The sequence below is a fragment of the Cervus canadensis genome, chromosome 9, assembly GCF_019320065.1.
Source record: "Cervus canadensis isolate Bull #8, Minnesota chromosome 9, ASM1932006v1, whole genome shotgun sequence".
NCBI lineage: Eukaryota > Metazoa > Chordata > Mammalia > Artiodactyla > Cervidae > Cervus > Cervus canadensis.
The window spans coordinates 77,847,871-77,908,818 of record NC_057394.1 but is presented as its reverse complement, the minus strand read 5'-3'; the positions used below and the strand labels follow the sequence as shown (position 1 = coordinate 77,908,818).

Below are 60,948 nucleotides of genomic sequence, written 5' to 3'. Positions count from 1 at the left end.
TCTGTCTGCTTCCTCCTCTGGCCTGGCCGTTCTCCGAGGCTGGGAGGTGCCCATCTCGTTCACACCCTTATGTCACCCACCTATGTAAGGGCACAGATATTGGATGCTTGGGAATTTGAAAACAGCTGTCAACACAGAAGTGTTTGCCATGAGCTCTTCGAGTCCCAAAGGGTGGAAAGAAGAGGGACTTGGGTGTTGGCAATGGAAGGTTATTCTAAGAATGGGTGTGGCAGGAATGACAAATATAACCGGTGGACAGCGAGTGGGAGGAGAGAAAGGGGAAGGAAGCCGAGACACAAGACCACAGGGCAGCGGCCTCCACACTCACCCCTTCCCCCCGCCCCCCACCCCCACCCCGAGCTCGCCTACTGTGGACGTGCAAACCTTAGCCTCCGACCATCCTGCCTTTGGTCTGTCATTCTAACACTGGGTCCTTGAAGAAGATCTTTTGCTTGAGTTCCACCGATACTCTGACTTCCGATATTTGGTAGTAAGAGGTCATGGCCCTTGCATGGCCCTAAGATGAAAATAAATACATCAATGGGAACAATTTTTCTTTCTTGAAAGTTCTTTCGTAGAATTAAAAATTCCCATGATTGTTCTGACTTTAACATCATCTTTGACTCTTAGGGATAAGGTTTGCCATTTGATGCAAAATAACCATGACATAGGGCTTCCCGGGTAGCACAGTGGTAAGGAATTGGCCTGCCAATGCAGGAGACCCAGGAGACATGGGTTTGATCCCTGGGTTGGGAAGATCCCCTGGAGAAGGACATGGCAACCCACCCCAGTGGACCGAGGAGCCTGGCAGGCTTCAGTCCATGGGGCCTCAAAGAGTCAGACACACCTGAGCGATTGAGCATGCCACCATGATGCACGTGAGTGTGTACCTGTCTCGTTACCCAGCCACGCACGTGGGTATTGAGTTTTGACATCTTCTTCTGCCCCGTTGTTTCTGCCTTCACATCCTTTACATTTGCTGGTGTTTGGCAACCACAGCCCGGATCTGGTTTCCCAGGAGTTTTCTGGGAGAAGTGAACTGGCTCTTGGCTCTGGGATGGGGCCCTGGGCCAGCTCAGGGGAAGGCTGCTGTTGTAACCTCTGGACCAGCCCTGCCTGGGGCAAGAATCACCTCCACCCGCTCTTCCCTTGGTTCAAGCCCCCTCTAGAAACATGAGGATTTTCTGGGATGTTTCCTAAACACCGATCCTCATTTGTCAAAATGTGCCCCCAAGGAAATTTTTCTGAAAGTGGAAACAGTCCATAAGCTCTTCTATCACCCTCTCCTCCACCATCAGATGTGCAGGTGTTTCGAGTTCTCCTAAAGATGGCCCAGGACCCTAGACACACAGTTCTCTGCGACCCCCTGGATCCTGGATGGAAGGCTCTCAGCCACCCCATCCCCATCCATTTCTCATCATCCCTTCCTCCTTTCCTGACTGGCCAGCCATTCCTCTTCTCCAGTGCCCTGCTGCAGAGGAGAGCTTCCCTCTTGTGCTAGGCTCATCATCCCTGCAGACAGACAGCGGCTTCTGCGTATCCAGAGAGTCCTGTCACAGAAGAATGCAGCTCCACTGACACTCAGTCTGGTCCCACCTCCTGGTGACAGGGAGGGTCCCACCTCCTGGTGACAGGGAGGGCATCACTTTCCTGTACAAGGCTTCCCGCTGGGCCCTGGGTTCTCAAGACATTGCACCTTTCCCTCCAAATCCTTGTCGTGAAGACTGAACAGGGCTCAATGATGAGATCCCTTCCCAGTTCCCTGCCTCAGGCTGCCCCAGTGGCCCTGGTGGGGTATGAGACCCAAGTCATGAATCTTTGCTCTCACAACCCATCACCACGCCGTAGAGTGGGTGGACATTAATTCCAAGGATGCTGTTAACTATTCCAGGGACTCGAACTTGACTTTTTCCGTGAAGATGATTTCTGCAAGGGGGAACAGAGAGGACCAAGTTCCCCAAAATTAATCTTTATGCTCAATTATTGGAAATCCATCCATCCTGCGTCACTTCAGTCATGACTCTTGGTAACCCTATGGACCCATAGTCCTCCAGGCTCCTTTGTCCATGGGATTTTCCAGGCAGGAATACTGGAGTGTTTTGCCATTTCCTTCTCCAGGGGATCTTCTCAATGCAGGGGTCGAACCTGCATCTCTTAGGTCTCCTGCACTGGCAGGCAGGTTCTTTACCACTACCCCCACAGGATGCCACCCAATTACTGGAAGGGAATGTGTTAAAGAATAGATGTTGGCATGGATGTTTTACTGAACTATTGTATGTTGGCGCCAATATACAGAGGTGAATGGGCCACGTTGCCAAAAATTCATTTCCTTTCAACTCACCCTATGACTCTTGGAAAGCCCCTTGTTCACATGTCTTGGGGAAGGACAGCGTGATGCTCTCGTCTGTGCAAAGAGGAGGGTGTCGGGGGCATTTCTTGGGGCAGAAGTCAGAAAGGTCTGGGGATGATTTTGATGGTTTTTCAAGCTAGTAGATACTGATCTTACCTTTTCATGGGAATTAGGACATAGTCTAAACAATTCTGGCATCTATGATGGGACCATGAAAAGAAAGGGAGAAAGAGATTCAGCCTGTGTTTAACCACTGGTGTGTCCATGCGTCTCCAGATCCCTCTCTCTGTCGGCTGCAGAGCCTGAAATGAGGATTTCCTCCTGCCCCTCCTCCACACTGCTCTCTCCACCTGACTGATGAGGCCATTGTCAGGACCCATCTGATAATATATGTAAAGTGCTTAGAGCAGCGCCTGGCACATGATAAGGGCTCAGAAATATTAACTCTTCTTATTACTAATAACTGACATATATTTCTTCAGCAGGGTAGTGGGTCCATGGTGTTCATTTTATTAAGCTTCAAACTGTGCATATATCTTACGAATCCTTTTTATGTGTATCATATATTTTGCATACATTAAAACACACGCATTAAAAATAAATGAGCATTTATGAGGTTTGCTTTAGCAATCATGCGTCCCAGGGTTCCAGGGCAGCTATGAAGGAAAATATTCCACCTGATTACTAACCCATGTGCCAAACAGCAGGACTGCCCAGGTGTTCTTATTCAGGGATCAAAAGAAATATGGTAACAATAAGATTAGTCCTGATTCCCTGGGAATAAATTTGAGCACGTTTTTGTTTTTTCCTTTTTTTTTTTTTTTTGCTTAGAAAATCGGTAGGTTCTAGATTCCTTGGAGCCCTTAGCATTGAATCACTGGTGTGCCCGTCCTCTCCAGGCCAGCCAGCATGGTCCAGAGCGGGGACAACCAGCTGTGGGCCGTCCAAGGGGAGGACTGGCCTGCTTGCTTTCCCAGAGAGAGCACACTGATTGACTTTTACCCAGAGAGCTTCAGTGCATCTTTGATCCTATTTCCTTTCTTGGCTCTCAATTCCCTGCATAGAAAGAGGCAGAGATTGGCACGGATATTTAGTTCTGCGGATCAGGGAATGATCCAGATCTTGCTGGATGAAAAAGACACAGCCTTTCTCTCTGACGGAGTTTGTGGAGGTTACTGTGCTCTCAGCAGCTCCTATAGCCGAAGCCAGAGCCCTGCCTTGCGCACGCTGGCAGAAGACCATCTCTTGACTCATTGCTGAAATTTGCTGTTGTGGTGCTCCTGGCTGTGTCATGGTCATCTCTGCACACTCTTGTCTCCTCCGCTGGATTACAACGGTCCTAACAGGAGAAACTCCCTTGTTTATCTTTGAATCCCCACAGTGATTTTCTCAGCGCTTTTTGAGTGCATAGATGGGTAAGTAGGTGAAGGGATGAGTGAATGAACAAATAGGAAGCATCACCCCAAAAAAAGAAAAAGCCTGAGAATAAAGTGGAAGGACTGGGGCATAAAATCTTTATAAAATCTTATTCTAAAATACTTTCAGTGATATTCTAAGGCACTGAATGGACAGAATAGAGATTTTCCAATGTGGGGCCACCTGTCTGGTCATTTGTGAGAATTTATCAATATTCCACTCGACTGGAAACTCTGAGGAAACAAGAACCATGTCTGTCCCCAAGAGCTGGTACCTCGTAGGCACATAGTACGAAGTCAAATGAAATAGTCTCTTCCTGCTGGAAGAAAGACACATTCAGTTCAATGCCACGCAGTTTTGTATGGAGCATCTTCTTCAGATGTTTTGCCAAGGATAGGTGAAAATGTGAATGTCATAGATTCTCTCTGTAGGAGTTTTCAATCTTTTGGCTGTAGATACACTTGTACCCAACTATAATACAAGGTGAAGCTTCCCGGGCAGCACTAGTGGTAAAGAAAATCTGCCTGCCGATGCAGGAGTTGTAAGAGATGTGGGTTTGATCCCCGGGTCGGGGAGATCCTCTGGAGGAGGGCATGGCAACCCACTCCAGTGTTCTTGCCTGGAGAATCCCATGGACAGAGGAGCCTGGAGGGCTACAGTCCATGGGATCGCAAAGAGTTGGACACGACTGAGCAACTGAACATCCAAGCACATGTAATACAAGGCAGAGCATGATAAGCCCTGTAGCAGAAGGAACAGTGCCACGTGAACCAGGAGTTTATCAAAGCTGGTGAGCTCTGGGTGCCTTTATGGAACAGTGAGTTCTGGCAGGACCGGAATGATTTTGGCGGCCAGGAGTGGAGGAGGGTCATTTGGAGTGGCTACCATGCAGGGTGCATAGGACGGAGGCTGAGGGTCAAGATGGGAGATCATGGTAGTCGGCCTCCAAGGTGGTTCCCAGTGATCCTCGCTTACAGTCATTCATGCTCTTAAATAGTCCCCCCAACACTGTGTGAAGGTTGGTCTGTGTGACCAGTTAAATATAGCAGAAGCGATAGTACATGGCCTCTCGCACTAGGTAGGTCATAGAAGATGTTGCCACGTCCCATACTGGAAGATCCCCTGGAGAAGGGACAGGCTACCCACTCCTGTATTCTTGCCTGGAGAATCCCGTGGACAGAGGAGCCTGGGGAGCTACAGGAAGTGCGATGACAGAAGAGTTGGACAGGACTGAGCGAGTAACACACTCTAGCCAAGTGACCGGGTTCTCTGAGCTTAATTTCCTCCTCTGTAAAAAGGGCGGTAACAATAGGGTTTTGTCCGTGTTAAATGAGGCATTGGATGCAAAGCACTCGGTGAGGCATCTGGTGCATTTGCGTGTGTTAGCTGTTATTATGAGGAGTGTCCTGTGACCACATAGCTGCCCACGTGGTACTGGCCAGAGCGAAGGTGGTAAAGGCCCCCGCGTGCACTCAGGGCAGGGAACATCTCCTGAGCCTAAGGCCTCCCTGTCAGCACACACAGAGGAAAAGGCAGCAGAACCCCCTGGGCCTGTCGGCAGAACGGGGAGACAGGGTCACGCTGATGGGGTGAGAAGTGGTCCAGGCGCCCTGCCCTGGGGTCCCCTCCTGGTGTGAGCCCCCGTGGAAGCTGCCCTCATGAGGGGAAGGGCCCATCCATCAGGATGTGTTTAGAGCCCAGAACATTTGAAAAGCTCCCCATCGAGCTTCCTTGATTCAATCCCACTGATGTGGGGAACTCCTCAAAAGAAGACAGAGGCTACACTAAAACAGGCCTTAACTCAGGCACCTGCCTTGAGGTTGCCAGACCCAGAAAAAGCATTCCAACTTTATGTCCATGAAAGAGAGGGAATAGCCTTGGGAGTATTAACTCAAAGGTTGGGATCTGAGCCCCAGCCTGTAGCTTACTTATCCAAGAGGCTCGATCCAACCGCCCAAGGCTGGCCCCACTTTCTTCGAAATCTTGTAGCTATTGCAATCATGATAGAAGATGCTTTAAAACTCTCCTTTGGGGGCAAACTAACTCTTTTTACCAGCCACCAAGTAAAACAACTCCTAAATGGGAGAGGCCATTTATGGTTGTCTGATCAAAGAATCCTCAGATATCAAGTAATGCTGATGGAAAATCCAGGCCTCACTATATCCCCTTGTGAGGTTCTTAACCCAGCCACCCTCCTGCCTACCCCCAAGGGCTCTCTCCCCTTTCAATCTTGTCTAGAAACTTTGGACCACTGGACAAAAACCCGAGCGGGATTGTCAGAAGATCCTCTGACAAATCCTGAGGAAATCTGGTACACTGATGGAAGCAGGTTTGTCTTGGATGGAAAAAGAAGAGCTGGATATGCAGTAGTCTCCAATTTTGAGATCATAGAGGCTAAACCTCTGCCACCAGGTACTTCAGCCCAATTAGCTGAGCTCATAGTCCTGACTCGAGCTTTAGAGCTGGAAAAGGGAAAAAGAATAGCCATTTACGCTGACTCCAAGTATGCCTTTCTGGTGCTACATGCACATGCTGCTATTTGGAAAGAAAGGGGCCACTTGACCACCCGAGGGTCCCCAATCAAATATGGTGATCAAATCCTTCGACTCTTGGAGGCAGTCCATCTGCCCACTGAGGTTTCAGTCTCCATTGTAAAGGACACCAAAAAGGGATCACAGAAGTGGCACGAGGGAACCAAGCAGCTGACCAGGCAGCTAAGAGAGCAGCATTACAGAACAATGACCTAATAGGGGTTGCCACCCTAGTTCCACAGACTAATTTGCCAGAAACACCTTCATATACTGAAGGTGAGACTCTTAAAGCTAGAGTGAGGGCTTTCAAGAAGATCATATGGGGAGGTTCCAAAAGGAGGGACCCTTTTTTCTGCCTGGGAACCTCCAATGGAAGTTGGCTAACTCCTGACATGCCACCACTCATTTAGGGGAAAAGGCCCTCCAAAGATTACTAGAAAGGTCCTTCAGAGAAACAGGCTTCCAAACAACTATAAGACAAGTGGTCTCCTCTTGTTCCACTTGCCAATTAAACAACCCCCAAGGAGCTCGAAGACCCCAGCTGGCCCAGCCTCCAAAGACGTGGTGCCTATCCAGGAGAGGACTGGCAGATGGACTTCACCCAGATGCCAATTTCTCAAGGGTATAAATACCTATTACTCATGATAGATACATTCACAGGATGGATTGAAGGCTTTCCCACCCAGACTGAGAAGGCTAAGGAGGTGGTAAAAAAAACCTGCTCCATGAAATCATTCCAAGATTTGACCTGTCCAGGTCATTACAAAGTGACAATGGGACATCATTTACTTCTAAGGTCACCCAAGGGGTCTCTAAAGCATTGGGCATTACTTATTATCTCCATTGTGCCTGGAGGCCTCAGTCTTCAGGAAAAGTAGAAAGAGCCAACCAATTCTTAAAATCACTGTTAAAAAAGATAACCCAGGAGACCTCCCTGGGATGGAAGGAGGCTTTACCAATAGCTCTCCTCCATACCCATATTGCCCCTAAGGAACAAGCTGGTCTTAGTCCTTATGAGATGCTATATGGGAGACCTTTTGTTTATGTCAATGACGTCTTCCTAGATCCAGAGGTTCAGACCCTCCAGTCTTATACCATGGCCATTGGGCAATTCCAACAGGATATACGCTTGTGGGATATGAACCAGGACCCAAAAGATTCTAAGGAGTCACCACTATATGCTCCAGGGACTCAAGTCCTAATTAAAGTCTGGAAAGATGGATCCACAAAGACTCAATTCTAGCCCACATGAAAGGACCCCTACCCTGTAATACTTTCTACCCCCACAACAGTCAAGGTACCAGGACATGACTCCTGAATTCACTACTCACGAGTCAAGCCATGGAAGAAAACAAAAGAGGACTCACACTCAATACACCTGTGAGCCCCTGGGAGACCTCAGATACCTATTCAGAACTACAAATGAGTGCCATTCTAATGAACAACCCCAAAATCTGGTTTCTGGGGATAAGTTTTCTCAGGATAGCTCTAAAGAGCCAACACAGCTTGGCAGGGATAGTACTCCAAAACAGACAGGAGATAGATCTTCTGATCCCTAAACAAGGAGGGACTTGAGCCATCCTGGCGATGTAAATTTGAAATTGACTAATGCCCCTACTAGTCTTTGTTATGCCATATTGATGCTGCTTATGATTGTTCCATGTACTGTCATTGTCTAACCTGTTTTGTCTCTGCCCAGGCCAACAAGCTACAACATGCAGTGCCAGTTCAACAAAGATATAAAACTACAGCCGACCACAAAAAGTATCACTCATCCTTAGATGGGCACCGCTATAAGGACTCTGAGGTTTGAGATTAGCAAGAGGGGGAGGCCCAATGCCCCTCACCATCCCAGCTCAGCAGAAAGTAGCCAGAAAGACCTCGACGCCCCTATTCCCAAAGAATTGGGCCTCCCATCTCTTGAGGGGGAATGTTAGGTAGTTAGAATAGGGAAAAGGAGTCCAGAATGGTGGTGGCTAAAAGATAAGGAAGAGAAAATAGAACAAAGGAAGGTCTGAGGGCCAGAGTGAGGACCTCAGGTAAAACAAACAGCTCTCCAGGCTGGGCCAATTTGCATAGGGCAGGCCCGGGGTGGGGGTGGGGAGAAACATATAAAAAGAGGAGCCAAAGCATACTCTCTCTCTCTCCAGTGTGCTGGGGCGCTCTTCTCTTCACATCTTTGGGTTGACATACCCTCACGCCTCAAGGATGGATTTACTTGTTATTATCTAAATAAAATAGAGCTGTAACATGGAGCTGTAACACTGATTTGTCTAAGAGCTATAACATGGTCCGTTCGAGACCTGAGAGCAATAACACGGTCTGTCCAAGGCCCAAGAGCTGTGACCCGCCAAGGGGGCTTTAATGTCCATCACTCCAAATCTTTGTTGTGATGAGACAGAAACCAAGGAGCATACACTCACCTGACAATGGGAAGGGCCCATCCATCAGGATGTGTTTAGAGCCCAGAACATTTGAAAAGCTCCCCATCGAGCTTCCTTCTGTCAGACGTTAGCATTCCTTTCTGCTCTTGGGCTTCTTTTCAGGAACTAGGGCTCAGGCAAGTGGCCCTTTGATTTCTAGGGTGATCCCCTCCTGACCATCAAATCCAACGTTCTTATCCAGTGATAAGAAAAAACAAACAAACAAACAAAACAACTTTGGTCGCAGTCAAACAGGAATGTCTGCATCAAAGGGCCTGAGCATCACTGTGAGGCTGAGTTGGGAGCAACTTCTACCAACTCATGACATCGAGCCCTCTCCCCCCAAGCCCCCTGCCCCATCAAAGCCGAGGTGCTTCCAGGGGTCGGAGTCACTGGGTGTGTGGCATTGGGGTGATGGGAGCTACCAGCCTGGGGCAAGCAATTGGCAGGGGTCAGGGGAGCCCCAGATGGAGACACACTCCTTGGTCAGTTTCACAAGACCTGGCCTCATTTTCACGTTTCCCAACCATATGTAGACCTGTGGGGCTACAGTGGGGGCTGGAAGTCACACCAGGAGGTGGGGAAGTCAGGGTGGCCCTGGCTTCCCAGTGCAACTTCCAGACCTCCTGTGAAATCCCTGGGTTTTGAGGTCACGACAGTCCCCTCCTCTGATGTTCCTGGCTGCCCCCAACCTCCCAACTCTTCCTCCCCCAAGTTCACTGCTCATGCGGCCACGGGCTTCACAGCCTTGTCTTCCCCCAAGCTCCTGCCCTCTTCCTGAGTGACAGCAGCATTTTTTGGAAGCCCTCAGCCTGGGCAGCTTTATTTCTGTGTTCTGGTTGCTTCTTGATTTTTTTTTTTTCCTTTATTCTCCCTTGCCATCAGGTTGCCCCTCCTTACTGTTGCCATGGTAACTGCTTCCAGCTGTCCCTCCTCCTGGTCAGTGCAGGAACCCAATGGGCTTGGAGTCACGTTGTCCTGGATCTGAGGCCCATCTCTGCTCTTGACTGTTTGCGTGATGGTAGGAAAGTGATTGAAACTTTGCAAGCCTCCGTTCCCTCCTCTGTGACACGGTTATAATAAAGAAGGGTCCCTTAAAGTTCTCTTGTAAGAATTAAGGGTTATAATGGATATAAAGTGCATGGGACTGTATCTGGCACCCATAGAAAACATCCAATAAATGTTAGCAATGACAGTTATTACTGTCATGATTCTCTAGGCTCCAGGAAACCTACGGCTAGGATTTCAGCTTTAGTATGTGCTTGTGTGACCTCTCTCACCCTTAGTGTTCTCAGCTCTAAAATGGGACAATAATGCCTCTTCACAGGGTTCTTGTCAAGATTAGACAATGTGCTGCCATTGCTTCACTTAGCCGCTTTTGTTCCCAAAGCCTCACACTCCTTCCTGGCTGTTCACTCCCTGTAGGTGTGGATTTGAGAGAAAGAAGTGTGTTACCATCCTGCATTACAATGACCAGGCTCTTTAGGGCATTTCAAAGAGTCAAATGGCATTTAGTGAGTATTCTCTGTTAAACCTGCTCAAATGGCTCAGGGTTGTTCATTGTGGGGTTAAAGGGCAAGTTCCAGGCTAGTGAGGAGTGACTGGGATGTTTTGTTTATGAACACCTGTCAGTTCTAACTTGAGAATGTGATTCAAGCACAGTCAGAGAACAATAGCGCTGTGGTTCAGATGCTTTGATTTTTCTCAAGGATGCTTTTTAAAATTTGTGCTTGCACTTGCAAAATGTGATTGGCATTTTTTTCTAACTTTATATTACAGATTTTTTTTCTAACTTTATAATACAACAGAAAATCAGATGCTAAGGATTATTGAAGCCTTGGCCACCTAAGAAGATTTCTAAGTGGTTCTCAATCTACCCCTCATCTACAATGTAAATTGTAATATCTCTCAGGATATGTGAGAACATCTGTTTTTCTTCTAATGCAGTAAACATATAAGGGGTCCCTTGGGATATCTTTTAAATAGACTTAATGCAACATTCAGGAATGATAAGCAAAATATAATCACAGTCGTAGGGGAATGTGAACATTTTCTATCAATAATGTTGGAACCTTATGTTTAATGCAGTGTTAAAAGTTGACAATTAAACATGTAGGAGTCAGGAAATTCAATTAAAATAATCACAGTAATATGAATTTAGCCACATCCTGTATTAGTTATGAAATCCATTTAACACCACAAACAGTAATGTTTTCAGCTAGTTTATGAGAAAGAAAAACAGGAACAAAAACACTTTAATGCTATATCTACTCTGTTAATGTGGTCAGGCTAATTTTGCCAGAAGAAGAATCTTAACTTTTGAATCTTTGAATACCCAGTCATTTATTTTGAGTTCTATATACTTGTGTGTTGCATAATTCTGTCAATAAAGAGAGAACGACAAACAAAGGAGGTTTTCTCTCTTCTGTCTGCTGCTCCCTAATAGAAGGGGGGTGTCTGCATCCTGAGGGCCCCCTCCGGGGAGCAGAAACATCTTCTGATTTCTCTCCCCACTTCTCTGCTGGCACAGATGCTGTTTGGTTATGGGGGGTGTATTTTGGTGTGGATGCTGTACCTCTAATCTAGAACTAGGAATGCCCTGTGGCTGTGTATCTGGGGGGAAACGAAGCTTGTAATTCAGTTCTCCAGCCATCACACTAGGCTCTTGGACTCTGTTGAGTCTACTCCATACGCCTTCCTTCTGCTAGCTGGGCACAGCTCCCCCACTCCTTCTTTTATCAGGACACCATAGGAGATGAGCATCCATTTTTAGTACATGTACATCTGCATCAAGTCTAATTTTTGCTACATCTCAATAATACTGTCAGGTGGATCATTTGGGAGCTGTGATGCTTATCAAAATTCACTCAAAAATAGCCAAAGTCAGCCAAGCACTGGGGCCTTCAGCTATGCACCCAAATGACCCCTGACGAGGTACCGTAAGAATGATGATAGTGAAAGGGTCTCGAGAGGAACTTCTCAAGGAGTCGAGTCCACCACTCGTCCAGATCCAGAGTGTTGTCAGAAATCTGCGAATCACACTTGTCCTCTCTTCCCTCCCCCACATCCCTCACTAAACCTTATAGATACTGTTTAATAGCAGTAGCGGTGTTAGTCACTCAGTCATGTCTGACTCTTTGCGACCCCATGAACTATAGCCCATCAGACCCCTCTATCCATGGGATTCTCCGGGCAAGAATACTGGAGTGGATTGTCATTCCTTTCTCCAGAGGATCTTCCTGACCCAGGGATTGAACCCAGGCCTCCTGCAATGCGGGCAAATCCTTTACCATCTGATAATTAGCCCTCAAATCCAGCAACTTATGTCCGATTCCATTGCCACCACAGGAGTCTGGTCGTCATCTCTTCTCCATAGATGTCTGGAATGGACCCCAGCTGCTTTCCCGTGTCAATGCTGGCTCCTCCAACTTGTTCTCTACATTGTGGCCAGTGTGATCATTCGAACTGCAAATCCAGCCGTGAGACAGTCTTTTTAACATCCCCCAGTGGCTTCTCTTTGCCTCCAGGATTATTTCAAACCTTGTTGAGGGCACCGACATGGTCCTTTTCCTTGTGGTCCCCCAGGCACCTTCCACACCACCTCTCCTGCTGGCTATGGTGTTGAGCACCTCTTCGTGCACTTACTATTTGTCTGTCTTCCTCTGTGATATATCTGTTCGAGTCATTTCCTCTTTTTAAAAATGAGTTGTTTATATTCTTATCACTGACTGAAATAAGTTCCTTATATATTCTGAATACTCTGAATATATATTCTGATCCTTCATCAGATTTATATATTACACACATTTTCTCCCTGTCTCTGTGTGGCTTGCCTTTTTATTTTCTTCAATGGTCTTTTAAAGTGCTGAAGTTTTCAATCTTGATGACATCTAATTTACTGATTATTTCCCCCCTTATCTAGTTCACCATTTTTCTGTTTTATCTAAAAATTCTTTGCCTTCCTCAGTCACAAAGACTTTCTCCTATGTTTTCTTTTAGAAGTTTTATAATTTTAGTTTTTATGTTTAGGTTAAAGACTCATTTCTAGTTATATTTTGTGTGATTTGGGGATGGGGTCAGGGTTCATTTTTCCCCACATATGAATATCCAGTTGTTCTAGTACCCTTTGTTGAAAAGACTTTTCTTTCCTCATTGAATTACTTTGTCAAAAATCAGCTGAGCATATGTGAGCATCACAATTTTCAGTGCAGTTAGAACTGAATATTTCCAAGTTGGATCATACTGTTTTTGATCTCCTTTCCCTGGAGAGTTTATAAGGCAGATCAAGCTGATGCTTGGGTGACAGAACCTATGTCTAACATCTGTTTTTGTGCACAGAACACAGCATATCTTCTGCTCTCATGGGTGGTTGTTGTTCAGTAGCTCAGTCGTGTCTGACTCTTTGCGACCCCATGGACTGCAGCATGCCAGGCTTCCCTGTCCTTCACCATCTCCTGGAGCTTGCTCAAACTCATGTCCATTGAGTCAGTGATGCCATCCATCCATCTCAGCCTCTATTGCCCCTTCTCCTCCTGCCTTCAATCTTTCCCAGCATTAGGGTCTTTTTCAATGAGTCACCTTTTTGCATTAGGTGGCTGAAGTATCAGAGCCTCAGCTTCAGTATCAGTCCTTCTAATGAATATTCAGGGTTGATTTCCTTTAGGATTGACTGGTTTGATCTCCTTGCTGCCCAAGGGACTGTCAAGAGTCTTCTCCAGCACCACAGCTTGAAAGCATCAATTATTTGGTGCTCAGCCTTTTTTATGGTCCAATTTTCACATCTGTACGTGACTACTGGGAAAACCGTAGCTTTGACTATACAGACCTTTGTTGGAAAAGTGATATCTCTGCTTTTTAATATGCTGTCTAGGTTTGTCATAGCTTTTCTTCCAAGGAGCAAGGGTCTTTAATTTCATGGCGGCAGTCCTGAGTTACTTGCTTAATTTTAACTTTTAGCTTCTGCTTCTACTTGTTTCCTTGCACTGATATTATCATCCTGTACCTTGAGCTTCTAGAGAACTGAGATCATATCTGTCCATGTGATTTAGATTTGTGAGCCATGTCGCCCAGTTGCCCTGAGAACGTGTGGACTTTCATCAGGAGCACTGGGATTGCAGCAGACGCACCATCCCCCAGTTTCCTCACCTTTCAGTGGCATGAGGGTTCATCTCCACCCATCTCAGTTCAGTGTGGAACCACAGGCTGTTCGTGTAAAGAAAGGCCGTCAGGTTGTGGCTGGGGAAGAAGACATGACACTTTGACCAGGCTGGCTGGTTCTCTTGGCAACTATCGCCATATGACATCTGTAACAGGCTGTGGTCTGGTGTTTGCTCCTATCACTTATTGTTTAGATCAATATTGGTCTGGATATCCTTTAGATTAACTGAAATTAAAAGAAGGTGCTTGACTTAGAGAATAGGCTTATGGTTGCTTGGGGGAAGGATGGGACAAAGAGGTAGCCGGGGAATTTGGGATGAACATGAACACATTGCTATATTTTAAATAGATGACCAAGAAGGACCTACTGTTGAGCACTGGGAACTCTGCTCAATGTTATGTGGCAGCCTGGGTGGGGGGTTGGGTACATGTATACAGAGGGCTGAGTCCCTTTGATGTTCATCTGAAACTATCACTTGTTTTGTAATCAACCCAATACAAAAGCGTTTTCTTTCTTTCTTTCTTTCTGTTTTTTAAGAAGTGCTCTGTAACCACTTCTAGTGTGTGCCTACAGACAGACCTGAGCTATATCTCCATGCTGGTCTAGAGGTGACCCGCACCCCGGGAGCATTCCTCATTCTCTCCCTCACACCCAACATCTATATGCAGGGAAATCCTCCTCCTAAGGGACGCTGAGGGCAACCTTGGCCAGAGAGCAAAAGGAAGAGACGTCATGAACTGGCAACAGGCCGCTCGAGGTGAGATGAAGGATGCCAGAGTGCTCTTGCCTGTAGTGGACCCGTGTTGCCATGGTGACGGAGGCGCACGCTAAGTGGATGAGCAGCAGCTCCCGTGGATTTTAATAGCAGCTGGTCAGTGCCAGCACCTTCGCTGAATTGCTGCCCCCCTGAGTCACTGCTTGGCCCTGGCTGTCCTGATCTCTGTTGACAAATGGTTGTCCTTCACAGTCAAACTACTAACAATGCTCTAATTAATGAACGTGCTAATTATTCTTCCCTACTCCGAGCACATTTGTCTAACTAACTTGTCACACGAGGATAAGTGCAGCGTCTGCATGAGCGCTGAGGGCACTGGGAACAGGGGTCCAGGGAGCAGAGGGGGTGGGCTTACAGCTGGGGAGTGGAGGGCTGTTTCCTGTTAAATTACCTTTACTGAACGGTCAGGTGTCCAAGTAATACACTATTTCCTGCAAAATGTATACGATTTCCTTTCTTTTCTTTAAAAACACCGTCTCTTTAGGGATTGAGCAGCTGTTGGTCACTTTACTAACCCCTGAAGGGGTTGCCAAATAGGGATGCAGAAAGGCCAGGAGCCCTGAGCTTTGAAGACTATTCCAGAAGCAGCATTTCAGGGTGGTTAGAACCTCAGATGTTGGAGCTAGACAGGTCTGGATTTGAATCCCAGGTCTGTTCCTTACTTCCTGTGGTTTAACCCCCCTGCACCTCTGTCTCGTCTTTTGGGCAATGGGAGGGATAGTTTGTCCCCAGAGGGGTGTTTTGAGGAGAAAATGCACAAGCTAGGTCCCCAGGACATGGCTACACAGTGCCTTGGGTCCTGGACTGGGTCTGGTCTGGTTTTGGCTGGGCCAGGGCGGGTTGTTGTCCCACCCTGGAGGCCTGGAGACTGTCCTGTTAGGAATCCAGAATCCGGCTCGTGCCCCCTCCCCACCCCATGCCCCTGGCACCCCTCCCTTTTTGTTCTGTCTCAGCAGCTCTCTATTGAGATGAATGGCATTTCCAGAGGCTTCACCTCTGATGAGTAAGTGGTCTTCTGCAGCTGCAGCCAGAATCCTAATGTGCAGCTGTAATTTAATGGCCATCTCGGCTGACTGTTCAAACGCTCTCTTCCCAGGTGAAGTGGACTCACCCCAGGGACGCGTGTGCCCCATCCAGGCAGGGTAACTCCAGGAGCTCAGATGTGGGGTGGGGGGGATCCCATCAAGGGAACCTCCTTACTGGTGCCTTCTCAGCTTTCTAAAGTGGGGCTGGCTGGGCATCCCCCGCCCTGACCTTGTTTGTGGGGCTCCTGAGGCTTGGGAAACCAGAGGCAGAGGCAGCTCCTTCCTGCATTCCTGGGGTCTGATGAGGTTTGCACAAGCGCCCGGGGCAGACCATGTAGGACTATGTTGATAGCGTGTCTGTGTGCCTGCAGGTCTTGGCGCAAACTTACCCACCACAAACAGGAAGGAGATTAGAATAAGTCTTAAATACAGGAGACTATAGGATACAGAAACTTCTTTAAAGCTGACCATTTTAATGTGGGATTATGAGTCCTGAACAGTCTCAACAGAACAGTAGACATACCCAGCACTCCTCACCCCTCACCGACGCCTGTCTGTCTTTAGGGAACAGTTTCCCTCAACCACAGGAGACTGTGGGAACCCCCAGGTTCTCTCATTTATCTGCCAGCTGGTTGTCCCAGCAACCCCATGGACTGTAGCCTTCCAAGCTCCTCTGTCCATGGGATTTTCCAAGCAAGAATACTGGAGTGGGTTCACTGAGAAAAGTCAGTCCTTTACGGATGACAGAGCTGTAAGATATAAAACTCCAGAGGTGGAGGTGGAGATATTTTCCACTGTGTGGAGAAAACTGGTCTTGCAGAGCGAAGAAGGCTGGTAAGGTATAAGAAAGTGGAGAGAGAGAGAGAGAGAGAGACTGAGACAGGAAACTTCATCTGGGAGGCCCAATCTCATCTCTGCTCATTTCAATGTTGGGCTGTTCGGTTCCGTGGGGTCTTTGAAGTCAATAAAGACTTCCCTTTTGGCTCAAGCTAGCTAAAGCTGAGTTTCTATTGTTTGCAACTAGAGAAGTTTTCAAGGCTCTGACCTTCACTTCTGATGCACTGTTACTAAAATAGGAGGAGTCTTAGAAGGGCCAACTTTATGGGGGCCAGACCCCTTGTTGGCTGGGACCCACGTGTTCCCTGAAATTTACACATCAGATCCCATTGAGGTGAACACACGCCTCTTGCTAGTGCTGAGCCCCTAGACAATCATGTAGTGACTCCACATGGTGCAAAGTGTTCCAGGCGCTTGGTTCTTCGGAGCATTGTAAACTGGCTCAGGGCTGCCCTTGTTATTGGCCTCTGTGCATCCAAGCTCCAGACACCACCTCCAAGGACATCTTTCCTCCAACCAGCTGCAGCCACTCAAATACAAGGCCTGTGTGATCTGTTCCCTGCACTGGCCTCTCCCTCACCAGGATGAAAACCCCACCACCACCAAGTAGAGTGGTTAGCATTCTCTGTCAAAGTGAGGTTTTGATAAACACTTCTCTTCAGCGCTGCCAAATAGATGTTGAATCTGGGATGAAGATCACAGAATCTTACATGTTCTGTATCACTTCTGAGTGGTTGCTGTTTACAGGGAGAAACCTCCTGTAAAATACCAGGCCCTCTTTCTGCTCCTTATTTTTATTTTTTTAAAAATAATTTTATTTGTTTACTTATTTTATTTTTAGCTGTGCTGGGTCTTCATTGCTGCTCGGGCTTTTCTCTAGTTGCAGCGAGCAGGGGCTACTCTCTAGTTGTGGTGTGCAGACATCTCATTGCAGTGGATTCTCTTGTGGAACACAGATCTAGGGAGTGTGGGCTCAGTAGTTGTGGCTAGTGGTCCCTAGACCACAAGCTCAGTAGCTGTGGTGCACAGGCTCTGTTGCTCCGTGGCATGTGGAATCTTCCCAGACCAGGGATCGAACCCATGTCTCCTGCATTGGCAGGCAGACTCTTTATCACTGAGCCACCAGGGAGGTCCCCTTGGTTTAGTTTTCATTCTCTTGTTGCCTGTTTCCTGTAGAAACATCATCATTCCTTCACTCGTTCATTCATTCATCCAGGGCTTATGCGGCTGCTACTCTGAACCCTGCCATGTGTCAAGTATTTATTTATTTTCCTAGGAATTCAAAGAAAGAAAGAAACACGGTACTCCTGGACACAGACCTTTTAGGTGCTCCATGAATAAAAACAAGTTTCACTTTTTAGTCCCTTCCTTCTCTACTCCTGAGCCCTGCTTCTTCTGGCAGGAGAGGCTGAGCCCAGGGCTCTTTGGTGGCTAGTTTAAAAAAAAAAAAAAGGAAGAAGAAGGCCTGTAATTGTGCTGGGACCTTCGGAAATGCTAATGATGAAAGGCAGAGTCCGGCTCCCACTTCCCCTTCCTGTACAGTGCGGGTGTGGGGTGCCAGGGAGCTGAGCGGTCCTGCTAGGAACCCGAAACAGCCATGGACCAAGAAGCCGTGGGCAATATCGTCCTGCTGGCCATTGTCACCCTCATCAGCGTGGTCCAAAATGGTAAGGGAAGCCCCTCCCTCGGGGTCGGCTTGATGTCTCGGTGTTTGAGAGTCAGGCTTACACACTTGTGTGTTTGTGTGTGTATATGTGTGTACACTTTTTTCTTATCTGTATTTGTGTCTTTATTTGACTGTATAGGGATGCATACACTTCTGTGTGAATTGGGAGTTTTCCTTCTCCCCATCTTTCTTTGGCTTTAATGGGGATGATTAATCATGTCTGTAAAGCTGGAGCAGCAAGTTGGTTGTATAGAAACCATCACTGAAGTGTTGCAATCAGCACTTTAACTATTAATTACTGTGGCCAGTTGGAGGGCAGGAAGCCTGAAAGTGACAATCAGATATATGTTCACCCAGACACTGGGTTATACCCAGTGCAGCAGGCTGACTTCAGTGCAGTAGGAGTTACCTATTACCTGTAGGCTAAAAAAAAAAAAATAAATTTGGCCAGTGTGAGGGGGGACTTTACTTTTTCATTATTTTACCTCTGTATTGCTTTTTTATTTCTTTTGATGAAATATGTTCTTTGCAATACTTCCTTTTTCTCTAGCAATGTGTAATTTTTGAAGCATTCTTTGGTAGACATCACGTACTTACATAAAGGGAGAGAGGGTCAGAAAGATTTCCTTGTTTGCGGGTTGCATTTCCATTAACCCTGTGCTGTGCTGTGCTTAGTCGCTCAGTCGTGTCTGACTCTTTGCGACCCCATGGACTGTAGCCCACCAGGCTGCTCTGTCCATGGGGATTCTCCAGGCAAGAATACTGGAGTGGGTTGCCATGCCCTCCTCCAGGGGGTCTTCCTGACCCAGGGATCAAACCCAGTTCTCCTGCATTGCAGGCGGATTCTTTACCATCTGAGCCACCAGCGAAGCCTAAGAATACTGGAATGGGTAGCCTATCCTTTTTCCAGGGGATTTCCATTAACTCTGCTGTCACTTAACCCAGGCAAAAGACCTAGAACTGAGAAAGGCAGGACAGGGCGGAATTTCTCTTTAAATTCCTAAGTCAGGACTGTCTCAGACTCTTTTTATCAGCATGGCCAGTGTCTTTGGGCTTTGCAGTTTATGAAGACAGAGAGAAAAAGGGGAAGACTTACTCTGCAACTTAACGGTAATTTCTGAATGTTCAAATACTGTTACACTTTGGAAATGTGGGTATTCACTCAATTTGAGATATCCCGATATTTTCCCCCAACTTGAGTGTGGCCTTAGGTTGGTGATGAGCCTTCTGGGCACAGAGTAAGGCTCCCCATGGCCTCCTGGCACCAGAGAGACCAACTTTGCATACTCCAAGTCTGGTTCCTCCGTGGAACAACACTTGGCAGCTTTCTGACCCGAACATTTTCATAGTTAAGGGTCACACAACAGGGCCGCAGCTCTGAGAGGGGACAAATGGCTCTGGGTGAGGCTGCTGTGGCCCCAGGCCACTGCTGTTTCATGCAGGTGCCATGTTGGGGCTCTCTCAGCCTCTGTGAATCTCCAAAGGACCATTTATTCAACCTGCATGCTCCCACAGGGACTCTGCCTGGTCCAGGAAGGGTCCTGCATCCATGGGGATGTAGCAGCAAACAGGGAAACCAGGTTTCTGCCCCCAGGAAACGGGAGGGTAGCAAGAGATGATGGCGGGCAGGAAGCAGGAAGCCTGCTGTGAAGCCTCGAGTCCCCGTGGAGGCAGTTGCATGGGTGCTGGTTGTTCGGGTGCCCCCTCCGGCCCTCCCTGACACCCGTCAGGATTGGTGACAGGACGGGAGCCGGGGTCCCCTCAGCTGCCCATGCAGAGGTTCGCGTCCACCTTGAGTTGCTGGCCCCGGGTCCAGAGCTGAGTGGGGGGACGCTGTGTGGTCCCACCCCCCTGTGAGAACAGAGTCTCTTCCCCTCCCCCGAGATGCCCCGGGACCTGGCCCTGGAGTGTCCGGTGAGTCCTGGGCTTTTCTGTAGAAGCACAGGGAACCCTGAGCAGACTTGCTCATTGTGGACGATGAGATTTCTAATCATTTTTGGCAGATGAGATTAGGTCGTGAGGAGGAGAGAGGATCGATGGCCACATGTCTGAGCTCTAACCGCAATCTTTCAGCCAGCCATCTTGGATAGGTGACAATGGGACGCAGTGGCCTTGCTGATACAGTCCCATGAGCTGATGATGCTTCCTGCGGGGGAGGGAGATGGGAGTGGACCAGCTCCTGCTTTGGGCTGGAGACTTTTCATCCTGGACACATTGTCAATTGGGCTGTATTTGTGGCGGTGTGGACAGCACGGCACCCACGTCACGGCCTCTGTTCCTCCCCTTCCCCGGCCCTTGAGCAGCAAGGGCACCGTGTGGACAGAGTGATTTTGCAATGGTTGGGGCAGTTTTGAAGCCACAGAAGGAGTCCTTGGCTCCCTTCAAAGGCTTAGGATCAGCCCTGCTCGTCTCTGAGGCACAGAGCAAGGCTTGCTGGTCATGCTGAGACCACCTTTTAACTATGTTCAATGTGCTGGTGCAGGGGAATGAGAGAAATTCAAGTGACTCGGGAGATAACACCTCTACCTGTTTTAACCTTGAGCTTTTAGGCAAACGCGAAGGTCCAACCGAGGTCCAGAACCTCCCTTTGCAATTCTAATTAACCTTGGGGTTGCAGCCAAAGGTCTACCTACCGTACTGAATGCAGAAAATACACAAAAACTCTGCCCCCACCCCAGTTACATTCGAAACCCTTCCTGTTAGCTTTAGGAATGATTTACATGCTGTTGCCAGGCACTGTGTACTTCGTGTTTGTCCCAAGACAAGGAGTTTCGGGCCCTGTGTCTGTGACAGTTTGGGGGTGAGGGGGACACGCTCTGGCTCCCAAGTCCCCAGAGGAGAGGCAGAGCCCACCGGCCCAGTGAATTTCCTCCCCTGCCTCCCAAACGCTCTGGAGTCATCAAGATCATTGAACCTGAGGCCCCCTCCCAGCTTGATCCAGCATAATGCATGTTTGGGAACACAGACCACATTTAAAGTTTGAGTGACCTGCACCAGAACTACCAAAGCCTGGTTTCCCAGGTCGTGTAGACGGATGCACTTCCTCTGCGTAGCATCCAGAGGGCCTCCCACTTCTCGGCCAGGGTGCCAGCAGCTTTGACATGGAGCAAACCTGGGAAACGTGGCTTTGGAGAAAATGATTCCCATGGGAAGCCAAACTAATTAGGTTGGAGGGGGGGAGAGTGAGCTGAGGGGAGGGACCCAGGTCCTTGTGCATGGAGACCTTGTGAATGGTGACAGCAGAAGTCTAGACCGCATCCTCAACAGCCCCTACTGAACACTCCCAGGACGGAGCGCTCACAACGCACTGGGCTCACTCTTCCCATTGTCAAATGTATTGAGAATTTGCTTTGTGTCATGTATGGTGCTTTGCACTGGTCATAACATGATCTCATTTAATCCTTGCCCCCTATGAAATAGTCTACCTTTATTACTCTTATTTCACAGAATAACTAAGTGGAGCTTAGAGAGCTTAGAGAGTTAGTTGGAGATTCCAGAGTCAGTAGTGGTGAAACTGGGATTCAAAGCTACTTCAAAACGTGGAAGTTTACATGACGTGTGTTGTCTTGGATTCATTCATTCAAACACTCACAGCCGGGGTTCTCTGTTACATTGAACTGAAACTGCTGCCTTCTAATTTCTATCCACTGGTGTGTCTGTTCTTTGGAAAAGCTTAGACTGTGCCTGCAGCATCTGTGTTTCCAAAGTCACCTGAAACATCCCTGGTTCAGCATATCATTTCTCAGCCGACTTCGTTTCAAGTCCCTAGTCATCGGATTACTCCTTCCCACCCCACCCACCACCAACTTGCCATCTTCTTTCTAAGATGCAGGTGGGTGTTTTTCATGCAAGAAATCTGTTCCCGAAATCCAGACACCAGTTCTGTTAAAATGATGGAGGTGTGAGCTATTCTTGTGTATCACAGGGCTGACTCATACTAAAAGAAAATCTCAGAATCTTTTTATGTGATCCTGAGAAAGTTATTCACCTTCTCTGACCCACAGTTTCCTCAAGAGAGAGGTGGAGTTACTAATAACCTTCCACGTGTGGTGGCTGAAGGTGTTGCCTGAGATAATACCCGAGTCACTGGCAGAGGCCAGCATGTGGTAGGTTCTTGGTGACCGTTTGCAGCCTTCTCCTCTGGTCTTTCTCTGTCCCTCTGGTTTGGCCTGATGTTAGCAGCCAGCCAAGAGCAGTGTGTGAATGCTCTCTGCATGCACAGTTTCTGTAACATGGTCAAGGATATGGAGTATGGAGTGTCAGTGTTTGGAGGAGTGGACAAACGTGGCCCAACTCTTTCAAGTTTAGCTTGGAAGGAAAGAGAGGTAGACCCTAGTGAGGGTTCAGGACAGAGGCAGGCTTGTTTTTGTTCTGTTTTGAGGTTAGGAGAGATTTGAGCATGTTTCAAGGGTAAAGATTAGGATAAAAACAGAGACCGAAGATTTACAAAGTAGGGCAAACATCAATGAACAAAAACCCAAAGAGGCTGGCCAAAGCAGGGTCAAGGTCGCAGGTAGAGGGCTAAGACTTAAAAAAGAGGAAGGCGCTGTTCTTGGGCAAGGAGAGGAAGAAGAGAGGCAGGCTGAGAGAAGAAGGGCCCCACCATGCAGCTGGTTGCAGAAGTAACCTCGGACTTTCTTAATACTGTCCCTGCTTATGTGTTCAGAGGCACGGGTGTCACCTTGGGTTCTGGAAAGACAGTGATCAGAATTTCCACTGTGTTCTGTGGGGAGAAGAGACGTCCAGAGCAGACATTTGGGTACTCAGACCTCAAATTGCTGATGGAGTCCCTGCAGTGAGCTTCTATGTGATAATAAGAGGATGAACATACTCTTGCATGCCCAGCTGGACTCAAATCCCATCACCCCTCCCTGCTCCCCAGTGGAGGGACTGAGAAGGTTATTCAACCTCTCTGATCCACAGTGCCCTTGTCGACTCATGGAGATGTACCGCCCGCTTCATAGAGCACGTGTCCGGCGTCCGCCAGAGTGCCATCATGAAGCCAGCCCTGAGGCTCTGCCTGGTGTGGGTACAGTCCTAGGGGAAGAATGTGCTTTCACCAAAAAGCAAATCATAAAGGCTTTTATCCACGGACACAATGGATGAGGCAGGCATCCTTTTCAGCTCTTTTCGAGGAGGCTAATGTGAAGTTGATAAAAAGAAATCCTGTGAGTGGGATCCCTGACTGTCACCCTTCTTTTCTTTTTTCACTCTTGAAATAGGAGGAAAGGAATAAAATAGGAGGGGTGGGAGAGTGAGAAAGAGAAAAGAGGAAAGAGAGAGAGGGAAGGAGAGACCGTGTTCCCCCCTCCCCACCATCCAGCCTGTAGACAAGACAGACTCTGTCTCCCCAGCATCTCTTCATCCCACAGCCATCACCCTAACCAGCTCCCGTCCTGGGTCTCACCCCTCTAAGCCCTCACCACGCTAAGACAGAGTGGCTTTCTGGCGATGCCATTCATCAGCTTGCACCTGTCAGTCTCTCCAAGTTTCCTCAAGATGGCAATAAATGCAGAAGTTCTTAACGTGGCTCTCCTCAAGGTCATGGTCACGCTGCTGGTTTGAGAGCTACGTCCCTGCCACCATCTGCTCGGCCTTGGCTCACTCACCACTTTTCCTTGAGGCTCCCTCTGGCCACGCTGACCAGCACCCCTGGAGGCCTCTGTCCTGCTCTGCCTTCGCGTTTGTCCACAGCTCAGCACACCGTGTGATTTTAATTCTTACATACTGTTTGCTGTGTGTGGTCTGTCTCCTCTCCTCGTATCCTCGCTGGAACATAAGCTCCTGAGGCCAAGGCTGTGTGTATGTGTGTTGTTCTCTGATACAAGCTGAGTGTCTGGAACGTGGCGAGTGATAACAGAGAAATGGCATTGAGAGAGCGATTCACCGCCTGCCTCTCTTCAGCCTCATTTGTAATTCTGCCAGGTTAATGCTCCCCATTACTGCTCTCCCCACCTCCCGTCTCCCAGTAAACTGGATGTGCTAACCCCAGAGGGTCTTGCTGCTGGACCTCTGCATATTCCATTCCGATAGAGTGAAGTGGTCTCCTCAGCTGTCCCCGGCCCCCTCCATCTGCTTGTTCTTCAGGTTTTATCGTACACGTCACTCCGTCTAGGAATCCTTCTGTGACCCAAACACTGAATTGTTGCCCCTCTTTGACCCTCGATGGCTCCATGTTCCCACTCAGTCTCAGCATGAGTCTTTCTTTACTTGAGTGTCTATTGCTTCTGGTGGTAGCATCCTTGAAAGTGGGGGCGTGTCTTGCTCACTACTGCCTCACCAACACCAAATGTAGCAATTAGTCGAGAGTAGCTGCTGAATACCTTTGTGCTCAGTGACATTTGATGGAGGACAGTTAGGGCTGTTTAGAGGTTGAGAGAAGGAAACATTTAACATTCCAGGAAAAATATTAAGATGCCAGGCTTGGGATATGTGCTCATTATAAATCCAAACCTTTCCTTCTGGCAGGGTTCTTTGCCCACAAGGTGGAGCACGAAAGCAAGACCCACAACGGGCGGAGCTTCCAGAGGACGGGGACGCTGGCCTTCGAGCGGGTCTACACTGCCAAGTGAGTCCAAACTCTGACACTGCTCCTTGACCCAGAGTGGGCCTGGGACAACCTTCTGGAGGCTGGGGTGTGGCGGGGGGATGGGTGGGTTCCAGAGAAGCTTGAACTTGACCCGGGAGACTTTGGGGACACTTTTCATCATCTTAGCAAGGTGCTGGTGTTTGAAGAGAGGAAGCAAAGGTGTTGGGGGTGTGGGAGTAGACCTCACAGCTCCTGCTCGGTCAGGAAAGCTCTCAGCCAGTCATTCGGTCATGGAGTTGACCAATTTCCTGGGGGTTAGTCCCAGGTGCCGCCATGCAAACCAGCCATTACTCACCGGCTGGCATCAGAAGCAACCAGCAGGACTGGCAGGCGGCTGCCTGCTGCCCCGAGGGCACCTAAGCCTGGTCTCCTGGAGCGACCAGGATAGAGAGATTGAGGGTACTATGCACTTGCTTTTCTATCTCTCCTTCTTTACTTCTTTTAGCAGGGAAACGTTGCTGGAAAACACCTGAACAACTCAGGGAAGGAGGAGGGATGCTATTTGGGATGCAAATCTGAACGGTGTTATCCAAACACTCATTTTCCTCTCTGCCAAATGCATTTAGACACAGGGTTCAGCTATCAGCCTGTGACCTGCTCCTCCATGCCTGTGACTGGAGGCTTGTTAGGAAGGGCAGCTGTAGCCCCAAGCTGCCAGGGAGCTGGCCTTCAGTCTCGGCTTGGAGGTGACTTTGATGTTCCCCAGAGAGCCTTCTAAAATGGGGCTTAGGGCCACACAAGGAAAGTTCTAGAAGGGTAGGGAGATGTCGAAAGATGTGGTTTTAAGCCATGTAAGATGTTCACACTTATAGGAGGGGGGAACTGTGTGTGGGGCAACCCCAGCCCTTCTGTGCTGTGTGCAGGGGGCGATGGAGAGGAGCAAAGATGGGGTGCTCCATCTGGGATGATGCCAGAACCTCCCTGAAAATGGAATCCAAAACCAGGAATCCTGTTCTGCAGACCCACTGGAATGGGAAGCTTCTTCCCACCCAGATCACTGCATTCTCACCAGCAGCACTGTGCTCTCATGAACACAGCTGGTCAGTATTGGAGAAGTGGGGGCAGGGGAATTTCTCTGTACCCAGTGGGAAGCTAAGCTTCCATCTTGCCAGCAATGAGGAAGGGCCACAGCAGGCCAGGCTGCCTGGTTTCTGCCTTTTCTTCCAGGAGAGAACCAGCTCTCCTTCTCAGAAGCTGCCATGGGACTGCCCTGGTGGTTAAGACTAGGCACTCTCAATGCAAGGGGCCCGGATCCAGTCCCTGGTCAGGGAGCTAGATCCCACATGCTGCAACTAAGATCCGGAGCAACCAAATAAATAAAAATAAAATTAAAAAAAAGAAGAAGATGGCGAAGCCACCGCACTGACCTGGTCCCCACAGCCAGCCTCCGGATTGTGGAAGTGCCCTTATGCGGCTGGCTGTGCTGTCGTTTGAAAGACAGTTTGGAAGTTCTGCAATGGCATGCGGTCCCTGAGGTCAGAAGATGCTAGAGGAGAGTGGTGGGTGATCAGTGCTGCCTGGGGGTCTTGACTTTCCTACTTACCCTTCAAGAGAGGGGAAGGAGACTGAGGGGAGGACAGTGAGTTGTGGAGAGGTCGGATCTATGGTGGGGGTAGAGGAGAATTTTCTGTAAGATAAAGGTCATCCAGACACTCTCATGGTTCTGTTACAAAAACCACTTCCTCCCTGGCCAGATTGCAGCACCTTGTGTGTGCCTGAGGTGGGTTGTGGAAGGCTCTGCAGATAACGCAGTGGTTGTTACCATCCACTGGCCACACCCAGGGCCTCCAATCTGAGCGCCTCGGCCAGGAAACCACCGGGAAGAAAGTCATCCCCAGTGAGAGCTTCCCCGGGGGCCTCCAAAAGCACTCGAGGGGTGTGAAATGAGCCATGGGGATGCAAGAAGAAGAGAACATGTATTTACTGTTGCTATCTATAGGAAATGAAGCTTCACTCAGTTTTAATATACATATTGAGAAGAGTATGTGTATATAATTTGTACATAAATGTACCTGTCATAAGCTTATACCATCAAAAGTCTTGGTTGATGGAGTGTGGGATCGTAAATGTTTAGAGACCATAGAAAGGGAAGATAGCATAAAGAATAAATGATGCTGGTGGACTGAAAAGACTAATGCATGTTTTTCAGCATAAAATATGGTTGTGGACTGATACAGACCGTTCAAAATTTGGGGGCTGTCAATAAACAAGACATCCCAGCCAGGTTATGCCATTAGTTCAGACTGGACTTCAGTTAATCAGCTGCTCTACCTCCTATCTCCTTTGAGGGCAGAGCTGAGTCTGATTTTGAGAGAGAAAAGGACCTTGACTGTCTTATCTTGTGTTTAACACACATAGGTTGAAGCTCCGTTCCCAGCTGGCGAGTGTAGGCAGAGGAGTCAAAGTTTGATTTTTGGAGAAAAGTCTCAGTTAAGGGACCTAAGGTTCTTCCCCAAGGGTGCAGGTGAGCACAGACTATGGAGAGAAGATGGGTCTCTGGAGGTGTGTAATTTTCCAAAATGGGTCCCCTAGGTTACAAGTTTGTGGGCTACTAACAGGTGTGACAGGGAAACAGATTCCCCACAGCAAGATTTTTGAGACCCTTTAAAGTGCTAAGAGACACTATGATGCTTGGTTCTCCAAGAAGGGGAGGTCTTATTGAACTACAGAAAACCCTCCTTAAAAAAAAAAAAGCGTATCAAAGGTTTGGTGTCTCACAGAAATGCATTTTGGTAAATGACACCCTAAGGTTTCTCCTCCCTTGCACCTCTCATCCTAGGCTCACTTCTAAGTGGCATGGACTTGTCCAATGATTTGAACGTGATCCATCTACATTGGTTCTATTGATTGGTATTGATCCTATTACTGTTATTAATGATGTTTGCTACATTAATTAATTAATTTAAAGTCTTATTGAGACAGAGTTGATTTACAATGTTGTGTTAGTTTCAAGCATACAGCAAAGTGATTCAGTTACATGCATGCATTCTAAGTTGCTAAGTTGTGTCCGATTCTTTGTGACCCTGTAGACTGCAGCATATCAGACTTTTCTTTCACTACCTCCTGGAGTTTGTTCAAACTCATGTCCATTGAGTCTGCGATGCCATCTAGCCATTTCATCCTCTGTTGCCCGTTTCTCCTCTTGCCCTCACTCTTTCCCAGCCTCGGGGTCTTTTCCAGTGAATTGGCTCTTTGCATCATGTGGCCAAAGTGTTGGAGCTTCAGCTTCAACATCAGTCCTTCCAATGAATATTCAGTGTTGATTTCCTTTAGAATTGACTGGTTTGATTTCTTTGCTGTCCAAGGGACTTTCAAGAGTTTTCTCTAGCACTGCAGTTCATAAACATCAATTCTTCAGTGCTCAGCCTTCTTTATGGTCCAACTCACATCCAACTCACATGACTACTGGAAAAGCCACAGGTTTGACTAGACAGACCTTTGTTGGCAAAGTGATGTCTCTGCTTTTTAATACACTGTCTAGGTTTGTCATAGCTTTTCTTCCAAGGAGCAAGCGTCTTCTAATTTCACAGCTGCAGTCACCACCCACAGTGATTTTGGTGCCCAAGAAAATACAATCTGCCACTATTTCCACTTTTTCCCCATCTACTTGCCATGAAGTGATGCAACCAGATGCCATGATTTTTGTTTTTTGAATGTTGAACTTTAAGCCAACTCTTTCACTCTCTTCTTTCACACTAATCAAGAGGCTCTTATTCAGTAAGTGCTTCACCCCAAATGGTAGATCTTTAAGGGGCTCCTGTCCTGTGGAATTATTACTGTGTCCATAGGTCAGTGGAAGTTCTGGGTGTCCAGAACACCAAGTGAGTCAGCAGGCTTTGTTGGTTCCCCCATGCCCATATCCCAGGACAGGATACATTGGTTTCTTGTCTTTTCCACTTGTCAACTTCTCCAGTAAAGGATGTCTGACCATCAGAAAGACATGACGGCTGCTGTGGCCAGGGACATAGCCCAGCCTCCTTGGGGGCTCTATAAGGTACAGACTAAAGGCTGGTTATTCCAGGGTTCTCTGTGGTACCAACTGAATCATGACACCCCATCAATTTGAAGGTTGATATTTAGGAGAAAAATCATGAGAAGCACATCAAGAAGCTGTCAGAGGAAGACTCTAAGAAAGGAATTTGGATAAAAGGCCAACTGTATTTTGAAGATTGCATTTTTTAAATACCTTTTTGGCTGCACTGCACAGCACATGGGATCTTAGTTGACTGACCAGGGTTTGAATCTGCAACCTTTGTATTGGAAGCATAGAGTTTTAACCACTGAACTGCCAGGGAAGTCTGAAGAAAATTGCATCTTTGAGTTTACCTCTGTAGTTTGAATTCCCTTAGACCAGTGGTTCTCAAACTTGAGCATGTGTCAGAATCACCTGGAGGGCTCTTTAAAATCTTACTGGGCAGCCCCCAGAATTTTAAATTCTGTAGGTCCAAGGAAGACATTAACATTTACATTTTTAAGAAGGTCCCTGGTGATTCTGATACAGCTGATCCAGGGACCACACCTTGAGAACTGGTATATTAGACCATCGACTCTTAGAGCTTAAGTGGATCTCAGAGTTATTCATCATTCGTCTCTTGGTTTTACCAGTAAGGAAACCAAGTCCAGAGAAATTGCTTTGCCAATGACAAACAGCTGGTTAATGTCAGGTTGGGGACCAATCCTCATCATGTGTCCCTCCCGCTGTGTTGTATCACCTTTCCCAGTTCATCCTTCTGTGTCTTGTTATGCTGTGTTTCCATGGATGTCTGGATAGATTGTCCTGATCTCAACTGAAGCTTTTCAAGAGGACACTCACTAATTGAGTGCAGGCAGACTTCGTTTTATAACACTTCACAGATACTGTGTTTTTCACCAGCTGAAAATTTGTCGCGGCCCTGCATCATCAGATGATGGATAGCATTTTTTAGCAATAAAATATTTTTCATTAAGGAATGTACCTTGTGTTTTAGACATCATGCTATGGCACACTTATTGGGCTGCAGTGTAGCATAAACATAACTTTTATGTGCACTGGGAAACCAGAACATTCCTGTGAGTTGTGTTATTGCAGTGTTTGCTTCATTGTGGTGGTCTGGAGCTCAACCCACGCTATCTCCAAGGTGTGCCTGTAGGGTTGAAGAGGTAATAGTCCTGGTTTTAGAGTCGTATTAAGTTCTGGCTTTCCTACTCTGTATCTGGGTGACCCTGGGTAAGTTATCTTCAGCTTCTCCAAGATTCAGTTTCTCATCTGAAACATAAGAAAATTGTGGTAGGCAGAAGAATGACCCCCAAAGATGTTCACATCCTGATCCCAGGAACACGTGAATAGGTTATGTTACGTGGCAAGGGGCAATTAAGGTTGCTAAGCAGATGAATTTAAATTAAGAGACTATTTGGGGTTATCTGGGTGGGACCCAATGTCATTGCAAAGGTCCATCAGATGTGCAAGAAGAAGGCAGAAGAGTTGAGGTTGCAAAGACTTCATCAGCCATGGCTGGCTTTCAGGTTGGATGGGGCTTTGAGCTAAGGAACACAGGTGGCCTCTAGAAGCTGGGAAAGGCAAAGAGACAGAAGCAGTGCATCTCCAGAAGGGATGTAGCAATGCTGACATCTTCATTTTGGTCCATTGAGACTGACATCAGACTTCTGACCTGCATATAATACATTTGTCCTAACCCTCTGAGTTTGTGGCTACTTGTCCCAGAAGCCACAGGAAACTCGTGCAGTCACCACATGCACTGGCAGGATTGCCATGAGCTTAAAGGAGACCAAGGGTGTCAGACCCCAGCGCGGGGGCCAGGACTGCGCCCTGACAAAGCCATCAGCAGGATAACTCCCCAAGTGCCGCCTTTGCCTGGGCCACCCTGGCTCCTGTAACATGGGGGCTCGCCTGTCCTTCCTCAGCTTGGCCCACGTGTCTGAGCTGACTTGTATGTCTGACCTGAAGGTCTACTTAGGTCCCTCTCTTGACCCCACCCTGACTGCCACCCAGCCCTGCTGTCTGCGTTACTCACTTTTCAATTCTAAGAAGTGCTGTGGCATAGCCAGGAGCAGGATCCCTGCCAAGGAGAATCCATCAAGAAATGGCTTCACCGGGGAAGGCAGTAGATGGATTCCAAGCTTGTGTCTGCTTTACCCTGCTGTCTGTTTCTGGAGGTCAGAGGAATTATGAATGGAGTCCATGCCTTGTGAGATGTGCGTGCGTGTGTGCTAAGTCGCCTCAGTCGTGTCTGACTCTGTGTGACCCTATGGATTACAGCCCACCAGGCACCTCTATCCATGTCGACCAGGCTCCAGGCAAGAATACCAGAGTGGGTTGCCATGCCTTTCCTCCCAGGGATCGAACCCACATCTCTTATGTCTCTCGCATTGGCAGGAGGGTTCTTTACCACTGGGGCCACCTGGGAAGCCCGCCTTGCAAGACAGGGATTATTATTTAGGGTTTCAGGTAATTTTCAGACTAAACTGAGGCCTCTAATTTTTTTCCCCTTGTTTATTTATTCTGCAGCCAGAATTGTGTGGATGCCTACCCCACCTTCCTTGTCATGCTCTGGAGCGCCGGGCTTCTCTGCAGCCAAGGTAACCCGGGCTTTTCTCCTTGTGTGTTCTCTCTCCAAAATGTATGTCACCAGGAGGTGTGAGTGTAGGCTTTTTTGTTGAAAAGACTTTGTCTGCTCTCCAGCTCCAATTCACAAAGCCCCGGAGAGGTGAGACCCTCCAGAGGTTGTTTGCCAGTGGGCGGGGTGCCAGGGTGGGCCCGGCGGTAATGCATCGCTAATGCTGGCTCCCTGGTGGCTGGTTGAGAGCGGCTGCGCTGACAAGGGTGGTTTCAGGCTAAATGTGACTCAGAAGCCTTAAGCAGCATGAGCTCAGACACAAGGGCATTCTGAATGAGAGCGTGAGGTGTCTGTTCTGGGTGACCGTCACCTGGCTGACTGCTTGCTCATTGCCTTCTGCATGGTGCTCCTCCTTCCGGCACGGGTCGAGGTCTCCAGCCTCCCTGGTCCTCAGCAGCCCACAGTCTTGACTTCAGCAAGTTGGATTCCCAAAACTGATTTAAAATTAAACGGAAACCGAGTGGTATTTTTGGCCCACTTTGGAGACTGGCCTTGTGTCTGTGAAGGTTTGGTGTAACCTGGCCGGCTTCCATGCTGTGGCCCAGCCATGCGAGAGAAAAGGCTGCTAGTGTCCTGTGATAGATGATTTCATCCTTATTGTGGTCACTCACGCAATAAAGTAGGTAAAGTGGACATTGTTGCCCCCTGTTGTTACTTTCGAGGATCTTTTGATTCAGGGAGATAAGTAACTTATTCAAGGTTGCTCAGCTGGTGGGTCACGGAGCCAGAACGGACTCCCAGGGGTTTCAGGATAAATCCTGGGTTTTTCTCATGTGTCCTCTTACTTTATTCATTTCCATAAAAATATACACTGAACACCCACTATGTGCCAAGCCCTGTTCCCTGAATACACAGCAGTAAATAAGACAGATATGGCGGTGAAGCACACAGCAGTTGGCAAGATGGACCACAGAAAATAAATGAACGGATTAATTCGTTGCCAAGACTGAGACACACCATGAAGGAAGAGAATCAGGTGCAATGAGAGAGGAGAGAGGTGAAGGCCGGGAGCAGAAACCACTTCAGGAGCACGAGATGATCCATAAGGCTGTCAGGAAACATGTCTTAATCTCCCACTTTCTATCCTCAGTTAAATAAGAAACATGTCTGGCATCACCTGAAAAATGAAGTCAAACTACACTTAGAGTAGAAGTTATGATTCCTTTTATGTCTTCTTAGATGATACTTGATAGAGATGAATCTGGAGTTATTCTGGTTGGATGAAGGGAGTTGAAAAGGGTTTCAGGGCCTGGAAGTAAGCATTTTCTGCCAAAACCAGTGTTGGCATTGCCGGGAGACAAAACTGTCAGTCACTCCTGCTCGGTGTAATAGTCATTTCCTATAAATACGGTAGATTGGGTAATTTTTCAGGTGAAAGGAACACCAGCCTAAACCCATCACATTACAGAGCAGGAGCCCAAACCTCAGGGGAACCTGCTCAAACCCGAGGATTTTAGAGCCTGGTTTTGAACACACGACATCTCTCCTGGTGTTCCAAACAGCTCAGGTCCACACCAGAGGCAGGCACCGATCCCCAAATACGGACAGTGAGTTCAGTCACTGTGCCCCCTGATTTCTATCAGCTCGTGTTCAGTTCAGTTCCCGGTAACAGAAAGGTGGGCCAGTAAGTTAGTTCAAAGCCATCTATCTGAAAGGGACCAACCAGGAAAAACCTTGTCCAAGGCAGCTGTGAATTGTCACAACTTTGAAACCATCAGAGAAGAGAGGATTGGAGACCCGAGTACCCAGAGGGCCTGGAGCACTACCTGACACATAACAAGTGCTCTGTTAATGCACTTTATTTGGTATTTGAATAACGCTGGGGGTGGGGGCGGGTTTCGAAGAATTTTTATACCCATATTCTGTCTCACCCTCATAGTAATTCCTGATAGGTAGAAAAAGTGTAATCAGCCCTTTGTCAAATGTATTAATAGAATGAGTTAAGCATGAGCTCCTGATTGTAACAGTCCTGATGGGGCTGGGTTTCTAACTCTTGGCTCCAAGCGTTCAGGACTCCATAGGGTTGTTTGGCTTGTGTGTTTTCCTCACAGGGTTGGAATGCAAAGGGCATTTCTTTCCCTGGAGATCTTTCCTAAACCATAGCAATTGTTCAGAAAAGGTTGAGCATCATGATTCCTGGAGATCCACAGGTGAAGGGTGTACTTTGTAAGGACCAGTTTCAGAGTAGGGCTCCGGGAGCAAGTCTAGCTTTCCTCCTAGATACACACACACTCAAACACAGACACATGTACATGCACCTACCAGCTGACAATCTTACACAAGTCCCTTGACTGCTGGAATCCATGTTTCCGCATCTGGAAATAGAAAAGACCAAACCAAGACTTCCCTGGTGGTTCAGTGGCTAAGGATCCGCCTGCCAGTGCAGGGGGCACAGGTTTGATCCCTGTTCCAGGAAGATCCAGCACGCTGCAGGACAAGTAAGACTGTGTGCCTCAATTACTGAACCCGTGCTCCTGAAACATGAGAAGTCACCACAATGAGAAGCCCACTCACTGCAACCAGAGAGTAGCCCCCACTTGCCACAACTAGAGAAAGTCCAGGTACAGCAAGGAAGACCCAGCACAGCCAAAAATACAATAAATACATAAAACAGAAAAAGATGGTACCAGTCATGTGAAAAGGATTCCCATTAGATGCTGGGTATGAAAAGACTTTGTATGAAACGACACTGTGATACCAATGCAAGGTAGCATGACTATTCTTAAGGAGCTCAGGAGGCTTCCTGTCCCCGGCTCTTTGCTGAACTCACGTCAGCCCCGACTGGCAGAAGCTGAGGCCTCTGCTTGATTTTGCGACCAACACTGATTACCTAATGGCTGTGTTAGTACTGGGTTCACTTAGTACTTAGTTTTGGCGTCTAGGACACTAACACGGGCATTGTCCTTTCTCCTCTTAGTTCCTGCTGCCTTTGCTGGACTGATGTACCTGTTCGTGAGGCAGAAGTACTTCGTTGGCTACCTGGGGGAGAGAACTCAGAGGTAGGCCGCTGGGACGGTGTAAGAACCATGGACGGAGTGGCACTTTTCCAGCAGGAAGAGTGGTCGGTCATTCAACGATATTCCACTGACCAGGCAAGACCACGAGGTGTCGGATGGGGGAGGGCGACTCAGTCCCTCATCCTTTTTCCTCCTTGAACTTTGCTGGTTCTGGAAATACAGCCAGGGCCCTTGACTAGTTTTCCCATTAAAAAAAAACAAAAACAAAAAACATTCCTCCAAGTGGTGCTGGGCTCCCAAAAGGATGTTTAAAAGCATGCCTTGCAAAATCACAGCCTCTACTCCCACCCTGCCGCATCTGGGCCTCGAATTACGTTCCCCTCTCTGGCTTCCCAAAGCCTGCCGAGAGTGAAGCATGCTGTTGTCTGCCTGGGGGAAGGAGAACTATAGCATGCGCCTTGTGATAAGTTCTCTTGAGTAACAGACATCGGGGACCCGCGGAAGGAATGTTGAGAAAGTCAAACACAATCACCGGTGGCAGACAGAGACAGTGTAGGCGACAAGTGTCCTTTCCTTAGTCCTGGGTTGGGAAAGCCGGGTTTTAGTAAAGTAAATGATGATACTTAGAGAAGAAAGGTTCGAGTTGCAGTTTCCGCCAGTTCCGGAGCGATCAGAGTCGCTGATGGGTTCCAAGGGTGGGGAAGATGCTGTGGGGGCTGCTGCCCACGTGCTGCCCCCGCGCTCACCCCCCCATTCTGCTTCTTGTTCCTCTCCATGTCTCACAATAGCGCCCCCTACCCCCCGTTTGATTCCTGGATTGGAAAGATCTGCTGGAGAAGGGATAGGCTACCCACTCCCGGATTCTTGGGCTTCCCTTGTGGCTCAGCTGGTAAAGAATCTGCCTGCAATGTGGGAGACCTGGGTTCGATCCCTGGGTTGGGAAGATCCCCTGGAGAAGGGAAAGGCTACCCACTCCAGTATTCTTGACTAGAAAATCCCACGGACAGAAGAAGAGCCGTGTGGGCTGCATTCCACGGGGTTGAGAAGAGTCAGACACTTTCACTTTCTGGTGGATAAGGCTGCCCAGTTCAGAGAGGCTCCTCCTTCACTTGATCTTAGCCAGAAAGCTGAGAAGTGATCAGAGAACCCTCTTCAGTGGCGACAAAGGCAGTGACTTCCCTGGAGAAGTTGTCTGAGAAGCTTTAAAGCCCCAGAGAACCACCTCCTTGAGGGACGCTACACCTCCAGTCCTTAGAAACATCCTGCCCAGACCGAGAACACCACTATTTCATTGGGAGGCACTCCTTTCATCCTTCACCACAGATTTATCTTGAACAGGTTCTGAAATAGCTTCACAAATCACTTTCCCTCCTTTCTGTAATGAGCATATGGTGGCCTCATTCATGTGATAAATCTGACTCACTACAATATTTGACTTTTAACAATTTAATTTCTTTGAAGCCTCTATTCTCTGGCAGAAAAAAAAATAGACTCCTTTACTTTCTTTCCACTTCTTTACCAACATTAGCAGGTAATTATCTGTATTTGTCTTTGAGGCTGCCGGAACAAAGTGCTCCATGCAGACCAGGGGGTTTAAATAACAGGAATGTATTTTCTTATCGTTCTGGAGACTGGCAGTCCAAAATCAAGACAATGGCAGGGTTGTTCTTTCCTGAGGCCTCTCTTCTTGGCTTGTACTTGGCCGTCTTCTCCCTGTGTCCTCAAGGGTCTTCCCACTGTGTGTGTCTATGTCGTAACCTTCTCTGTAAAATGTTTTTTTAAATGCATTATTTATTTTTGGCTGTGCTGAGTCTTTGTTGCTTCACAGGTTTTTCTCTAGTTGTAGGGAGCAGGGGTTACTCTCTAGCTGTGGTGCGTGGGCTTCTCATTGCAATGCCTTCTCTTATTGTGGAGCTCAGTTCATCTCTGGGGTGCGTGGGCTTCAGTAGGTACAGTGCTTGGGCTCAGTTCTTGTGGCTCCTGGGCTCTAGAGCACAGGTTTCAATAGTTGTGACACATGGGGTTAATTATGCCACAGCGTGTGGGATCTTCCCAGATCAGGGATCGAACCCATGTCCCCTGCACTGGCAGATGGATTCTTTACCACTGAGCTACCAGGGAAACCCCACTAACCTTCTCTTTAAAAAAATTTTAAAAAACTTTTTTTGGCTGCGTGAGATCCCAGCTCGCCTGACCAGGGATCAAACCTGCATCCCCTGCATTGAAAGCACAAAGTCTTTTTTTTTTAATTTATTTTAATTGGAGGTGAATTACTTTACAATATTGTGGTGGTTTTTGCTATACATTGACATGAATCAGCCATGGGTGTACATGTGTTCCCCATCCTGGCCCTCCCTCCCACCTCCCTCCCCATCCCATCCCTCAGGGTCTTCCCAGTGCACCAGTCCTGAGCACCCTGTCTCATGCATCGAACCTGGACTGGCGATCTGTTTCACACTTGATAATATACATGTTTCAATGCTATTCTCTCAAATCATCCCACCCTCGCCTTCTCCCATAGAGTCCAAAAGTCTGTTCTTTACATCTGTGTCTCTTTTGCTGTCTCACATATAGGGTCATCGTTACAATCTTTCTAAATTCCATATATATGCGCTAATATACTGTATTGATGTTTCTCTTTCTGACTTACTTCACTCTGTATAATGGGCTCCAGTTTCATCCACCTCATTAGAACCGATTCAAATGCATTCTTTTTAATAGCTGAGTAATATTCCATTGTGTATATGTACCACAGCTTTCTTATCCATTTGTCTGCTGATGGGCATCTAGGTTGCTTCCATGTCCTGGCTATTGTAAACAGTGCTGTGATGAACTTTGGGGTACATATGTCTCTTTAAATTCTGGTTTCCTCAGTGTATATCCCCAGCAGTGGCATTGCTGGGTCATATGACAGTTCTATTTCCAGTTTTTTAAGGAATCTCCACACTGTTCTCCATAGTGGCTGTACTAGTTTGCATTCCCACCAACAGTGTAAGAGGGTTCCCTTTTCTCTACACCTTCTCCAGCATTTATTGTTTGTAGACTTTTTGATAGCAGCCATTCTGATCGGCATGAGATGGTACCTCATTGTGGTTTTGATTTGCATTTCTCTGATAATGAGTGATGTTGAGCATCTTTTCACGTGTTTGCTAACCATCTGTATGTCTTTTTTGGAGAAATGTCTGTTTAGTTCTTTGGCCCATTTTTTAATTGGGTCACTTATTTTTCTGGTATTGAGCTGCAGGATTTGCTTGTATATTTTTGAGATTAATTCTTTGTCAGTTGCTTCATTTGCTATTATTTTCTCCCATTCTGAAGGCTGTCTTTTCACCTTGCTTATAGTTTTCTTCATTGGAAAGCACGAAGTCTTAACCACTAGACCACCAGGGAGTCCCTGACCTTCTCTTTTTATAAGGACTCCGGTTATAGTGAGTTAGGGTCTACCTGGTGTTCTGATTTTACCATTATCACCTCTTTAAAGACCCTCTTTCTAAATGCAGTCATTCTAAGGTACCAGGGTTTAGGACTACACCATATGGATGTGGGGGCGGGACGCATGCGCGGTTCAGCTCAGAAAGCTCTCTTTGGGGACCATACTTTTTTTTCCTAACAAAGAGCTAGAATAGGTCACTTCGTGAGCAGGACTGTGAGCAGGAAACTAAGGAGAGAGGAACACACTGGCCAAGGAGCAGGGAGCTGTCAGTTGGGGGGTGCCTCTCAGATCCTGCTGTGCCTGCGAGTCCCATGGGGAGCTTGTCCACAGTGTGGGTTCTGATCCAGTGGACCTGGGTGTCTGCATTTCCAACAAGCTCTTGTGCTGTTGGTCCGTGGATCACTGTGAGGAGTGAGGAGGTTGATACTCAGCTGCGAAACTATTTTCAAACTCTTGACACTGGAAAGCTAGGAGTTGCATCATGAACCTTTGGGGTCCCTTTCAATAAGATAAAATTTCTAACATTGAACCTATGGATACCACATTGTACTCTCTAGATTATAACAAGCAAGGGCCTGGCAGCCTTAAGGTACCTGTTTAGATGTTCTTGGGGAGCCCTCCTGAGTGCCAAGGAGTCCCCTTGCTGGGGTCTTTACTAATAGCCTTAGCAACTAACAACCTTGGCAACCCAAGGGGCTTCCCTGGTGGCTTAGACAGTAAAAAATCTGCCTGCAAATGCAGGAGACCCGGGTTTGATCCCTGGTTCTGGAAGAATCCTCTGGAGGAGGGCATGGCACCCACTCCAGTATTCTTGCCTGGTGAGCTACAGTCCATCGGGTTGCAAAGAGTACAACACAACTGAGTGAGTAACACTTTCACTTTTCACTTGGTGACCACTTGGCTGAACTTTCAAAACATACCAGTGCTGCAGGAATGGACTATCCAGAGCCATCACAGAAGGATGTTCTAGAGGAGGGGAACCAGGGCAGCTGCCAAGCACAGCCGTGTGGTCATGTGTCACTGGAGAGACGCCTCCTGACCCCAGTGGATGCTCTGTGCAAGCAGTATGGGATTTAGAGCCTGTGAGAGAAGGAGACAAAATCATCCAGTACTAAAAAGTCTCCCTTCCTTGATTTGCTTCATATGTAAAGGCCTGCCTTCCAGCCCTGGAGGCCAGCTCTCATTAGTGGGAACTTTAGCTCCAGCCTCAGGAGATTAGATTGAGCCCTCGGATGCAAGAGCATCTCTTAGAATCCACCAGGCTTCTTGGTTCATGTACACCATCCTTTCTCACACAGAGGCCCTGAAAATCCTGCATTACACACAGCTGCCAGCATGGCTCTTACAGGCACTCCTGAGAGGGTCTTCGTGAATCCATGGGTTCCTAATCCCTGGTCAGAACCCCGGCTATCAGCGGAAGCACCACCTTCATGCCATCTGGGAGCTGGCATTCCCATGGTGCAGAGAAGCCAGAGAGCAGAGCCCTGATGGTGATGGGTTTAAGGCTCTTTTTGCTTGGTTCTGAACTAGATTCAATGACTAACACTAGCTAAGACACATCCATCCTTCATATGAAGTAAATGGAGCATTCTTGAGTCAGAGGAAGTATCCTTTAAACCCCATGTATTTCAAAGCGATAATATTTTTTGTTAAATTGGTGTCATTTGTGCTCTTCTCCAGTTTTCTCTCTGCTTCCTTTCCAGCACGCCTGGTTACATATTTGGGAAACGCATTATCCTGTTCCTATTCGTCATGTCCCTCGCTGGGATACTCAACTATTTCCTCATCGCCCTTTTCGGAAGTGACTTTGAAAACTACATCAAGACCATCAGCACCACCATCTCCCCTCTCCTTCTCATCCCTTGACTCTCTGCTGAATTCCGGGTGGGTGTGCTCAGCTAATCGATACCTAGAAGCCATCATAACTCAACCCTTTAAAAGAGGCTGTAAATCTAATGACCTGCTGGGCTTTGCAGCTTGAGTGAACCTCACTTTTCCTGGAAGAGGAAATGTTCACATCAGCCCCGCATCAGCTGTGGCCCCACATTTGCAAATGCAGATCCCTTCTGTGTGTTTCGTGACTTATCCTGCTTTCTGGAGAAGTTTTGTGACCCAGTTTATGTTTTCCTAAAATAAAATGCAGACATATGTTTGAGGCTGGTGGTTGAGTTTTGGGTGAGTATATTGCTACAGTTGAATAACTAGGCTGTTTTCCTCAACCTTAATGATGATAATAAAAAATATGCTATCTACACACACACACACACACACACACGCACGCACACACACACACATACATACATACGCTCCTGGAAGGTCACCAATGGTCAACTGGGAGTATCTCTGGGTGAAGACATTTGGGATATGTTTTTTACTCTGTTATTTATATTTTTGCATATTATTTGGAAAATTTTAAGGAGCAAATAAATACCACTAAACAAAGTAACAGGACACAACTGAAGACTGCCTTTTCCAAGATGTCTTCCCTAACTCCAGATTGGTCTAATGTTGCCCCCGACCCTCCATCGCACCCTATGCACGTCTCAACTGCAGCAAATTTATACCACGATGTCAAGCTGTTTCTTAGTCTGTACCACTGGTCCCCACTAAATCATCAGCTCTTGAATACTGTGCTGTGCTCAGTACTTGTGGCCCCATGGACTGCAGCACACCAGGCTTCACTGCCCTTCACTATCTCCTGTGGTTTACTCAAACTCATGTCCATTGAGTCAATGATGCCATCCAACCATCTCTTCCTCTGTCGTCCCCTTCTCCTCCTTCCCTCAATCTTTCCCAGCATCAGGGTCTTTTCCAGTGAGTCTGCTCTTTGCATCGGGTGGCTACAGACTTGGAGCTTCAGCTTTAGCTTCAGCATCAGTCCTTCTATGAGGGGCCCCTCTCTGAATAGGAGGCAGTGTGGCATAGTGACCAGAATCTTCAGAGTTCCAGCCCTGGGCTGGACCCCTGCTCCCACATCCTCAGTCCTGAGCCTCAGCTTTTGCATGTGCTAAATTGGGGCAATTACAGTGCCGGACTTAGGGGGTGCTGTGAGGAATAATGAGATAAAGCAATTGATTATGTTTAGCACGTAGTAAGTGCTGAGTACTATGATCTATTATTGTTATATTTATTATTGGGATCTTATTGCATTCATTTTCTGTTGTGGCATAATGAAATCCCACACACTTTATGGCTTAAAATCACATACATTTCATTGCAGCACTATTTACAATAGCCAAGACATGGAAACACCATAGATGTCCATTGACAGTGAATGGTTAAAGACGATGTGGTACATGTGTACAATGGAATGTTCAGTTCAGTCCAGTTCAGTTGCTCAGTTGTGTCTGACTCTTTGCAACCCCATGAATCTCAGCACCCCAGGCCTCCCTGTCCATCACCAATTTCCGGAGTTTACTGAAACTCATGTCCATCGAGTTGGTGATGCCATCCAGCCATCTCATCCTCTGTCATCCCCTTCTCCTCCTGCCCCCATTCCCTCCCAGCATCAGGGTCTTTTCCAATGAGTCAACTCTTCACATGAGGTGGCCAAAGTATTGGAATTTCAGCTTCAACATCAGTCCTTCCAATGAACACCCAGGACTGATTTCCTTTAGGGTGGACTGGTTGGATCTCCTTGCAGTCCAAGGGACTCTCAAGAGTCTTCTCCAACACCACAGTTCAAAAGCATCAATTTTTCAGTGCTCAGCTTTCTTCATAGTCCACTCTCACATCTAAACATGACCACTGGAAAAACCATAGCCTTGACTAGATGGACCTTTGTTGGCAAAGTAGTGTCTCTGCTTTTTAATATGCTATCTAGGTTGGTCATAATTTTCCTTTCAAGGAATAAGCGTCTTTTAATTTATTGGCTGCAATCACCATCTGCAGTGATTTTGGAGCCCCCAAAAATAAAGTCAGCCACTGTTTCCCCATCTATTTCCCATGAAGTGGTGGGACCATATGCCATGATTTCAGTTTTCTGAATGTTGAGCTTTAAGCCAACTTTTTCACTCTCTTCTTTCACTTTCATCAAGAAGCTTTTTGGAATGGAATATTACTCAGCCATAAAAGGGACGAATCTGAGTCAGTTCTAGTGAGATGGATGAACCTAGAGCCTGTCATACAGAGTGAAGTAAGTCAGAAAGAGAAGGAAATGGCAACCCACTCCAGTATTCTTCCCTGGAGAATTCCATGGACAAAGGAGCCTGGTGGGCTACAGTCTGTGGGGTCTCAGTGTTGGACAGGACTGAGCAACTAACACTTTCATTTTCACACATCAAAACGATAATCTTGTGGATGCAGCTGCTGCTAAGTTGCTTCAGTCGTGTCCTACTCTTTGTGACCCCATGGACTGTAGCCCACCAGGCTCCTCTGTCCATGGGATTCTCCAGTCAAGAAAACTGGAGTGGGTTGCCATGCCATCCTCCAGGGACTCTTCCCAGCTCAGGGATCAAACCTTCATCTCCTATGCTTCCTGCATTGGCAGGCAGATTCTTTACCACTGCATCACCTGGGAAGCCCAATATTGTGGATATGTTGTGTTAAATAAAATGTATTAGTAAAATTAATTTCACCTACTTCTTTCTAATTTCCTTAATATAATGATTAGAAAATTTTTAATTACATGTGCAACTTGCATTGTATTTCTTTTGGACAGCACTGATCCAGAGGTTCTGTGGGTGCCAGCAAAATCCCCCAACTGAAAAAACTGCTGGACCTTACCCCAAGCACGTGTCTCTGGGTAATGATTCCTGCAGAGGATACTGAAAAACACGCTGCTAAAATTGTCACAAGAAGCAAATGGATCCTGCCTAAATCGGGGAAAGAGTTCTTTGAAGCTTGTTACCATACGATCATCAGAGTGTTTCATTAAGTATTTCTGATCACAGATGTGGCGCATGATTAAAATATCATTTTTCTGGTCACCCTAGAGGCAAGGGTTATCTGAATATGGAGAGCAAAACAGCTTGTGGAGCTGTTGTATAAATGAAATTACTAGAAAGCAGTGCACTCGATTGCATATTGGCTTGGGGGCTTATTCTTATTAAAATGTTTAGATAGCAGTTTCTGTTCATTTCTGCAGAATTGCTCTCCAAATTAAAAACTTGGCTTGGCACACCAAAAGACCAGAGTCCCAGGAGAGGTTTATCCTCCTTTTTCCTTGTTATCCTGGCCTAAGCGTTTCAATGCTAGGCTGATAGGTAGTGCAGATTGACTGTATGCAGCAAATGTATTAAAATTTACTGCAGCCCCTCAAATTGGCACATTCCCACTTGCCTAAAAGAAGTCAGAACAGGCTTCAAAGAAATCAGAAAGTTCTATCTATAGAAAAGCAACAACTCTGTCTCCCTTTGGATAATTTTTGAAAACAATTTTTAATGAAAATTGGCCTTAATGGTTGAAGAAGTTTGCTGCAAAGAATGGACTTGTTATTAATAGATTGGAAACCATAAACATAATGAAAGGAAACACAAGCCTTCTCAGAATTCCTACTAATAACTGCTTAGTCAGTCAACAAGAGGGCAAAAGAATGAAGATTTGGTGTGTGACTACTTGATTCTGTATGTATATGTTCGGGTTCTCATCGTCAATGCTATGGCCACCTGGATGTGGCCATAGCACCAACTAGAAAGGTCGATTCTCACCTGGAGCCAGGAGACCACGCTCCCTGGGCACAGAGCCTCCCTCCCCCACCCCAGTTATATACTCACTGATGCACCCAGCCAGTGACAGGTGAAAAGAGTGCTGCTGGCATGACTGACGCCATGAGGCTGGAGATGCTTGTTATTTACAGCCTCTGAAAAGGGCTGGAGGGGAGGGTTGGAGGGAAGTGTGTGTGTGTGTGTGTGTGTGTGTGTGTGTGTGTGCATGCATGCGTGCCCAATAAGAGGAAGAAAACCACAATAGCGTTCTGTGATTCCGCTGACACATCCTTTCCGTCACCCTTTCAATCACCTGGTTAATGGGGACCACAGAGAGCAGAGTTAATGAGTGACCCTCGTCTCATGTTAACCGTCTGTTTCAAAGCCTTTCCTTTCATGAGTTCTCTGCCTTCACCCTTCCCATGTGGTGGGGCTATTACTGAGACAAGAAGTGGGTCTCCAGGAAGCTGAGAGTTGCTTTTCTGGAATGTTCCACGTTTCCTCAGTGAGGGATTCTCAACAGGCATGTTATCATGAAACAAGTCAAATAAATCTCTGAGCACAGGGCCTGACTTTGATAAAATGCTAAAAACAAACAGATACATACATGAGCCATTCTTTGTTACTCTTTTCACTCTGTTTATTGTTCTGTTGGAAGATTTGAAAGCATGGCGCAGAAAAACTCTTACCATTGAGAGATGTCAGTGTTTGGTTCATTCAGACCTGAAATAGGAGAAAGGAGGAAAGAAATGCCATCAAAAGACAGGAGAGAAAGGAAAGAGAAGAAAGAAAAAAATCAATATAAAATGAAAATGTTAAGAGACACTTTAAAGCATTTGAGGAATACAGAAGACGTTGCTGAGAGTCGTTTGTGCTTAGAGCTTCATGAAACACCCAGGGAATAGACACTGGTATAACAGAGACTCTTAGTCTCAAAGAGCCTACCTTTTATTTGGGGGAGCAGAATTGTTTATGAAAAGGTGGTCCACAGTTTAAGCTATAGCGGGTAGGATCAAAGAGGAGGTGGTGACTGCTGTCCCAAATAGTCAGGGTAGGGGGGAGGGAGCCCAGGAGGACTGACTGTGGGTTTGTTGGGGGGAATGGTGCTCTGCTCTGAGGTGAACTAGAGGATCCACAGCCATCAGCTTACCTGGATACGTCTTACCAGATCCTGGAGATTGGACTCATCTAGTTTTACAGAGTAGCTATGATCTAAGATGTGTATATATTACAACAAACATGAATGGATATATTAAGTGTTAGGAATGCAAACTTTCGTATGAGTTCTTAGCATAAGACACACAATTTGAAAGCAACATCTCCTTCTTTGTACTTGAGTCACCCTCCTCTGTAGTTTAAGGAGTCTATAGTGGAGATGTTTGAGAGACACTGGTCTGTGAACACAGGGAATCAGCAGAGATAATGAGTAAACCATTGTGACCAGAGAGAAAGATTTCCTGAAAGGAAGGTTCATGGGTTAGGTCGTGGAGACTCAGTTGCCAGGAAGTCTGTGGGATTTGGATAATCTCAGAGAGCTGTTGAAAGAGGGTTTTTTCTTCTTTGAGAGAGAGAGGGAGGGAATGATGTCTTGTGCAGAGTTTTAATAGAATAATCTGGCTGCTTTGTAGAAGACAACTTGAAAAAAGAACCAGCCAGACACGGGAGGAGAAACAAGCTGGAAATAATCAGTAGGTAAGGATGTCAATGGACTTCCCAGGTGGTGCTAGTGGTAAAAGAACCTGCCTGCCAGGGAAGGGAGACATAAGAGACTCAGGTTCGATCCCTGGGTTGGAAAGATCCCTTGGAGGAGGGCATGGCAACCCACTCTAGTATTCTTGCCTGGAGAATCTCATGGACAGAGGAGCCTGGTGGACTGCAGTCCATAGGGTCATGCAGAGTCAGACAAGACTGAAGCTACTTAGCATGCACACACACAATGTCTAAAGGTAAGACGGCACCTGGATTAAGATGGCAGCTGAGGGGCTGGAAGATGTAACATCATGAATAAAAAATGGGAACCATGAATGGTGGAATGAGAGCAGGGAATGGAGAGGGAGAATAAAGAGCTCCTGCTTTTGAACTTGGATGAAAGAAGACACACAGTTCAATTAGGTCCCTGTCATTCCCCCACCACATTCCAGGTCTGAGTCTAGGTGCCGGGCATCAGCAGTGACTAAGAGACAAGACCCATGCCCTCAAGGGATGTTCATCCCAATGGGAATCTTAAAGACTTGAAGGGGTAGAAGAAGCATCAGAGCAAAGTATAGGTGTTACTCGTTCAGTCGTGTCTGACTCTTTGCGACCCTATGAACTGTAGCCCACCAGGCTCCTCTGTCCATGGGATTCTTCAGGCAAGAACACTGGAGTGGGTAGCCATTCCCTTCTCCAGGGGATCTTCCTGATCCAGGGATCAAATCCAGGTCTTCCGTATTGCAGGCAGATTCTTTACCATCTGAGCCACCAGGGAAGCCTGGAGTAAAATGGGTCACAAAAACCCAAGAGGGGGCAGTTTCAACTTACAGTTGTGTGTAAAATTGTCGTGAGACATCAAAAGACACTGGAAAGCCACTTATAATAAGGAGAAATGAGAATCCCTAAATACCAGATCATCACCTTGATGACGTCTTTATCACTCTCTCACTGTGAGCCAGGTACTGTGCATGTGCTCTTTAGGCCTGATCTTATTCAATCCTTTAATGGCCCACAGGTGAGGACATCTGCCCAAAGATAAATGACTAGGAAGTATCACATCTGGGAGTCAAATTTGTCTATCTTATCTTAAAGCTATTATGGGGAAATCCCTGGTGGTCCAGTGGTTAGGACTTTGCACTTTCACTACCAGGCTCCCGGGTTCAACCTTGCTGGGGAACTAAGATCCCACAGGTCTCACAGTGGGGTCCAAAAAAAAAAAAAATTGTGAGCTGAATTTATCCAATAGGGCTGAGCACCACTCCAGTAGTTTGTGTTTATGACGTCACTGAGATATTTAAGGTGGGTGAGAGTTAGCTATATCCTCAGACCCCATTGTCATGTTATTAAGAAAACAATTATCAGGCCAAATCTGGACATAAGTACAGACTTTTATTAACGTTCTGTTGGAAGCATTTGAAAGCACTTGAAAGCATAGTGCTTCCCTGTCCTCCACTATCTGCTGGAGTTTGCTCAAGTTCCTGTCCATTGAGTTGGCATTAGGCAAGCAGGAATTTTAATTTTAATCAATTTGTGTGTAATCAGTTGTGTGTAATTTTAATCAATGACAGCACAGGACCGTCTTTGGCCTCAGGGCCATCCCTATGGACATGACCCCTGGCCGTACTAGACACTACAGCATGGATTGGGAGCACCTATACAGGTTTTTACCCAGTCTTCCAAACTGGAGTACCTTTAATTCTGCCATCGAGTCTATTTCTGACATTCATCATGTAAACTAACAAGTCTCTCATTTTCACCAATAAAAACTCATTTCTGACATTCACTATCTTAATTCACAAAGCCTCAGGTGATGCTGGAGATGTGAAGAGCCGACAGCTTTCTGATATGTTTCCAGCTGACCACCCCCTGAGGCTAAATTTTCTATTAGAGCAACTTAATGCCCCGAGAGTCAAGGCTTCAACTCATTCAAACTCATGTTTCCGTTCTCAGTGTCAAGCTCTTTTCAAGTAACTTACGGACATTGTAAAACAAACTCATGCTCTTAACTGCTACTCCGTAAAACCTGCCATTTAGATTTTTTAAAAATTGATAGAGATAAACTATAAAGTACCTGTATTATTTTTTTTTTTTGACCAGGGAATCTTAAACTCATGGCCCAGGCAAGAAACTAACAGATAACGATGACCAGCTTTTGTTATGGGCAAGACATTGCACCGAGAGCTTCATATTGTTGTTGTTTAGTCGCTAAGTTGTGTTTGACTCTTTTGTGACCCCATGGACTGTAGCCCGCCAGGCTCCTCTGTTCGTGGGCTTCTCCAGACAAGAATACTGGAGTGGGTTGCCATGTGCTCCTCCAGGGGATCTTCCTGTCCCAGGAATTGGACCCACGTCTGTCTCCTGCATTGGCAGATGGGTTCATTACCACTGAGCCAATGAGGAAGCCCAGAGGGGTCAGATACATCTGCTCATTTAATCTTCAAAATCAATAGATGAGTGACGTGTCATTAACCCACACCACTTTACAACCGAGATGAGTCTTAGAGAGATGTGATCCTGATCTCAGAGCTCAGAACTGATATATGTGTTTTCATGGTCTGGATCTCCAGGGTGGGAAAGCTTGAAAACCCTGAAATTATGCTCAAAATGTGCATGTGTGGACATCTGTGTTGTTCATGTTATTTCTGAGTATGGCTTCCCAGGTGGCTCAGGGGTTAAGAATCCACCTACCAGTGCAGGAGATGCAGGAGACACAGCTTTGATCCCTGGGCCAGGAAGATCCCCTGGAGAAGGGCATGGCAACCCACTCCAGTATTCTTGCCTGGAGAAGCCCGTGGACAGAGGAGCCTGGCGGGATACAGTCCATGGGGTCGAAGAGAGTTGGACATGACTGAGCACATACACTGATGGGGGTTGGGAGGGGCTTGGTAATGGTCTGTGACGTTGAAGGGGGTCTCCAAGGCTTTTACCACGGGGTCTGAATCGGTTCAGCCAGGATCCAGCTGCCCATTATAAGTCATCATCCTAATGGAGGCTAGAAGCAGATGCTTCATTTCCTCTTCCGCAGACAGACATATTGAGCTGGGTCTTTTCATCTAAAAACCCAGCATCGTTGTCCTAATTTATGGAAAGTATGTCAGGTAAGAAAAATCACATTCATAAGAAGTCAATTGATTCTTTGTATTTTCCAGTGTAGGACCTTACTCAAAGAATGGGATGGCTCCTCACAGGTGAAAAATAAAAACCTAAGTCTTTTTCTTACTGTTTGTTAAGGAAATGGACTTGAAGGAATTTTCCTGATAATGACCTTGCAATCCTTCCAGACCTGATAGGGATTTCTAAATTTATATGGTTTCTGGCTGTTTGAAAAAATAACCTATTCCCCATATTTATTTATACCAAAGCAAAATGATCATGTTTGCCTTCCTTTGGCGAGGTATTGACAGAACAGATAATTGAGCTATCTTACTGTCACTGAGGGCTTCCCTGGTGGCTCAGATGACAAAGAATTCACCTGCAATGCAACAGACCTGGGTTTGATCCTGGAGTCAGGAAGATCCCCTGGAGAAGGAAATGGCAACCCACTCCAGTATTCTTGTCTGGAGAACCCCATGAACAGAGGAGCCTGGCAGGCTATAGTCCATGGGGTCAGAAAGTGTCAGACACGACTGAGCAACTAAGCAGGCACTGTCAATAAAAATCAAACTGACTTGAAAAACAAGACAAGTAGAAATAGAAGAAGTAAACTTTGAAAAAGTACTTTATCCTTCTATCTTCCTTCTGAGGTCTCTTGAGTCTTCCTGAAACAGTATTTCAGGAATTAGTACAAAAAGAAAATATATGGTTTCTCTGATTGCTTCTCAAGTTACACACATTTATCTTAAAAATTGCCCAAATTTTTTATAGAAAAAGGTGTATAAATTTTGCAAAAACTTGAAGCATATTGCCCAGCAACCCACCACTTTACCACCTGGCTTTTACTCTAGAAAAGAGGCTAAAACAAAGTAAATGCCTGACTGTCCTTTCAGGCTCATCCACCCCTCATACCAAGAATTCCTGTGAACACTGGAGGTTTGCTCCTTATAATATGAGGATTTGTTTATATTAATGCAGAAATTCATGAATTTCCTACTCTAATGCTGGGGTGTGCAGAATTGAAAACTATTTCAGGTTAGTAGATCAGACCTGAGAGAGAAATTGGTGTGGAAATCGATTTTTCCAAAGCCTCCACATTTCAAATGCAAAACTGCTTTTATCTGGTTACTTCTGGGGAAATAACAGCTGGGAGGTAATGAATGGGAAGAGACATGGAGATATCTAGGCTCCGTGTTGGCCCTAATTCCCCTGCCACCACCAGCCCTAGGGAATGCTGGTCGTGAGTCTAAGCTCCTGGAAAAAGTCTCCTCCTACAGTCAGCCCATGGCCAGTGGGCATCAGGGTTACTTGCTCAGAGGTTTTCATGGTTGTTGCTGCTTCATACACATCTTCTTGATCCCCAGCTTCCTTGGGACCCTCAGTCCCTATACATATGTGAACCCCAGCAAAAAGGGAGACATTTCAGGCTGGAAGACAGTAAGAGGGCCTTTCAAAATGAATGGCTTCCTCCTTCTTCCAACACTTAGATCATCTCCATTCCCCATTCTCCTCTAAGTATTTCATTTCTGTTTATACCCAAGCTCCACAACTAGACTGTAAATTCCACGAGACAGAAGCTTTTATCTCGCCTTTCTCATGTTATTTCAGCCACAAGCTGTGAATACAGCAGACACCCACTGAGTACTGATAGATTAATTCCTTCCTTTGATGTGGCAGGAGCTTTTGTGCATGTTGTATTTTCCTTAGCAGATGGAAAGCTTCATGAGGACCGGAAGTATGTATGAATCATTTTTGCATCTTGTGCAATATCCAATTTAATTATCTATCAGACTAAGTGGAGAGACTGCAATAGATAAGGAAGAGATGAGTGGACCGAATTGAGGGAGATTGCACCAGATTAATTTCTAACTTTGGGAAATGGGGAAGGGGCGGTTTTTAGTTTTTCTTCCTGGCGTGGGAGTATTTCCCTGACGAGGTCTGATCATGCTCATCTCTCGGAACACTTTCTTCATTTGACTTTCTTCTCGCTTCATCCTGTTCCTCCCCAGCCTCTGCAGGGTTGGAGGTTAGCTACTCTCAAGAAGGAGAGCTCAGCCTGGGGGGAGAATCTCCTGGATGTACTCTTACATCTACGCCGAATTCCTTGGTGTGCGTATTTACATTGGTCAATTTCTAAAACAAAAAAAAAAAAAAAAAAAAATTCCTACCAGAAAAGATCCCCTCTTTTAAAAAAAGAAAAACCTGGTTTAAATCTCCAGTTTCCCCCATCTCCATTTAACATGTTCACAACAAAACTCCTGATGTCCCCAACCCTCCACCCCACTCCACTCCCATTGTCCTCACCTCAGTAAATAGCAACTCAGTACTTACTTCTCAGGATGAAGCCTTGGGATCACCTTCCACTCCTCTTTCTCTCATTCTGCACATCTATCCTTAGAAAATCCTGTTGGTTTTTACCTTCAAAAGAGATAAAAACCTGGCCATTTTGTCCCCTCTGCCACCTCCACTCTGATCAAAGCTCCCACTGTCACCGCACTGTAAACTCCTGAAGGCACAGACCTGGTCTGTTTGGTTCATCGTGTATCTTCAGTTCCTGAAACATTGCTCGGCACATAGTAGGTGCTCAGTCAGTATTTAATGAGTAAATCTCTTCCCTGGATGTTTGCAGTAATCCTTTAACTCTGGATTTCTCAACCTTGGCACAACTGACATTTGGAGCTGGATAACTCTCTGTTGGGGGGCTTCGTGTGCAGTGCAAAAGGGTTGGCAGGGTCCCTGACTGATCCTCACCCAGCTGCCAGTCATCCACTCCCCTCCTCCCCAACCAGACCACCACTCTGGCTGGTCTTCCCCTTGCATGCTCATCCCCTGCAGTCCCTGAGTAGCCAGAGTGACTCTCGAAAACGGTCAGTCAAACCATGGCTTCCTGTTGACTCAGAGTGAAATCCCAGCACCTCACAGCACCTGCAAGTCCTCTCTCTTCCCTGACCCAGGCCCTGCCCACTGCTGCCCCATCTTAGACCCAGTTCTGCTGGTCTTCTGGACACACCAGGCACGTTCTTGCCTCAGACCTCACTGCCTGCCATCCCACAGCCTGAACTCTTGGGCTCCCTCTGGAGCCTGTGGAGCTTCTGTTCGATCCTCAGCTCCTACCCCTCCCTTTCTCTGTGCCTCTGCTGTCCTCACCGCCTCTTCATAGACAGATGTGCCCAGAATGGGGCCTGGAGGTGGTTAGGTGTTGGGTGAATGGCCAGTGGATGGGTGGGTGGACACAGGAGACAGTGGTTCTATCACGGGTCCTCCTCCACCTTCTGTCTTCGGCTCACTCCTGTCTTGCCAAGTCACTCCCTGGTTCTGTTTCCTCTTGACTCTGAAATACGACCAGAATTCAACCAATGAAATAAAAGAAAGAACACAGACAACCGAAAGCCTCACGGGGAATACCTTCCAGAAACCTGGCCCCTGTGTCCCCCCATACCACATGCATGCTCAGTCATGTCCGACTCTTTGTGAGCCTATGGACTGTGGCCCACCACGCTCCTGTCTGCGGGGTTCCCTAGGCAAGAATACTGGAGCAGGTTGCCATTTCCTTCTCCAGGGGATCCTCCCAACTCAGGGATCGAACCTGTGTCTCCTACATCTCCTCCCTTGGCAGGCAGGTTCTTTACCACCAGCGCCACCTGAGTTTTTGTGTCGCTGGGTTTATTTGGAATCATCAGCACCGCTTAGTGAGTGTGGAGGTGGATTGCCAGTGTCCATCCAGTCATCCTCTGACCCCGTGTGTGCTCATGGGCAAGGATATCTTCTATCTGTGCCCCAGGCCCTAACCTCTGACATGGGATGATGACATGACAGAATTCCCAGGGCTGATGTGAGGATTAAGGGGCTGAATCACACATGTGAAGTGCTTAGCCAGGTAGTGCTGCTGCTGCTGCTAAGTCGCTTCAGTCGTGTCTGACTCTGTGTGACCCCTTAGACGGCAGCCCACCATGCTCCGCCACCCCTGGGATTCTCCAGGCAAGAACAATGGAGTGGGCTGCCATTTCCTTCTCCAATGCATGAAAGTGAAAAGTGAAAGTGAAGTTGCTCAGTCGTGTCCAACTCTTCGCGACCCCTTGGACTGCAGCCCACCAGGCTCCTCCGTCCATGGGATTTTCCAGGCAAGAGTACTGGAGTGCAGTGCCACTGCCTTCTCCGAGCCAGGTAGTGAGCCCTGGATAAATACTTGTTCCGAGTCTGTGTATATGAGGATTTGGTGCCTGGTAATAATTCTGAAAGAGATGGGAATACCAGACCACCTAACCTGCCTCTTGAGAAACCTGTATGCAGGTCAGGAAGCAACAGTTAGAACTGGACATGGAACAACAGACTGGTTCCAAATAGGAAAAGGAGTACGTCAAGGCTGTATATTGTCACCCTGCTTATTTAACTTATATGCAGAGTACATCATGAGAAACACTGGGCTGGAAGAAGCACAAGCTGGAATCAAGATTGCCGGGAGAAATATCAATAACCTCAGATATGCAGATGACACCACCTTTATGGCAGAAAGTGAAGAAGAACTAAAGAGCCTCTTGATGAAAGTGAAAAAGGAGAGTGAAAAAGTTGGCTTAAAGCTCAACATTCAGAAAACAAAGAGCATGGCATCCGGTCCCATCATTTCATGGGGAAACAGTGGAAACAGTGGCTGGCTTTATTTTGGGGGGCTCCAAAATCACTGCAGATGGTGATTGCAGCCATGAAATTAAAAAACACTTACTCCTTGGAAGGAAAGTTATAACCAACCTAGACAGCATATTAAAAAGCAGACATTACTTTGCCAACAAAGGTCCATCCAGTCAAGGCTATGGTTTTTCTAGTGGTCATGTATGGATGTGAGAGTTGGACTATGAAGAAAGCTGAGTGCCAAAGAATTGATGCTTTTGAACTGTGGTGTTGGAGAAGACTCTTGAGAGTCACTTGGACTGCAAGGAGATCCAACCAGTCCACCCTAAAGGAGATCAGTCCTTGGTGTTCATTGGAAGGACTGATGTTGAAGCTGAAACTCCAGTACTTTGGCCACCTGATGCAAAGAGCTGACTCATTGGAAAAGACCCTGATGCTGGGAGGGATTGGGGGCAGGAGGAGAAGGGGATGACAGAGGGTGAGATGGTTGGATGACATCACCGACTTAATGGACAGGGTTTGGGTGGACTCTGGAAGTTGGTGATGGACAGGGAGGCCTGTCGTGCTGCGGTTCATGGGGTCGCAAAGAGTTACTCACAACTGAGAGACTGAACTGAACTGAATAAGATGAGCTTCCAAAAGTTTCTGCAAAACCTTCGTTCAGTCAGTCTACAGGTATTGACAGCCTGCCATGTGCCGTGTTGTTCCAGGTGCTGGGGAAATGGGTCAAATAGGACAAACAGGGTCCCTGTCTTCTTGGAGTTTGCATCCTGTTTTGAGGATATAGCCAATAAGCAAATAAACAAAGATCAGATGGTAGTAAGTGCTACGATTAAAATAAAACAGGGTGATGGGGGAGAATGGCTACCTGTATATGTATGGCTGAGTCCCGTCTCTTCTCACCTGAAATGACCACAACATTGTTAATTGGCCATACTCCAATACAAAGTAAAAAGTTTAAAGTTTGGGGAAAAAAAACAGGGTGATAGCATGGTGAGGTATGAAGGGAGAGAGTTCCTTTAGGTTTCATGATCTGGACAAGTAACTTCGAAAGGCAGTTTTTGTGCTGTTTTCTGCATGACAGCAAGGTAGTAGCCAGGCAAACACCGGAGGGTCAGGATTTTCCAAGCACAGTAGCCAGCTCATGGGGAGCCCTAAGCAGGGGTGGAGCTTCATGTATTTGAGGAGAAGAAAGAAGGCCAGGATCAGTGGGGTGGGTGGAGTGATGGTGATGGGGAGACTGGGAGGGAATGAGGTCAGAGAGACGGAGTCAGGGGGCACTGGAGACCACAGTGGAGGGATTGGCTATTTTGTTCAAGGGGTTGGGACTCACTGGAAGGTTTAAAGGGGGATGGCATTTTCCAAAGGCTCCTCTGCCTGCTGGGTGGGGAACAGACCGCAGAGGGGCACACGTGAAAATCAGGGCTCCCATGGGGCACCGTGACGAGGAAAGCACGTGAGTGGTGGGCGTGGTGAGGGCGGAGGTCCTGTCTGTGAGACGCTCAGAGGCTCTCAGTCCTGTCATGGACAGGAGGCATCAGTGCCCAGCGAGGCTGTGGTCCATGTACCTGACTTGTCCTCTTGAGCCCGAGGGAGCCGGACTTAGCCCTTCTGGACTTTCTCCTCCCCAAGAAGATTTTTTAAAATTCATTTCCTTTTAATTGGAGGATAATTACTTTACAACATTGTGTTGGTTTCTGCCATACATCTGCCATGAATCAGCCACAGGTATCTATATGTCCCCTCCTTCTTGAACCTCCCTCCCACCTCCCACCCCTAAGAAGATTTCCATGTAAAATTATGTGATCAGTATCGTGGAAAAGAGTGAAGCTAGACTCCCTTTGCTTCTAGAGCTTTCTCCCATGGCTCCCAGGACTAATAAGAAAATAAACTAAAATAGTGTTGAATCTGCAGGGAGAAAAAAGCGTCTTTACAATCGCTGACCAAGAATTCTATGCTGACAATGGATTTGTTTATTAAATAGCAAGTTTTTGACAGTGACAATAACTACATGTAGAAAATGTTTGTTTTAAGAATCTTGATAAAAATACACAGAGACTTCTTCCAAAGGTTATAAGCAGAAAGGCTGCTTGTTCTCCCCATTTTATAAATTTTATTCTGAATAAGAGTGTATGTTTCACATTTAATAAACAGTCACCAGGTTGGAAGGATTTCTTTTCTGGATCTAGTAGTGGTGGTGGTTTGGTTGCTAAGTCATGTCCTACTCTTGCGAGCCCATGGACGGTAGCCCGCCAGGCTCCCTGTCCATGGGATTTCCCTCTAGGAGACCAAAGGCCAAAGGGGTTTTTTAAGTTTTGTTTTGGTTTGGTTTGTACGGGCTTCCCTGGTGGCTCAGATGGTAAAGAAATCGCCTGAAATGCAGGAGACCTGGGTTTGAACCCTGGGTTGGGAAGATCCCTTGGAGAAGGGAATGGCTACCCACTCCAGTATTCTTGCCTGGAAAATTCCATGGACAGAGGAGCCTGGCAGGCTACAGTCCATGGGGTCACAAAGAGTCAGACATGACTGAGTGACTTTCACTTTCATGTGAGGGTTTTGGTTTTTTTTTTCTGTTCTAATTTACACCACTATTTATAGACCAGCCATTTTCTATACTTAGAATACTTTCCAAAATTCAGGGAAGAGGTCCAGTGGAGTTGCTAGAGGTCTTCTGCTTCCTGGCTCTTGAGACAAAGTGAACCGCTGCTGATCTCTGAAGCAGTGGTCTTTGATCAGCTCACATCAGAGGTCTCCCCCATTTGTCCCTATAACATCACTTACTGGGCAGCCAGGATGAGGGTTGTCAGGTCAAATACAAAAGTTCAATTTGAATTTAAGATTTTAAAAAGTGAATAGTATTTTAGTATAAGTGTGTCCCCAACATCACAAGGGCAGATAATAGTCATTTATTTGAAATTAAAATTGAACTGGGCACCCAGTCTGTTCTCTTATTTAATTAAGTGGCATCTTGAACTGTGGTTGGGGCTGGGTGGGAAGCATTTCCAGCAGTGGCAGACACTCACGCCACACATCTGCTGCCTCCTTGAGCCTGTCCATCTCTGCTCACTTGCTCTTCCCCACCCAGCTGGTCTTGCCAACATACAGCAAGAGGCTGTTATCACTGGAGTGAGCAACTCTCTCTCTTTACCATCTTTCTCATGTCTCAGACTCCCATGTCTATATTTAGGACACTCCCCCCTTCTCTGCCCTGTAGTAGAAGCCATTATCCATCCATCCATCCACCCATCTATCTATCCATTCATCTGTTTATCCATCTATCCACCCATCCATTTATCCATCCATCCATCTATCCAACCATTCAATAAGTATTTACACATCTTTTAAGTACCGGGCGTCATGCAGCAAAGCTGTAATCTCTCTGGGGACACGTTAAGTGAGCAATTAATGGTCTGTCTTGGAGCTAACTTCTTGGATGCAGCTGTTGTGAAGAACAGAAAGCTCTGATCCCAGCATCTCTGGACCTTTCCAAGTGAGTCTGCATACCTCAGATGCTACCTCAGGGCCAGTGGCCCTGGCACTAGTCCTGTGAAATGGAGTACAGAGAACCTGAAAGCGCCCTATCCCATTACATCAGTCAGGGAAGGCTACTTGTATCAAACAGATCTCAACATGTGTAGTCACAAGAGAAGTTTGCTTCTTGTTCAAGTAATACTCTTGGGCAGGGGCAGAGGTTTGTGGGCAACCCAATTCAGCACAGTTATTCAGGGGCTTGGCTTGGCAGAGTTCTTACCTCTTTACCAGTAGTCACTTCTAAGCTTGCCCAGAGTCATCATCATTTCAGCCAGCTAGGAGAGCATGGTGGCATGCATGGGAGACTTTGAAGACCCACTTTGGAAGAGGCTCACATCACTTCTACTCAGATCCCTTAGCTACTAGCCACATGGCCACGCCTAGTTGCAGGGGACGCCAGGAAGTGTGTGTCCAGGAAGATGATTAGAACATGGATTTGGTTAACTGCTCTGAACCTCAGCTTCCTCATCTATCAAATACTCCACTGATGTTCCTCAAAGTCGGTTGGTAAAATCTCTGCTGGGACCCGCTGTCGGCAGGTCTGACAACAGTCCCTGGTATCCCTTCCCCGATGTCAGACCTCCTTACACCCTGCCAAAGCCACTCTGTGGGTGAAGGAGAACTGAGCCGTGTTTGTTTCCCCATCCTGCCTGCTTCTTGGTTCTGCCTTTTCAACCTGCTGCCGAGACTGAAGACCCTTCATCTGACAGGGTGTGCTCCAGCAGTGCATTGACTGGCTGGCGTCTTGGGAATATTGAGTGCCTTCCTCTATAGAAGCAGCTGTAGGTGGGGTGGTTAGATGCCCACCAAAGCCCAGCCCCCATCTTCTGGCCTAAGGGGTGGGCTGCAGGGAGGCCCTGGCACCTGGGCAGTTCCCATGGCAGCATCTCAGGAGGCTCAGCAGCAGGGAGTGGAGGTGGAGTACAGAGTACCCCCCTCACTGCCAAAGCTTTGTGAGTGGCTGGTTCCCATGGCAACTGTGGGGTGGCCTTCACAACAGCCAGGAACTGTGGCCCTGGCTAGAAGCTGACAGTGAGTAAGCCCAGAGCCGCCTGTGGCCGCAATGTGGAGCAGGGCGCCTTTCAAGCCAGGCTGTTTCCATTACCAGCAGGCCCTGAATAGCTCTGTTTCTATCTCATTGAAAGAAACATTTACTGAGCATCTGTACGCCAGACACTGTTGTGGGAGCTCAGAACCGAGAAGAAGATGGTCACTGGCCCTGGCTTAGCAGGGCTCCTGGCCTGGAGGGGTTGGACAAACCTCCACGCAGAGGAGCAGTGCCCATGTGACCCAGGCAGGAAGGAGGGGGCGGGAAGACTCTGGGAAGACGAGAGGCAAGAGGATGAATAGGTTTCAGGAGGAAGGGAGAAGGTTTGGTCTAAACAGCACCTTCAGGGCTTCCCTGGTAGTTCAGTGGTAAAGAATCCGCTTGCCAATGCAGGGAACACAGGTTCGATCCTTGGGTTGGGAAGATCCCACATGCTGTGAAGCAACTAAGCCCGTGTACCACAGTTATGGAGCCTGTGTTCCAGAGCCCAGGAACCGCAACTGCTGAAGCCCACGCAGCAACTACTGACGCCCATGTGCTGCCACTTCTGAAGCCGGAGCACCCTGGGAAGCCCGAGTGCCCTACAGCCTGTGGTCTGCAACAAGAGAAGCCGTTGCAAAGAGGCTGTGTGCGGAGACAGCTTACTACCAAGGCCAGGTCTGGATCTTCTGTCCTCTGGAGACTGGAATAGTGTTCTGCTCGGCTTCTCCACTGGACCATCTTTCCACCCCTCACCTGTGTGCCCCTGATGGCTAAATGTCATCCCTAGGGCCACTTGCATCCTCTTTACCTGCTGGGCCTCCGCCTGGAGTGGCCACTGATTGGACAGTGACTACAAGCATTTCAAACTTGAGCTCTTTGTCCTTGACGGTAGCATCTCACCAGAGCGTCCCAGGTAGCAGTTGAAGGTGGATTTGTGTGCTTTGCATTTTTCTCTGCACACTTTGGGTTCTTAATAAATGCAGTAAATTCCCAAGTAGGGCCCCCCAAACTCAGTCTCATAAAATCCGGGCTTGTGTTATAATGGGGTAGGTGGAATGCTCAGGGGCGCTTGGTGCCAAGGGCAAGAAATCAATCACCCCTCTATAGCCATCTGATCCTCCATTATGGTGGGTGCGTTATCTTGGGACTTCATTATGTACAGAATAAAGACATCATCTCTGCCAAGTGCACAGGAAGCAAACTCTACCTGCAGATCTTGCAGACACAGTTAGTGTGGCGATGAGAGATTCAGATGGTGGGGTCATGGTTCGAGCTGGGGAGGTGGTCCTGGGGAAAGTCCCGACCTCAGTACTACACTGGTCCTGTGCCCTGAGCCAGGTGTCCATGGGTGGACGCTGCTGCCTCTGGTGCCCACCGGCAGAGCCCTGGGGTCAAGCAGTGGGGGTGTTGAGCCCCCAGGCCAGTGCCTGGATGCCCCCTCCCCCAAGTGCCCTCCTCAATCTGGGCAGGCCTCCTGGATCTCATCAGGCCACAGCTGCCTGGCAGTCTGGACGCAAGAGCAGAGTGTGGCCTGGTTCCCATCGCTGGAGTGCTGAGTCGGCCCGTAATCATTGTCAGAGGGCACATTCCAGGTCTGTGGTTTAAGAGGAGAGCATGCTTTTGTCTACAGTCGAGGAGCCATCCCCCTCTGGGTGTTTAATGCTTCTCTGAGGCTCAGCACCACTCCTCCTCCGGTCTAGACCTGACCATCCGGCTTTGATTTCAGACACAGGCTGGCAGGATGCTGGGAGGGGCATGGGGCCCCCATCTCCCCCCACTGCCTCACCAGTCTGGTTCTGCCTCCGATCTTAAACGTGCAGATGTGGCCAGATGAATGTGCACCGCGTGGATTCCCCAGGGAGCGCAGGACTCTGTGTCTTTACTGAAAACACCTAATAAACCGCGGGCCTCAAGGCTGTTTCAGGGCAGGGCTTGAATGTGGCCCTCTTCAGCCTGCCAGGGTGCCTCTGACCACATCACTGCTTGCGGTCCACACAGACACGACTCCCTGAAGCCCCAGAAGGGAGCAGAGGCGGGTCCAGTCTGCTCTCCGTGTGCCAGGTGGGTTCTCTGTAGTAAGCGCTCTGCTCTGCACCAGATGACATAGGGGAGACCACCTGTCACCAGGGATGGGGAGGCAGATGAGCTGTGGATCCCAGCCAGGCATCCACTCACCCATGGGAGGCTCTGAAAGCTCGCTGGCTGAGGTTCAGGGTGCACCCTGGCGTGAAAGGAAGAGTCTGTCTGAGTGCGGTGAACACTTTGCTAGGTTACAGCCAGCCCAGTGGTAACAGCCAGTTATCCCATAATGAAGCGCTGAGAGAATTTCTATTGGCCAGAGAGCCAGAAAATGAAGGCCTGCGTGTTAAACGGCTTCACCAAAGAGGAAATGCGTGTTGGAGCTATAGGGAGGTTGTGTGGTCCCTGAGGCCGGGAGAAGGCAGGCCCAGGACTGGGCTGACTCACGCTCGGAGGGTAGCCTTCGAGCCGATGGACACATGCACAGCCAGCTAGCCGGCCACAAGTCAGGGCCGCTCCCGGCGCTCAGGAATCTGGGGTCAATTAGGGATCCATAGTGCCAGAGCATCTAAAACTACTGCAGACAGCAGAGCGGGCTCTGCTGTAACAGAAGAGGAATGCAGAATGCACGGGTACAATTGTGCAGTCCCTAAAGTAAATCAACGTTCTCCCTGCCCCCACTCCCATCCCTGCAAGGCCTTTTTCTCCACGAGCAGGATTGCCCGTGGCTAAGTCTGAGCCACACAATGACCACCGACTCCATCACTTACCCTTTGCCGTGGGTGCAGAAGTCACAGTCATTTAGGGGAGGTGTCTGTCAGCTTCGGAAGGGCCACTGATAACTCTCCTCCTCTGATTTCACCCACACGGGATGTTGTTCAGCTAGAGGTTTCTGTGATTCTTTGACCAGAATGTGAGGTCTTTATTTGTTTCTCTTGTGGTTTCTCATTGCTGTGTCAGCTGTTATCTCCATGGGGGAGCTGAGTTTCGAACGCAGACTGGCTCAGGGAAGTGAAGGGTAAATGGGGTCACTTGCGGGGCCCAGGGGCAGCAGGACACAACCTGGACACCCAGGCGGCGACATCTAGGAGATGACGGACCCCTCCCAGGTGTTCCTCCCCCACAGGCTGCTGGGTCTACGCTGAAGCTTGCATCCTGGATCGGAATGCCTCCTTCCTGCTTCCTCCTCTTTGATGCAGCGGCCTTTGGTCCCCCGACTCCAGCCATGTGGTCCCCGAATGGGGCTGTCTTCCCTCTCGTCTCTGCCTCCCGGGCCACAGTCCTTGCAGGGGAGGACGCCGGAGCCAGCCCCTCCCTGAGGTGCATTGAAACGACAGCTGGTGGGGGACAGGTGTTCCTTTTCGGGAGATGGAGAAGAACCAGGGGGCTGCTGGTGGTCATGGCCTCCACGTGCAGGAGAAGAGCATCCACCACCTTTCGACGACAATAAAGCCAAAATGCAGATAGCGGCACATGGCGAGAGCGGCTGGCAGGTTTGTCTGGATTTGAACCCCATTCCCCTGGTCCCCATGGACCTC

The 60,948-nt window shown here is 47.6% G+C and overlaps 1 protein-coding gene across 1 annotated transcript; it reads left to right on the top strand.

Moving 5' to 3' along the window:
* Nucleotides 1-18,040: 18,040 nt before the first annotated feature.
* LOC122447564 (arachidonate 5-lipoxygenase activating protein) lies at nucleotides 18,041-39,929 on the top strand. Its single transcript, XM_043478253.1, has 5 exons — nucleotides 18,041-18,182; nucleotides 24,650-24,749; nucleotides 31,276-31,346; nucleotides 34,302-34,383; nucleotides 39,478-39,929. The coding sequence occupies exons 1-5, from the start codon at nucleotides 18,113-18,115 to the stop codon at nucleotides 39,638-39,640; spliced, it is 486 nt and encodes a 161-aa protein (XP_043334188.1). The 5' UTR covers nucleotides 18,041-18,112; the 3' UTR covers nucleotides 39,641-39,929.
* Nucleotides 39,930-60,948: the final 21,019 nt, after the last annotated feature.

Coding starts and splice junctions, on each gene's coding strand:
- LOC122447564 (XM_043478253.1), top strand. CDS start 18,113: ATGGACCAAGAAGCCGTGGGCAATATCGTCCTGCTGGCCATTGTCACC. Junction 18,183..24,649: donor CATCAGCGTGGTCCAAAATG/GTAAGGGAAGCC, acceptor TCCTTCTGGCAG/GGTTCTTTGCCCACAAGGTG. Junction 31,347..34,301: donor CGGGCTTCTCTGCAGCCAAG/GTAACCCGGGCT, acceptor TTCTCCTCTTAG/TTCCTGCTGCCTTTGCTGGA.